The following is a 72,089-nucleotide window of genomic DNA, read 5'->3' as shown; positions in this document are numbered from 1 at the left end:
TGCGGATCAACGTGAGTCGATCCTTCGTGATCTTCAACTCGACGAACATTTGGTGGCAAATTGTCCATCATCCTTTCATCACGGTGGTGAGCTGACTGATTGTTCTCGTCCTGATCGCCTTGATGCGCGATATTAGATTGAACACCTCCTTCTCCGACCGGAAGTGGATGCGAAACCGCAGGTATTTGCCGATGCTGCAGTCCAGCTTTCAATTCTGCATTTTCTTTTTTGAGAGCTTCAATCAAGTTCATCAACTCTTCAAGCTTTGTTTGCTGGACAGCCTCCATCGGATTGGAGCTTTCACCTATCATTATTCCCGAACGGAGTAAAGGCATTAATCTCAAGTTCGCGAGTAGATCTGAGCTTCGTGAGTAGGAATTTTTAGATCTGGCTTCTAATTCTCCGAATTATGCTCACTGTTTACGAGATCTGAATTGTCTGAACTCTAAATCCGTCAGATCCTGCCACAATCGAACAACTCGTAGATCTGAAGTCACTCCAAAGCTTCAAGAATTGTAATTCCTCCAGAGTAGGTCACAATCGCTCAGCTCTGGATTCAAATCCCAAAGATCGAGTCTCGATCAACCGAATTGGTTTGAATCCATTCGATATTCCTCATTGATCAACCAAACTTCCATGCGTTTCCCACAGACGGCGCCAATTGAAGATGCAAGAAATTCCTTCTCCTCTTTCTCTCTCTAGAATTCTTACACCTCAACCCAAAAAGATCCCCCTCCATTTCATTCCATCTCCTATTTATAGATATTTATAAGATATTTACAAGATATTTACAAGATATTTACTGATTGCTGGATCTGGGCCTATTCCTTCGTAAGCCTTGGTCACCTTTGATGGGCTTACTCTCGTTCGGCCCATATGGCAGTGTCCTTCTATGGGCTGGCCCAGCTGTACGGACTGAATGTTGTGTTTGCGAGTCGGATCTGGCCCATGTCATCCGGGGCCTCCTCAGTACCTTATTTTTATTTTAACAACTTTTGACAATTTCAAAATATGAGAGATCTTTTGAGATATTTGAGTTTGAAAGGTCATTCGAAAGCTGATATACATTGGAGTGTCTTATTTTCATTTATTTGCTATATTTATATTTTGAGTTTGAGAGCCCATTTGAGAGGTTATTGGAGATGCTCAATGGCCACCCATAATCAAAATATATCAAATGAATGAAAATAGGCACCCAATGGGCTCTTTCAAAAGACCTCTCATATTTTGAGATTGTCAAAAATTTCTAAAATGAAAATAAAGCACTCCAATGGGCTCTCAAAACATGAAATGGTTGTTCTGTAAAAAAATAACATTTTGGATGAAATGCACTATTGGAGCATAATTACAAAAATATAACATTTTGACACTGTAATTCTTCTTAAAATATAAATTTAATATGAACATATAATATTTTGTATTGAAGATGCTCTAAGATTTCAAGAAGTCAATAAGAAAACTTTTAAAGAATTTAGCTTCCCATAAATTTCCTTAATTAAAATATACTCAACAAACAGTCATATTTTTTACAACGAGTAATGCAGATGATGCAAGATTTTATATGTATTCAAATGGGTAGTGGAATGGGAACAAATAAAGTATGTTGTGGGGCTAAAGAGGCCAGTGCAGAAAAGGGTTGTGCTAGGGTCCTTCATGACAGCGGTAGTCCAATTTAAGGCTGGTCATAAATGCATTTTTGTTGTCTTTTATGTTTCACTTCTTTCCCCAGGGTCCCTCGATACAATTGAGGTCTTTGATGCCTAAATCAATCGTATTCAGTTTTTTGATCCTGAATTTAAATATCTTGCGCAAGTCGAGTAAATTCAAATTCCCTGTACAAATTCACAATTTAAATCTGATCGGTGTCATGAAATTGACGCGAGTGTGTTCATCCAATTATAAGACTTTTCAAAAACAAAATTAGTAATATTAATACATTAATAATAGAGTTGTGAGATAAGTTTCCAACAAGAATAACATGGTTAGTATCCAACATTTTTAGTCCCCTGGCGTTCTCATCTCGTCCTCTCATCAAAATTCACACCAATATTCATTCTAGTTAATGAAAATTATAAACCTCCAGAGATGATTTATAGAATTGCATATAATATATAAATATACTTATATATATATATATATTGTCAAACATTTGAATGCTAAACAAGAACTCTGCATTCTACACATTCATTTATCTATTACACAAAAGCATATTGAGAGAGAGAAGGGGAGAGATTTTTATCTAATAGATAGTACAAACACATATGATAACAACCACATAAGTACAGTTGTACAAGGTTAAAAGACGCAAAGAGACAAGGGCTTACACCAAATACAAACCTTAATACATACCGTTCCCAAATTCTGCATATGTACCTATTATAGCAGAGATCTGAAACCATGCAAGCTCATGAATGCTAACTGTGCCTGCAGACATAGGCATTTCTAGGAGGATATAATACACATATGACATACCCTGTTCCAAACTTAGTCTACTTCATATTGTCTCCTCTCTTTTCTTGTGTTATACAACACTACTTACTTTTCAGATGGGTGAGAAGAGCATGGGTCATTACCAAGTGCTGGATTCGCAGTACGCAGGTTCTTATGGCCCTTTCCAGATTTCCTCCCTTCGGATTTCTGGCCCGGTTGGCGAACCTTCACTCCTCGTATCAACTACATATAGTTTTGTTCAATTTTATGTATAAGAAAAATGTACATATATACAAGTTTAAACCTCTAAAAAAAATTTGATTTTGTTAGTATAAATATACATACATATTTGCCACACTTGACATCAGAGTATATCACTATGAAATCTCCTTCTTGGAGTCCATTTGCTCTTACAAAATCTCCTGAAACAAACAGAAACAAAGACATATATCTTTCTTTCTATATATAGTAATAATTTTTCTTAGAAATCTGGAAATGGATGATTTCGTTTATGTACCAGTATTTTCGAGAAGGTACATCCTGCTTTTATTGTTTGGCCAGAACCTGAAACTCCATGAAGATTGAACAGGGCAGTGGATTTAATAGCAAGTGAAGAGAAAATGAATTAAATCAAAATTGTAACTTCGTAGATATTTACCGGTATCTCATATTCCAGACACAAGAAGTTCCTATGTCCTCCATGGGAATGGTTATTCCATCTCTAGCCTCCAATTCTGGCAGATGAGTTTCAGCTTCCTTCTATTTCAATCAAATTATAATCATTAGTAAACCTTAATTGGACTACTAAAATTCTATTTTTATCGCAACACAAGGGGAAAAATTTAGTGTACTTTTGGCAACACAATCCTCCCTAGATTACCAACATCACTCTGCTTCAACACTTTCTGCAGCAGAAATTTCAAGTTCTTCTCAGGTTTCCATCCCTATACATAAACAATCACAACAATTAATATACCCTATAAATTATTAGCTCATTAAAGGGAAAAAAAAAAAAACTATGAACAGAGAAAAGAAGGGCATACCCTCCTTTGTCAGGCAAGAAATTAGATATTTGATTAATACTTCAATAAGGACAATTAAGGGTGCAAAGAAGCCACCTGTCTCCGGTCCACCATGGCTTGCCGCTGGTAGTTCTGTACTTGCATGGGTGGCTGATCCACCGGATAAGGCTGCGAGGGCACATCCACCGGAGGCATCATTGCACCCCCAGTCGAAGCAGAAGTGTCGGCCACTTGAGGCCAATACACCCAGTTGCCCTGATTAGCTTGGACTGTAGTGTTGGTGCAATTGTCATGAGTACTGCCAACCCTTGCATGTTGATCTGCACTCTGATTCTGAGTCTGAGGTGGGTTTGGATTGTTCTGATGATTGTGATGTCGGTGGTGTGCGAAAATTCGTTTCTGCCTAGCCATCCTCTTCTTTCTAGCCTCTTTAGTTGCAGATGGACCCAACTTCACCAACTTCTCACCACTTCCTTGATAATTATATGGATATGGGTATTGATTACCATACCCTGTTACTGCTTGTGGATGAAGCTGAGCTGGGGAAAGATTGTCAATTTCTTGATAGGGATTGTATGGAGATGCCATAGCAATCTGTGTCGGAGGCCATGGCTGAGCCGAGTCCATTATCTGATATTCTGTTGAAGCTGGAAAAGGATGAACATTCGCTGTTTGATTCAATTGAGAGGTAGTTCCATTGTTGGAATAAGGATCACCCATGTACCCAACCATCGGAAAAACCTGTGGAGTGGTGACAACGGTGGCCGGATCAGCGATGTAAGGAGTCTGGGGCGGTGGCATCCATGGTGAGGGTGACAAACAAGCGTTGGGATCGGGAGGAACAGAATTGCAAGTGAGGTTAGGGTTAGAGGTAGGGCTAAGGCTAGGGTTTGGAAAAGGCTCTTCATACTGATAGGGAAAAGGGGTTGTGGGCTCTCCATTTTTCTTTTTATTGAGTTGGTATTGTTCTACCCACTCGAGAATGAGTTTGAGGAGTTGTTTTTGCCCTTCCTTGGAGGTTCCCAAACGCTTAGAGGCACACTCAATTGTGGAACGCCTGATCTTGATGGACCTCATATCTTCAGCTGAGATGTACTCTTTGTTTGACTTGAGCCACTCCAAAAACACAACTGCCAGTTCTTCTGAAGGTCGACCACCACCGTCCTTTTCAGCAACCCCTCCATTGAGTCCATTGTTGCTCTGGATCACAAATTGCTCATTATTTTCCGTCTGATACTGCTGTGTCGACTCTTCTTGTGTAAATTCTTGAGGGTTATCAGTCTGTAAAAAGGTAGATGGGTCCCAGGCATCATCGCCATCAATCAGATCCATGTACTCGAAATTGTCCACCACGCCCATGCAATCGACATTTCCGATGACATCGGTCGGTGGGATCACTTCCATGGAGGCTGTGGATGACAAGGCCGTTGGAGTTGCACCCACCTGATCATGGTGATTCTTTCTCTCCCCTTGGCGTTCTGTTTCTGACCTCAAGACCGCCCACGAAGCCACCGAAGAAGACGATGCCGATGACGAAGCCGACGATGTCATTGTATTTGCTTTGGCCGGACTAGAGGAAGAAGAGGAAGATGAAGACATGCATGGAAAATCAGGGAGCGGTGGGAAGTCATTGTAGAATATTGATCTCTCATTCACATCAAGCAGATCTTCGGGCTGTCTGTCAAGCGACCAGATCTCCGTTCCTCCAACACCCATTTCTCTCTCTTCCTCCATAGCATCAAACAAAGGAGTGTTTGCCAAATCATCAACACCCACCTTATCTTCTAACTTGTTTTCAACACTTGCATGTACCCCTTCACCAAAAGATTCCTTGTCCATCTCTGGTTTTTCAAAAAAAGGGTTGAAAGTTGAAACCCTTATGGGGTTTCTGTTGCTTGGAGATAGATTTAGAGAGAGAAAGAGAAGACAGGGAAAGATGGATCCTCTGTGTACGGATAAGGAAGAGTGTTGTTTCTGATTAAGGAAGCAAGATACAAAGGGCCCGCTCTTGCCTATCAAACCCTCAGGAGAGAAGCAACATAAAAAGCATCTGGACTCTATCAACTACACCACAAAAGCATTATATTCATATCTATAACCAGTAAAGAAAGCGACTTCTCTCCATTAATCAATACTTTCGATATTACAGTAAAAAATTTACACTTACAAAGATTTAGTTAATAATTTGACTAACAACAGATCTTCCCATACTATTATTGAACCACGAAAAAGCGTATAGATGGATCGGAAAAAGGGCCAACAAAAAAAACCCAACATCACAAAAGTTTCTAATCAGAACGGTGGTGACCATGGTGAAATAGTCTAAACCTAACCAGCGCCATGACTGTTCTGGTTAGTTCTTACCAGTTCTATTTTCTTTAAAAACTTTAGTTCAGAAGATATGTTCAAATATTTTTTGGAGTTATGTTACTAACTAAGAGAGAGAAAGTGGTAGGGTGTGTAAAGGTAGGAAAACAACCAAAACAAAACCTCGTGCCGCTACTTTCTCCACCTCTCCTGATTCTGCGTGAATGGCCATACGCTCTCACCTGAATGGTGCTACCAAGCGGTGCAACAGAGAAATGTCGTATATAGTTGCTCATTTCTCGCTCTAAAAGTATAATAGACTATAATAATACTAGGTGAGATAAAATTTGAACCGACTCCTTCTTTGTTCACACGGTCTGTCTGCATTCGTGGATGAAACGGCTGTCATTTTTTTAATGCTACGTGTCTATGCACTTCTCACGTAATTCTCTCTCTCGTTTGCCAATAACGTAATCGTGCTCGTTTCAATATTTCGGCATTATCTCCGAGTAATACATAGTCACTCGTATGGAGAAGAAATGTGAAAGACCACTCTAGATGTGACACATAGTCACAAAATAGGTAGTGTTGGGATAAATTGTTGGATAAAAAAATAACATTTTTAAAAGAAATATATATATATATTTGGTAAATATATTGTTTTGAAAATGTTTTAATTGATAACATATTTAAAATTGAGAATTTTATTCCACTCACTCTCCACAAAGTTAAACTCTTTTCTATGTATAAGCATCTCCTCCCATAAAATCTCCTTTTATAGGATCTCCTCTCTAATTTACACTTTTAAAAATCTCCACATAAATACTATTAGATATTTACAAATTTTTCTAAAAATCTCAATGTTTTAGAATTTTCTAACACTCCATAATTATTCTAATTATTCTAAAATTTCACTATTCACATATGTGATATGTCATTATGTACCTCCTCGTCATTATGCTCATCAATTATTAAAGTTGATAAGATTAAACTTTGTGATAGTAACAAAAATTTACAACTCAAAAATTGGACATAAATATATAATTCATATAGCTTCCAACTCAAAAAATGGACATAAATATATATATATATAATCATATATTACCTTCTCCTCCATCTCTCTATTCAACTTATTCACCACCAAAAACTCATATTTTCTTTGAAGTCCTATTCCTTCCAAAATCTCCCCAAACATTACCTAGTCTATCTGGAGGTCCATTGCCACTCAGAGAAACGTGATTGGCTATTGAAGCTTTAATATGTGTACACAATAACGGTATTGCTGTATACATTACCTAGTCTATCTGGAGGTCCTTTGCCACCCAGAGAAACGGGATTGGCTATTGAAGCGGTATTGCAGTTTTGCCCTACGTTTATATGGTGGGCCTTCACGTGGCTATGCCCCATGGAGGGACTTCCCTAAGTTTACATGGTGGGCCTTCACGTGAATATGGCCCATGGAGGGACTTCCCTAAGTTTACATGGTGGGCCTTCACGTGGCTATGGCCCACGGAGGGACTTTGTATGATTTGTATCTAATGTAACCGTCACCAACACCATGAATGCTACTACTATGTAGTACGAGTACTATAAATACGGTATATATTTATAGATATATATAATATCCTCACATTTTGTAGATACAAAATTTCTTGAAATGTAGCTTATCCATTTAACCGAAAAAATAATAAAAAAAACTCATTCCACCATCAGCTGTAGTATATTAAAACTTTCCCCCATTCCAAAATAAATAGTGGTGGGTAAAAGAGGGAAAAAACAAAGGGCCCACTTTCTTCCAAGTAGATAAGTATGGTGATAATGGCTAAGATATATAAGTACCAGAAAATATATATATATATATATATATATATATATATATATAGGGCCATTTTAAGGTTGGTGGTTGAAGGAAGCACTTCTAGACACGAGAAGTATCCAATCACTCGAATGATAGGGCACTTGCATAGAAAAATATTTTTGAGAAATAAATAACTCCTCATCATCATCATCATTATTATTATTATTATTATTTATTTTGTTAAGCTTAATATTTTATCATAGTTTAAAAATGAAAAAAAATGGAAGTCTATAAATTATATATATCTTTAAATGTTTAACTATTACTTTATAAAAATTTTAAATAAAAAACTATTCTAACTAAATAAAGGAAACTAACAAATTATATAAAACTCAATAGAAGTGTTCATTTGATTCGTAAAATTCGATCCGATCTAATTCGATCAATAAAAATCTTAAGAATTGGATCGTTTCACAAATTATGGTCTCAAAAATACGACTATGATCCATCTATTGAGTCATGGTGCGTGCTATATATATATATATATATATATATATATATATATATATATATATATATATATATATATATATAGTGTTGTTTATAAAAGTCCATTCCATAAAACCAAATTGATTTTATCTGATATTTTACGAATCGGGTCAGACTAAAGCTTTCCATGAATCGAATCGGATTCAATTTCATCAATTTATAGTGATCGAATTAGTTAGCTAGGGTTTAAGGTCCAAACTGAATCAATCCGATCCATGGTCACCCTAAGACTTATGCTTTGTTCGGTTGGAAGGAAAAAAATTGGGCGAAAGGGAGAGAATAAACAATGGATGAGACAACTCTAAAGAATATATTGTATCCTACCATTTTTTTTCCTCTGTCGGATGGAAGATAAAATAAATAACTGACGACTTCTGTGTTCATTATGAGAGAAATGAATAGATAGTTTTAAATTATTTTTACCATTGTACCATCACGATCTATAATATTATAATTTATAAAGAATAATATTGTAATTTAAAACCTTAATAATAGCCCACTTGTCTTCCCTTTTCTCTTTCATCCATAGTTAGGGATATAAAAATTTGTGAAGAATGATGACTCATTCATCCTATTATCCTTCTCTCATTGTCCCCTTTTTATTGAATGAATGAAATTTGTTCATTTCTTTCTATCTTCCCTTTACCCCACTTCCTTCATTCCTATAAAACGAAGGATTAATGTTTCAAAACTACTATATTCTTGAGAACTTGTTATGTTATCTTTTATAACTAAAATATTTTTCAATTATTTACAAAATTATAAAAACTATTGTGGAGACTTATGTGAGCGAGTGCGAGACATTAGGCAAGTTACAGGTTTCACAATCCCACATAGTCTGAGAAAGGTGAAGATGAAGTACTTATATGTACTAGTTCCATATCTAAATAGGATGAGGCATTTTGGGATAAAAATCCAAGAACAAAACTGTACAAGCCCGGGTCCAAAACAAATAATATCATACTATGTCGTGGAGTGAGTCATTACAAATGGTATTAGAACCGAAGCCCAGCCGGAAGTGCAGCCAACGAGGATGTTGGTCCCCTTATTGGGTGATTGTGACGACCTACATGGTCGGGTGTGAGACACTGGGTGAGCTACAGGTTGTACAATTTCACATCTCCTAGGAAATGTGAAGGTGCTTATATGTACTAGTTTTGCCTTTTGAGTTGAAAATCAAATAATAAAACTGTGCGGGTTCGGACCTAAAGCAAATAATATCATACTATGTGGTGGAGTGAGCTATTACAACTCCCATTGTCTTCCTTTTAACCAAATAAAATAAAGTTTCACATTGTCAATCCTATATATTATCTCTTCCATCAAACCAAACAAAAAGTAAGTAAGACACAATTTCTTCCCTAAGCATGCATTATCTATCTTTCCCCCTCTCCCTTCCATCTATTTTTCATTCCATCTACCAAACAGAACATAAGACATGTATTTAATAAATAACAAAAAAAAAAAAAAAACAAAACAAAAATGGTAGGTTGAGCTATCAACCCTAGCTTAACCCGTAGTATGGGAATTGTTGGCCACCCCCGATTGAACCAAAGGCCAAGTTCGAGTAGCCTAATCCGAGCTCAACAACACTCAGGTTGGGCAGGTTAATCGGTTTGATCGGGTTTACACCGTGTTTGATGTCTTTCTAGAAAAGAAAAGGTTTAGAATCATAGAAAAAAAATTATGACTTTGGTTACTTCATAGTAGAAAGATATAAAAAGAATAAGATTTAGAAAAGGCATTCAAAGTAATCAAAGAAATATATAAACAAAAACTTCCTTTTCTAAAAATTTCTCTTTTTGTAAGCAATATTGATTTTTTTTTGCTTTTCTTTACAATACTTAAGAAAATCGGTGAAATCTTTACACGATCAGTAAATGTCATACATTCAAAAGATAAGTGAATCATAAAAGATATATCAACAAAATTTATATGTACCTCGAGAAATGGGGTGAAACATATGAAAAAGATAATGGTCAGTGAAGATGATTTTTGTGGCCAGCGAAGATGATCAGCGATGGTGGTGGCCGGTGAAGATAATCGATTGTAGTGGTGGCAATGGCTGGTGAGAGCTCTAGACGGCAACAAGCAATATATAACAGCTAGGGTTTTCAGAATGAGATTATAGGAATCTCTAATAAAGAAGTTTATATATATATATATATATATATTGTGTACTAACCGTAGGATGAAAATTTAATGACTAAGATTTATTCTAATTTTATAACATAATAAAAGTAATAAATTATATATACTAGAAACTTGGTTCGGGTTAGCTCGAATTAGAATTTTCCCAACCCAACCCCAACCTGATATGGACTCGGGTTGAGAAAATTTAGCTCAAGCCCAAACCTAAAATTAAAATACCTTACCCAAGCGGGCTCTTGACTCGAGTTGGACTGGGTTGGGTCTGCCCAAGTTACACCCCTATTCATTTAGTAACCATTTATATTGTTGCAAGTTCAAATTATTGGTTTTGCACTTTTCTACTAGTATTATTCAATGGGTCAAGTGTTGAAAACACTCCAGAAGTATGCTTACAGTGCTTATTGCACCCCTCGCGTGCAAAAAATACCCCTAAGCTATGATATTTGTGCAAATAGGTCCTCTTTACACATTTAGGATAAAATTGGACTAAAATACCCTTAGTGACACATTTTATAAAAAATATTATAAAATAATAATATGATGTGAAGTGACTAAAATAGGTACCCAAAACTCTTCGTCTTCAACTCCAAGACAGTGAAAAGAGAAAAAAAATACCACGGACTGAATATCGACCGGCGCATCAAGTCCCACAAGCGAAACTTCACGATTATCCGCCTATAAAGCACTTTCGGTTCAGATTTATCTTTAGTCGATCCCCATTGAACTCAATACCGTAGTTGGAGCAAGCATGGATTGGCTATGAGAGGATCGGTGAGCACGGATTGGTTGTGAGAGATCGGTGAGTAAGGATTCAAAGGTGAGCTCGGTCTGAATATATCAGCGGCGACGAACAACAATCAAACTGCACTACTGAAGATGCAAGAAATATCTACTCTCAATTTGGAAAGAATAATTTTACACTTTAAAAATATGTTCCCTTTTTTCCCTCTCTTTTCAGTCTCTTTATAGACTTTTACAAACATTCTAGAAGCTTCCTAACTAACTCTTCACGCTGGGCTGATCATTTGGTCTCATTATGGATACGGGCCCATTTCCTTTGCTCTGAGATCGAACTTCCAAACTGATCTTCCATTCTTGGGCCCAATAAGTAATGGTTTGATTAAATAAAGTATTCTTTCCAGACCCGTTTCCAGTAATCTGGGTCGTACCAGGCCCAGGTCACTTTTGGTATCCTTATCTACTTGAACGAACATCGTGCAAGAAACTCATCGATGAGCATGATACGGTCGCGACGGTAGTGCAGCACTCCATGGCTATGAAGAAAGCTTCAATCTCACGAACACAACTTTAGTCAACGTAGAACCATGCAAGTCTTGGAGCTCTGTTGTTTCACCGTCACTGTGATAGTTGCAGAGGTTGTTGTCGCCGAATGTGAAGAGACCTAATTGTTCCGACGAAACTAAAATAGTGGTTTTGCTGGAGCTTCTGTTCCGGCAACAGCTTAGAGCAAAGAGTCCTGATCGTTACCGCTGTTGTGATACCCCCGTATTTCCGGATGCGGGTTGGCCAAGCCTACGCCCGATTACCCAAGGATATCAAACTAATTAGCAATAAACGAACACAAGATAAAATTAAGATAAACATGAATAAATAAAATTTCTGAAAAGAAACTAAAATGATAATTCAGAAACTAAAACCTCAGAATAAATTTTATAAATAAGAAACTATTCTGATACATTCAATTTCTCCATTTCCAATACAACTCGGAAATCCATCTGGTGGACCCCTCATAAAACTCCAACACTGAAAACAACAACTGAAGAACTCTAATGCTAAATCATGAAGAAAACTACTACGTCATCGGAAGAATGAGTAGCCATGTGATACCCCTCGATTCTAGAGCCACGGGTGATCAAGTCTGAGCACAGATCCGGGGGATACCAAACAATCAATATGTAAATAAGCAGGAATACAAACTGAAATAAGAATAAATTAATAATACGCTAAAAGAATTATAAAATAAAAATCCTCAAACTTTAAATAATAAATTAATATTATTTAAATCCTTTAAATCCGGACAACTCGGGAATCCATCTAGTGGACCCCTAATAATTCCAAATGAACCATAAATACAAAACCAAAATCCAAAACTAAAAATAAGAAAGGAAATCCTATGTAATCGGAAGACTGAGTGTCTGTATCCGCATCCACACGATCAAGCCCTAAGCCTGGTACTGACGAACACCTGAAAAATAATAGTGGGTTAGGCCCACATATAAGTTCTATCCTACTACAATCCGTACGTAAACCCGATACGCAGATACATCCTAGATAGCTCGGCAATATCTAAAATAGTCCATATATATATACACACATTATAGGATGCTCACTAGCCTATAACATAGTTCAGCCTGAGTAGAAGGTGACATATAAAACGCGCTTTCCAGCGGCCAAGTACCTAGACCCACCAGGGAACATCAGCTATATCTAATTACTCAACCCTTGTGATATACGACCCTAACCGTGATCAGGAGACTCAAGCTCGTATCACGGTACCATAAGTATATATATAAATTCCTTCCTAATGCAAAAAAATAGAATAAATATCCATTAAGTCGTTCAACTGCTTTAGTTGACAGGACATGCATCCATGTAGAATTTAACTGTTTTAGTTAATCCATTCCGTATGTATGAAGAGATAGGACTTAGCTTTTTGATCTAATCCATCTTTGATATGCCACCGTCCCATACCGGTGCATATAATACATATGATCCAATAATGATGCACACTTAAATAAACATCAAGTAAATCCAGAAACTAACATAATAGAAATCAGATATTAATAAGATCCTATCATGCATCCAGTATATGATTATAATCATAAAAACTCCTTTTAAACTGTTAGAGTACTGATAAACAATTTAAATTATCCATATCCATCCAATTGACGAAACAAAAATTACAACAGTTCATCAATTAACATCCATAGCATGTTATAATGATTATCAGAATTATAAACTGAGCAACATTATGCTAGAATTCCCAACCAATTCTTCCATACTAGTTCATTTATATTTCTAAAACGAAGACTAACATTTAAAACCTTCTCAATCCTTGACGGCATATAAATTAATCTTTAAATCTTATGACGTCCCTTTAACTCCCAATTATAAATCCTGTGCCTGAAATAATGACACTCAGAAGTCTAAACGGAATATATTATGTGAAGTCCCAATAGTATTTTAATACTAGTTCGTTTAATTTGTAAGAACAACCACTAGTAATCTGTGACACCCCCGGATTTTCGGATGCGGGTTGGCCAGGCCCACGCCCGATTACCTAAGGATATCAAAACAATTAGCAATAATTGAACACAGAATAGTTATATCAAAAGAGATAAATAAAATATGCTGAAATGAAAACTAAAAGAGTAATCCAATATTTGAAAACCTCAAAAAAATAACTCCATTAATAAATAAGATATTTCAGATACAACTGATTCACCACGAACACATATCATTCTCCAATACAACTCGAGAATCCATCTAGTGGACCCCTAAAATAACCCACTGAACTTAAAAGACGGGAAACAAAACCCAAGTCTACACACAAAATATACTCCTATGTCATCGGTGGAGTGAACAACTGTATCTGCTCAGCACGATCAAGCTCTGCAGCCTGGAACTAACGAACACCTGTAAAGAATAATAGAAGAGTGGGTCAGGCTCACGAGCAAGTTCTAATCTAACTACAATCCATACAGTGACCCGATACGCAGATACACTGTAGATACCTCACAATATCTATCTAGTCCATACATATATATATCCACACTATGGGACCTTCACTGAACTACAGTAGGGATCTCAACCTGAATAGAAGGTAACATGCGAATACGCACCCAAAGGTGGGCATGAGTACCTAGACCTAACAGGGTACACCCAACCTACTATAACCAGCTACACATCCACTGCATATACGCACCCTAACCAACAAGTTTGAGACTCAAACTCAACTCGTGGTACCATAAACATATATATCTAAACTCCGTTCCTACCCATTCACAAGAAATCCAATAAGTCATTCGGCGTATTCAACCGTACCGACTTATATATATATAAGGAGGATTTATTTAACAACCCGTTCCCTTATTCCAAAATAGGTAGGACTGAGTATTTTAAATCAGTCTGTCCCTAGTATGCCACCGTCCCATACCGGTGTATACAATCCACAAAGTCCATATAATTGATAGAACTAGTCATACTGTTCACCAATTAAAATCCATAAGGTATGAATTAGCATTTTGAGCTAAACCATACCTAGTATGCCACCGTCCCATACCGGTGCATACAATCCTCCATATCCATGTAAATTACCACATTCAAATGATAAGCAAGTAATTTACAATGCAAAACCAAACCCAGATAATTGATAGAATTTTAATGTGAGAATTCAACAATTAAAATCCAAAACATAATTCCAAATAATTGGCCAAATTTAATATAAGAATTCAGCAATTATAATCCAATATATGATTCCAAATAATTGACCGAATTAAGTATAAGAATTCAGCAATTATGTTCCAATACATAATTCCAGGAAAATTACAAGGCATAAATAATAAGCACGTAATTTATAGTCCAAAACCAACCATCCATATCATTGCAGAATAGTATTTAGTGTTTCAACAACTTAAAACCAAAACCATGTAAATTACAGACTACGAATGATAGTACAGCAATTTAAAATCCAAAACCAATATCCAATTAATTACAGAAGATTTTTTAAATGTTTCAGCAATTTAAATCCAAACAATTAACTATATAGTTGCAGGAGATGATTTAATAAATCAACAACTAACATCCAGAGCCTGCATAGATCACATCTAACACATCAATGACCCTATAATATATTTAAAACCATTTTATAAATATATTAAATCCCACTGGAATGCCTAAAAATAAGCTTAAGTATTTAAAACTTCATCTATCCACTAACCGTATACAATGTATATAAGTGTTATACAGTTTGATCCGTTAATTTAAAATTAACCTTAAATTAATTTAGGGTCTTAATAACACCCAAAAATTAACTATTTAATCCCCCCGTGAAGTCTCATTAAATTTCTAAAATTTAATCAAGCCATTTAGTTCCTTTCTTCTGTTAATAGCATACACCGTTGTATATTTTTACATTGCTACATCCTTTGTCTTAGAGACTTAAACTATGCAACAATAATTTTAATATCACTTAGAATTAACTACTTAGATCCTCTGTTAAGTCCCTACAGTTCATTATAATCACTCAGAAGCTCAAACAGTGCTCAAAACACCAAACAGAACCCTAGAAAACACTTTCTGGACGTAAAACAAATTGGAGCCGGCTCTTGGAATGGAAGAGCCGGCTCTTCCCCTATTGGAGCCGGCTCCAATTCCCTAGGAGCCGGCTCTTGCTGAAGGGGAGCCGGCTCTTGACTTTCTAGAGCCGGCTCTCTCCCTCTTGAGAGCCTCCAGTTCATCTCTGCTCCGTTTTTACCTATCTGCTCGTTCTCTGGTCAGTCCCTACCCTTCTGTTTATTTCTTAAACTGATCTTAAGGGTTTATTATCACTCTATTAACATCTCCAAGGTTTGATTACAGTAATTTAAATCAATTACAAAGCTTAAGGTTGCTATTGAACTTACCAAGCTTTTAGTATCAAAACTGAAACTATATGCAGAAATAGAAACGGAACAGATTGCACACGTATTTAAAACAGAATAATAACATCCCTATGAGTTTTGTATAACCCTAGTAGAGTTCCTATATTGTGTCTACAAGAGTTGCAATCAAATACAGAAACTAAGGCTACGATAGAAACCATATGCTTAAAGTACAGAAAACTGAAACAACACTTACATACACTGTAACAGATATTGATTTCAACACATACAGACCAACAATATAACACATAATAAACATATCAATTCCAGTTTCTGCTTGATTAAACCCTAGAGATTATCTAGGTGCACAGAACACGGCCCAAAGGGAAAGAGGAAGATAGAACTTGCCTGAATAGGTTTGCAAACAAACCCTTGTTGCCGTTGGTCTCAGTTTTTTCAACATCCACTGAAACTTGTCTAACCTCCCAGAACCTCTGCTCCTTCCTTCTCCTTGGTTAAACCTTGGAACCCCAGTCGAAATTCTCACAAACTGCTCTGTTCTCACCAAAACTCCCTCTGTAACTCTCCCTATTTGGCAGACTTTTTCGTGTAAAAGCTACGACAATATGTAACCCTAGGTTTAACATATACTGAGGTATTTATAATTGCAAGATTAAAACCCTAATCCACAGAGCCCTAACTTCGTCGGCCCACAAAGTAACCCAGTTTAGTTACATATCAGATGCTTATGAGACGGCTCCAAAAACCCTAACTAAAACGTATCTAAAACCCCAGTTAATGGGAATTACATAATTACACTGTTCAAAAATTAAATACTTAATAAATAATTAATTTAATAAAACCCATTAATTAAATCCAATAAGCAAGCAACGAATCAGTTAAAACACATAAAATAAATAAAACAATTAATTAAAATAAACAAACAAATAAAGAATTACACCCTTAATTAAAATAAACAAACAATTAAAAAAAATAACACAATGAATTAAAATAAACAAACAATTGGACACATAAGCATATAGATACAAAATCAATTTAAAATGCACAAAAATAAAATTTAAATTTCATTTTTATCCCTTTTGAAATTAGGGGAATTACATCATCAAACTTCCATATTTTGTGACAACATGTAAATTATTGTTAAATTTTATGGAATCCATTAACACAGTATAAACCAACATTCATGACCTACATTAAATTATATATAAATATCATTTATATAAAATCTAAAACATAACTCTCATACCAGTCCATTTAGTTTACTCAACAAATTAGAAACTAACTCTTCCTCCTTACTTGGTAGCATGCATAGTTTTCTTTAAAAATCATGATACCCCTTTCCAGATCATAAACCAATATTCCTGGGTCTTTAAATATGTTATATATATTATTTTAAAAACCTCCAATTAAATTTCAGTATTGTATTTTAGCCCCTGCAGTCCGAAAAACCACCAAAACCACTTACTAGGCATTTATAAAAGGTAGAGGAGGCTCCAATTTTAGGTTAAGAAGGCTCCAATTTAAGTTGAGGAGGCTCCAATTTAAGTTGAGCAGGCTCCACTCCTCTTAGAGCTGCCTCTACATCATGTGGGGCCGGCTCTTCTTCAATGGAGCCGCCTCCATTGAAGGGTGGAGCCATCTCCACTCTCCCAGCCTCCATTTTTTCCTTCTCCGGCGTGTTCTAGACCCTCTGTCTTCTATTGCTAGGGTTCCTAAGTGTCTAAACTAGATCCCAACACATTTCCAACATATATACGACACAGTATGCATCATAAATTTCAATTGAAAACATCTAATTATGTATCACAATTCAAGATTACACAATTTACATAAAACTGTTGTAATTTAAAATTGACATGGAATCTGGATCAGTTTTAAAAATAGCATGCAATCCAACTATCAGTTTAAAAAGTTGAATTAATCCCTGAAGACTATAAAGAATGCACAGAACACAAGTTTACAGGAAGGAGATAGAATGAAACTTGCTTTTAAGTTTCGGTTTGAAACATTTCAACGTCATCTCTCAATTCTCCAACGACTGCCGCCTACCGGCAAACCTCCTACTGCTCGGTTTCAATCCCACAAACCATAATTGGTTCTCTCAGTTTCCCTCTATTTTTTCCTCTCAAGAACCCCTCTGTATTTCCTTTCATGAACCCTTACGTGAATAAGGTTTATTTTTCAACCCTAGCCGACGTATACCATTCAATATATATAGGCATTTACTAAAATCTAATTCTAATTCCCAACACATTATAAGTGGGTTACCCATGTGAATAATATGAAACCCTAAACTATTTATAGCGTATACAATTTATAAACAGAAGACTAAACAACATAGTCCACCTAAGCACATATGTAAAAATACAAATAAATCATATAAGTTATCAAATAAAACACGTCAATTCAATCACCAATTAATCAGATAATAAATTTAAATAAACTATTAAATAATTAATTTAAAATAAACAAACAATTACAATAAATAATGAATTTAAATAAATACACATTTAACCAATTAATCAAATAAGCACATAATTCAAAGAAAATTGAATTTAAATTCCAACTATATCCTTTTGAATATTAGGGGTATTACATTCTTCCCCCCTAACAAAAGGAATTCTGTCCTCGAAATTCACGAATCTCTGAATTCTTTTATTTTCAATTCATTTCCGTTCCGTTGTGGATTCTGCCTACATGTACGGGCTCCACTGAATTCCAAATCCTTATAGAAAATTTTATGGTACCGTTATTTAAGAAATACCAACAACTACAAATAGGTTGTATGACACAACAATTCATCCTCACCCAAAATCCATTCCAGAGTACAAATCCATAGTCCTCCAAATGCCATAGAATATAAGCACAAAATTCCTATGCATGCAGCGCTTAACAGGTTGGTAACGCTAAACTATAGGCTATGGCCTAAATTGATGAACAAAATTCGTGAAAAGTCAGTGTAATTAATTGTAATACGTAAAACTAACATTCCTCCAAAAATACATTGCTTCCTATCCCGCCCAACCATTTTCGGAAAGCAAACTCAAAAACACGAGTTTAACTGTTTACAAAATTCGACTGCCGGGAATTTGAGGATTTGCAAGACTAAATTCAAAATTTAATAGAATTGAATTTGTAAGACGGATAAAAATTTGTTATTATAGTGCTAATTCAAGTTCAGAGCGTGGGTACAACATTGGCCCTTGCAAAAAGTGCTTTGATACACTATATTTATGGGTAAACTCAAATAGACTAGTGGTTTATGATCCAATGACAGATTTAAATGAAGAATAAATGGTTGATCCGACGTTGGATTCGTTAAATGTAGGATGTTAAATTGTATAATTTTTCAACTTTTTTTTTTGTCCCAGCAAATATCTCAATTACCCGTTTGTTTGTATGGGACCATCAATCTTCCACTTTGTGGAGAGGAGGTGTCAATGAGCACGTCCCTTTGGTGGTAAAATCATAAATGTGCTCACGTTGCATCCCTGGAGATAATTAGGTGAGATGAAATTACATAAAAGTACTTAAAAGTTAAAAGATTTTTTTGTCAAGATTAAATATAATGCAAAATTACATTCTTAATCATAGATAGAAAAAAACCTACAACATTTTACTCTTTACAATTTCGACATACATAAGAGGAAGGGAAAGGGCATCTGAAACACCATCTCACAACGTAACCACCCTTGCAAGACGACACCTCAATTGCCAGCATCGTCCTCATAACTGACCCCTCAAGCACTAGCCTAAGCCCTCAAAGAAAACCCAGTTCAATGGACACCTCACCTTGTCAATAAAAGTCCTCAAACTTCCTAATATCATTTATCGGTATGCCCAAGATCAATTCCAAAGTATGTCCATACACTTCCTTGCCGCTGACAAGGCGATCATCCCCTTTGTGTTTCCGATGCCTTTACTCCCATTTACAGGTATTCTATGTCTCCATCTTCACCATTAACTTGTCATAAAACTTGACTCCTTTTCATCGCCGGTAACTTAATTGAGATGAGATATCAATGAGCACATTTCTTAGGTGGTAATTGTTTTGTTTTACTTTATCAATCACTTTTTTTTTTTTTTTTCTTTTTTTATCTCATATAATGATAGACTTAGAGAATTATATGAGAGGAGGTGACATTGAACAACAATAATATATAGTGAGGTCTCATAAAAAAAAATTGAGATTGGGCATTTTAAAAGTAGAAATATTTTTTAAAAATTTACAAAAAGTACAGATAATTTTGTAAATAAAAAAGTTGGTGGTAAGCTATCACTAAATTCTAGAGTTTTTCTTTTTGTTATTATTTTTTTTGTCCTAAAATAATTGTCTACCTTTCCAATTTTGGCTATTCCAAAATAAATGTTCCATTTGAAAAATCAAAATACTATTTTTTGTAACATTAATAATTTAAGTTTCTTGTATTGAACTTTCAAAAAGTAAATCATCAAATTCATGTGGACCACCCACTATGGATAGATTTGGTAATTTATTCACTATCAATATAATAAAAAAAATACTAAAAATCATCATTTTAAAAAGTAATATTTATTTATGTTGGGACGAAGGAAATAATAATAATATTATTAAATATGATTATATTTGCAAGATTAAGGATATATTGTGAATAATATAGGATAATCAACGGGCTTGTGACCCAGTGGTATCTCTACTACCTCACGAAGTGAGTTCGAATCTCCAAATGAACAAAGTGTATATGAGTGGTGTGTTGTGTGTAAGTTTATTGGCAATGCCAAAAATAAATAAATAAATAATATATATATATATATATATTAGAGGATAAAAAAAACTACCATTTTTTGTTATCCCAAAATAAATGTTCCATTTGAAAAATCAAAATATTATGGTTGGAACAAAAAACACCTTGGTACATGTACGGTATATAACCCCTTATACATTCTAAATCTCCAAACAATTGAATAATAAATAGGTAAAAAAAAACTAATTAAATATGATAAGTGTGTGTATATATATATATATATATATATAAGGACATTATCAGAAAAGACAAGAGTATTTTAAAAATTTTATATCTTAAAGAGTAATGCTTGGTCCTACCTCATCAGGACAAGAATTGTCCTCCAAGTTGACTTGGCCCAATAAGAATTTGCCACGTCTTCATTTCATTAAAAAATATAAAACATGATTATACCCATTTAACTGACCCGTTTTGTAACTACAGTTGACGCAATATGCAACAAATACGACATCGATAAACACAACGACCTCAACATCTCCGGCGACGGTGCTTTTTCCCGTCTTTTTGCCGCCGTCGAGACCGACCTCAATCAAGCCCTCCAGGTACCCCCTCCTCTCTCTCTCCAGACTCATATGCTCTAGAGCTAGAGTTCTTTTCTCTCTCTATATATAATATGCAACTGTGTTTCTTTATGTGTGTAGAGATCGGACGCTATGGCAACAGAGAAAAACAGGGCAACAGTTGTCGCCATTAATGCTGAGATACGTAGAACCAAGGCTCGCTTGCTTGAGGAACTTCCCAAATTGCAAAGATTAGCGCTTAAAAAGGTCTTTTCCTAGTCTGTTATGTTTTATATATATATATATATATATATATATATATATTAATTATTCTGTTTGTTCTTACTGTTTTCTGATACCATACCTTCTGTTTGGTTGCCCAGAAAATTGAGGAAAGTAAAATTGTTTGATTTATTTTTACATTGGTTTTGGAAAAAAAAAAAAAAACATTGATGAAATTGGGGACAATAGGAAAGTATACAAACCGGCGGTGAAAGTGAGTGATTGAAGATTCCGGCGGTGTGTGTCAGACTGGAGTTTGGAATTTCTGTATTACATAATTTATTGTTTAATTATATTTAAACAGAAGTAGAAGAATAGTAAGTGCTTGAAATCATTTATTCTTCATTGGGAATAAATTGATATCTTTATAAATTCTATCAATTTAAGGATTCTATGGAGGATTTGAATACTATGACTTGTATTAGCATTTTAAATGATTAAAATGTGATGTTGGATTCTCTAATAATTCCTATTGACTTGTTATATGTATTAAATGGTATTTATGCATATTATGGATAATGGTTGATAATTATTTAATATTGTTTATCAACTATGTTAACTGGAGGATAGTATGTACCGGTATGGGACGGTGACATAGTAGATATGGACTAGATTAAACACTAAGTCTTATCTAACTTGGATTAAGGTATGGATTAATCATATAGGTTAAGTCCATCACCTACTTATGTCATATCAATTGAGAATTGAATGACCTACTATGGTTTCAGGATGGATTTGTTATACATATATCAGACCACTACACAGATGGATGGTATTTTGTATTAGGAGGAGTACGGACTTTATATATATATTATATGGTGCGTGATATGAGCTTGAGTCTCATGACCATGGTTAGGGCGCGTATACTGCCTAGGATGGATAACTGGACATAAGTGTTGTTCCTTGGTAGGTCTATGTACTTATGACTAGGGATGTCAATTTTTACCGCCCCGCCGGGGCCCCGCCCCGTCCCACCCCGTTAATAATGGATATGGGAACACTTGTTATACCGTTGGGGCGGACATGAATACAAATTTTATACCCGTCGAGGGTCACGGGGCGGGTAAGGGTTCAATATACATATCCTAGGGGCCCCGCCCCGCCCCGCCCCGCCCTGCATATAACTATATTTAATATATATATATATATTAATAAGTTATTTTAGCGGCTTACCCAATTACCCATCTCTTATAATCCTAATTTGGGATATAAACTTGGTATTAAATTTGCTTTTGTTTTGGTTATGGTGGAAGTTGGAGCTTAGAACTTCTTGTGACTTGGTTGTATTAAACTTTTATTTTTGTTTATTATGTTCTCTGAATTATGTTATGTGCATGTTATTTTTTATTTATTTATTAGGATACATAATTTTATTTATGTTGTGTCATTTCTAGGCTTTGCACATTTAAATAGCAGGAGTTTAAGTTCCAAAAAGTGGGAGAAAAAAATTTGTTAGTGGGGCGGGCACGGGGGCACAGTATTTCCTAACGGGGCGGGGTTGGATATGAAAATCCAACCCGTCGCGGGTCTCGGGGCGGGCATGGACTTGATAAAAATTAAAAGGGGCGGGGCGAGATTTAGAGAAACCCGCTCCAAACCCGCCCCGTTGCCATCCCCACTTATGACGACCTTAGGGTGCGTGTTTGCATGTTGCCTTCTATTCAGGCTGAGACAGATCTACTGGACTAGCGAATGTCCTATAGTGTGTACTATATACATATATGGACTACTCTAGATATTGTCGAGTCTTCCTAGGATGTATCTGCGTATCGGATTACTATTTGGATTGTAGTAGATTATGACTTGCATGTGAGCCTGACCCACTCCTTTATTTTTCAGGTGTTTGTCAGTTCCAGGGTTAGAGCTTAGACGTGCAGAGCAAATACAGATATTCATTCCTCCGATTATGTAGGAATCTTCTCTATGTTAGCTTTGGATTTTATTTCTATTATTTCAGTTTGGTTTGAGAATTTTAATAAGGGGTCCAATGGATGGATTCCCGAGTTCTAAACTTATGGAGTTTTGGATTATCGGATTTGATTAATTATGATACTAGGATTTTCTTTTAGTGTCTTTCAGCTTATTATATTATTTCGTATTTCACTTTGTATTCCGTGTTCGATTTAAAATACCTTAATTGTTTGATATCCTTCAAGTCTGGGTCTGGGCCTGAGCCTGATCAATCCGTGTCTCGGATTCGAGGGGTATCATAATTACCATCCAACACCATTATAAACGCCTCCACCACCACCTCTTTTTACCCTTTCCATCGAAACCCTAATTTTCCACCTTCTTCATCACTTAGTACCCTCATCGTTGCCACCATGTACCAATTTGGTCCTTCTTTTTATCCCAATTTGATCCCAGTTGCTTCAAATTATGTGATTCCGATTATAAATTTGATGATGGTGGTTGTAGCTCCCTCGCAATAGTGATGGTGGTGTTTATGGAATGGAATGGAATGGTGATTAGGGGTGTGAACGACGCATAGTGACACTGTTGAAGTCGCTTATGAGATTGTTCGATGAAACGGACGGTGTAGATGGAGAGGAGTGGAACAAATAAAGTGGGATTGATGCGTTGTGCTACGTGTGCATTGAGAGGAATAAAGGTGCGGCTTTTATCCCCTGTGGGCATACCTTCTGTAGCGTGTTATGCATGAAAAGGGTAAAATCGTCATTAAAAAATATAATTTTTAAGTTTTAATTTAACATTAAATAACAAGGTCAAATTCGACATTTCACAACCTATATTTAACTAGTCGGACTCGGATATTGGGGTAATATGATAACTTTTTAAAAGTGTAAGAATTTTTGGAAACAAGTTAGAGTTGTACGATTAAATCTTAAAAGTAGTGGGGGCTTTATGATTTAAGCCCTAATTAATTTTTTTTTAAGCACAGTTATAACTTATATGCTTAAATTGTGGATGAGAAAAAGTATGAAGTTGCGTATATGATCTAATAATCAATTTTATTTATTTTTTTTTCTTCTAAGTTTTTGTGTTTTTTTTTTTGGTGGTGGGATAGAATCCATATCTCTGACTCAGAATAAATGGGATTTCAGGAAGTAAAAAAAATAAAAGTAAAGTAAGGGTCCGTTTGGATCGCGATAGCGCTAGATGTTATGGTTTGGTATGATATGAAAACAACCGTTTTGGTATTGGTATGTTTTTAGTAGAAATCGGAATCATGTTTGGTAACGACTGTTTTGTTTTTGATAATTGTATATCAAAAACATAAAAACGCGTTTGGTAATGCCATGCGTTTTAAGGAATCTGAAAACAAAACACGTTTGGGAAGTTAGTTTTGTTGTCAAAAATTCTGAATCAATAACATGATACCTGTTTGGTAAGGACTGTTTTATTTTTATTTTGAATAATTATATATATGAATACAATTATAAGTTTATATGTAATAGTTCATTTTTCTTTATGATTTGAGATAGTTTGTTAAAATAAAAATATATATATATCAAAACATTAAAAAGAGTTGGGAAAAAAAATTATGAATAAATTTACATGTATAAATAAGATTATGTGGGATGTTTATGAGGCATAGACATGATTACTGGCAACCAAACTACAAATCTAACTTTGTAATAATCTTTCAATGAGGAGATCTTTGCACTCCATTATCTTTTTGTTTAGGCTTGCACTCCATTTAACTTTGTATTGTTATATATATATATATATATATATATATATATATTCATTATGAATGAGAGAGAGATCCTTGTAGTTGAAACTAACAACAAGCAAAGCCAAAACGTTGATCTACTTGAATTGGTCAGAGTTGAGGTTTGGTGGACATTGAAGCTTGTGAATGAATTTACTTCAGTGAGATTAGTTTGAAATTTTCTACTGGAGATCCTTCAAAGTGCTAATATTTTTATTGTTAACTCATGCGACCATTTTTCTTTTTCATAAGTATTTATTTTGATAACCAAACAACCTGCTAGAAAAATTATTGCCATCCAAACAAGTACTTGAAAATATTTTGTAGGATTTTAATTAATCATAAATAACACACCAAACCATAAGTTTTTTTTTTGTATATCAGAAACTTAATAAATTATTGTTGCACCATTCACATATATATTTGCACATATAGGGAGCTAGAAGAAATTCCTTAAAAATAGTATGTGTGTACACACACACTTTATTATACTTACATAAAATATAGGGTAAAGTGCAAAAAAAAACCCCTTAAACTATTGGCCATGTGCAATTAACCCCCCTGAACTACAATTTGCCCTCTTGAACTATTAAATTTGGTGCAATTAACCCCCCACGTGACATCTCCGGCCAATTAGTTATAACGAAAATAGTAAAAGATAATTTTACCCCTATATAAAACCACGTCGTTTCAGAAAATTTTAACAACCACCAATTTTTTGATATTATTTTATCCATAAAAAGTAGAACTAAAAAAAAAAATTCTGAACAAAAAAATTGAATCAAAATATCAAGGGCTGGGCAAACCCAAATCACAATCACTTTCATAGACGGGATTTCTATCAATCTTTTACACCTCCAGTGATGGTGACGGAGGAACTGCATAGTGGCGGAGGTGGAATGGACCGGCAGTGAAGTGGTGGCAGCAGCGGTGGGGAAGAAATGCAGCGGTGAGCTCGGCGGGCTGGTTCAGCGGTGGCTCGGCCATGGATGACTCGGCGGCGCTCAAATGAAGCGACGACTACGGGGACAAGCTCGGATGGTGGAGAGGACCGGCGAGTAAGGTGGGCTGAACGGCGATGGGTTGGTTGCTGCTGAACAACGATGGGCTGGTTGCGACTTTGGCTGTGAGCTTGCGGATGAAGAAACGGCAGTGGGGACGAGCTTGGATGGTGGGTTTTATTTTTTTCTTGCGACCCAATTTGGTCCAGTGGCGTCTTCATCATCGACGAGTTGTCTGTCAGATCGTGAAATTTCTGATCTGTTTCTTCATGTCGCGATCTCATTCTTTGCTATCGCCGGAGTTTCCTTGCTGTCGTCGTCCTGTGTTATGTCCCTAGCTTCATCACCGGTCGTCTTCTTGCTTCATACATCGACGCAGGTGTTTCAGTGACAATATATATATATACATCCCGAAATCAATCGAGGAAGATGGGGATGGGGAAATTTAGGGAAGATAAACATAGAAGGGCATTATGGTCCTTAACTTTTCATAAGGGTTGTATAGTCATTTAATTATATTTGGGCTGTAAGGTGACTTGCACGCACTCAAAATTCACCGGCAGATCGCCGGACGGGGTAAATTGCTACCAAATCCCTAGTTCAGGGAGGTTAATTGTCAAATTATTATATCAATGGGGTTTTCTACTACATGATCAATACTTCAAGGGGGGTTTTTTGCACTTTACCCTAAAATATATACACAACTGGAGATCACTAAAATTCATTCCATAAAATGTATACACACTTCTTTATACTTGCATAGGCCTCCATTTGATTAACTTATAGATCACTAGCTTCCTGGAGTTGCAGCAACTGGAGAATGCTTCCTATAAATCCCACTGGTGTCACTGCCCATAACTTACTGCCATGTCCTTCAATGTAGTGCCAGTTCTTCCAACAGCATATATGGATTACATGGTATTGGGTTGACAATAGTTTATGATTCAGCAGAAAAAGCTATAAGGAAGCATTAAGAAAAAAGAAAAAAATGAATTTGATTGTAAAGCAAGACATTACCTATAGTAGCAAAATATAAAGCAGAGTTACGTTTTCCCATGGAACGGATGCATTCTACTAAGCCTTGAAACAACAAAAATCTATTTCAAGTTTCAAAAATCAACCATATGCCTTTTTGGAATCAAAGTTTGTTTGTTTGTTTTTTTTTTTTTTTTTTTTTTTTTTTTTCAAAAATCCGGCATGATTTCCCCTTAAAAATGGACATTTACAAAATTGCACCTAACACAATGAACACAAAGGACACCGCCCATAAAATTAATTCAACAAGAGACATCGCCTCCACAAATCCAAGTAAAACTGCCCGTTCTCCATCTAAACTACTCCAACAAGCAGAAGATATATCTAATCTTTTTTCAGGCTAAGTTGCAAAATTGGAGTGTAAATGACTTCATGCAAAACCAAACACGTGAACAACATTAGAGAAAAACAAAATAAAACAGGTAGGAATGAAGTAATTAGAAGTACTAAGCAAGATATATCTAACATTTTTTTAAGCTAAGTTGTAAATTTGGAGTGTAAATAACCTCATGCAAAACCAAAGTGTTTTTTTTTTTTTTTTTCGTCACCGTTAGGCTATTGACATGTTGGTAAGATTCATTTAAGTTGATTAATTATGAAAAATTTAAGCTCTATTTTACTTGTTCATTAAATTTGAGTTGGATCAAACCAATAGCCCTTGCGAACGATCCCGTAATTCACAATATTGCAAAGTAGTGGTTATAAATATAAAATTGAACTATACACATGACTAAATCCACACTAATCAATATGCAGTAATTATGAACCGTTCGCAAAAAAATATCTAGCACATTAATTTGAAAAACATAAAATATGTACTCACTAAGTTCATAGAATCTCATTAATAAATAAAATAAAATCATATATGAGTGCAAGAAGAAGTAAAATCAAATATCATGTATAATTTTTTCCTTTGAATAAAATAGAATTACAAACTTTGGATGTAAAATATCATGTATAATTTTGTAGTTGCTTAAAATTTCAAAATGAGAACTTTGTCAAAATTAATGAAGAGATAGCATATGCTCCATAATGTTTAGAACTGTACTTCATAGTAGAAATATGATCATTCAACAGCTTCATTTTCCCATTATTGAGGTCACTGGCACAATGAGAGAGAGAAGGGGTGAGAGGTGTTAGTGGGGTGGAAAGGCCAGAGCTATCTGTGTGAACGACCACACAGATATAGATGAGCTGTGATGTGTGTTGTTGTGTAAAATTGAATGTATTATATGGCCATTATACATACAGATCTCAGGTGGACTCAATTAGACAGATCTCAGAGGCCGATAAAGCACCTTCATACAAATTCTACATACGGAAATACATACCTTGTAAATTCAGAAGCTTTAAGCCTTTCAATCGACGCACACCTGAACCTGAGAAATCAGACACAAAAATAATACAAAACCGTCAGATCCTCCATCTAACAACTACAAACTCGGATTTCGGTGGAAGAAATAGAATCGACTCACACACCTGAGATAATAGACATGATTTCGAGAAACACAGGGAAACCTTCGAAAATTTGCACTCCAAAGCACGAACTAGGGTTTCGGTAAAATCGCCTCACACACAAATTGGTCACAAAACAGAGAGGGACGAAAGCAAATACAACGGAGATTGCAAAGAAAAACCTTGTACGATCATGGATTTGTCAATCTTGAAGAAAATCGACAACACCCAACCTTCGTTTCAAAGGAATCGCCCTCAGTCGCCTTCGGAGTGCAAAGACGAAGAGAGAGAAATATTCTGCAGAAATGAGCTAGGGTTTCTAAAATTAGATTTTATACATGATATGCCGCTACAGTATAACTTGATATTGGTTTGGACTAGCTGTTTTTGGTTTGGGCTTTTGGTATAGCCGCTACAGTGTTGAAAACACCCAATATCACCATTTTGGTGATATAGGTTTTGCCCCAAATCTCAAAATGATATGGACCTGTTCAGAAACATATTAGCCCACACCAAACAAGATATGGGCCAAAACCAAAACCAAAACACCAAAACCAAAAACATTTTGGCTTCGAAACGGGCCCTAAGTTTTTCATCTTGCTATTGTTGGTATGAAATATTTCCAAAAACGTCATAGGAAAATTTTGTGTATGTTATATTTTGGATAGCACGAAATTTAAAAGAAAATAATGTTAATTCTCTAAATAGTTTTTTTTATATATATAAATTAAATACTAAAATATAAAATGAATAATGTACTTCTTCTCCATTTTTCTTTAGTTTTTAATCCCGACAAATAGCACACACCCTTTTTTTTTTTTTTTTTTTTCTATTCTAACTTCTTGTTAAAACAATACATTTTCACTTTAATTATCTCCTTTTTACCTTTGGAAGAAATGAAGCCTTCAGGTTTGACAATAAATTTCGTTTTTCTTGTCAAACGGTTGATTTTGCAGAAAATAATTTTATGAACCAAACATAACATATATTCTTTATTTTGAAATAGTCAAAGACGAGATGCAAAGTTGAAAACTAATACCCTCTATTTACCTTCTTGCATCTACTTTCATTTCCGGATGATCTGAAAGAACCTAGACTGGTGAAAGAATGAACGAAATAGATAAAAATAGAAGACTAGTGAAAGTGGAGACATAATATTTAGTATTGAATAAGGCTCCTTAAATTCAGGATGGTCCTTATATTCAAAAATAAATAAATAAACAACTGCACATCTCTTGATTAGTGCATATACAACAACAAAATAAAACAAAGTTTTGACTCTCGAGTTAAAGTTGAAAACTATAGATCTGATTAATATTTAGTATGAAGTAGTGAAAAACATTAATTTTTGGTGTTCATGCTCTGCTTGATAGTCTCTGCATTTTCTTTAATAGCCTCCTTTGATTCTTCAGCCTTGCCCGCCACAGTCTCTTTGATCTTCTGTGTCGTGTCCTTAACTGAACCCCACGCATCTTGGGCTGTCTGCTTCGCTTTCTCTGCTATATCCTGTGCTAAATCCTGTGCATTTCCCTCCTTTCCGGTCACATCTTTTGTCTTGCGAGACACCTTCAAACACATCGATCATATGTGCAGAAATAATCAAAATTAACGTATCATTGTCGTCATTATTCTTATTTTTATCCTATGAATAAATTCGCTGCATGAATTCTCTTTTATTTCATTCTTTTTTTATTAAATTTTGGTCGGCCTTTTTATCGCCGGTGAATTTCTCTATTTTCTTTGTGTATGGTCCGTGTTAGGTCTAATTTTTCATATCTCTTCTAGTAACTCATATCATCTAATGTAGTAGCCTAGTGTTACGGGGTTCGGACCATCAACCCCTGTGACAGCTAGCAACCCCTGTGACAGCTAGCTCGCTACATGAATAGAATGTTTTTGTGTCTTTTTTAACGCGCCACCACTCTTCCATAATTTGAAAATTATATATATGTGATGATGTGTGTCTCACTCACATCTTCTGCAGTAGAGGCAGCCTTGTTTTTCATGTCTTGCCCGACCCTCATTGCCTCATTGGTGCCTCGTTTTGCTGCGTCCGATGCCCCATCATATGCAGCTGTAGCACCATTACGCAAGCTTCCCTATAATAGACAAATTGTCAGTACGATACAAACTGCAATTTACATATATATATATATATATATATATATATATATATAAAATCATATATCTCACTGAAATTATAACTGATCGATCACCTGGAAAGGTCGTGGTGCAAGTGATACGGAAACCCTAGAGCTCCATGGGCTGCGTGCAACCATTGCTCTGGTGTGTTGGAATTTCGAAAGGGTGGTTGAAAGAGCCATGCTTGCCATTTTTCTCTATCTCGATCTTCTTTTTCTGTTTCAAGTTTAATTTGCTGTGAAGGAAGGGTTTATATAAGAATGGAAGGGAAGGAGTGCAAGTGATCGAAATGGGACGTGTTTGGCCTTCATTTAATATAGGTGTTGTGTGAGATTGACCATTTTCTCTAATTTACATGGTTTTTAATCTATGTTTAGTGATCAATGTGATCCCCTATTTGAGGTTGGTCTCTTGCTTCTTTCCCGATATTTCAGTTTTCTTCGCTGAAATACAAAGAGTAATGCCCTTCAAAGTTGAATTCTTCTGACGACCCAATTTTCTTTTCTTTTTTAATAATTTTTTTTTTCATTTTTATTTTATTTTATTCAAAGTGAACCTACATCTAGCCATTTAACGTTACCATTTAAATTCACAACGCACTTTATAATCATGTCAAAATTGGTATAGTCCTAATATTTAATAGGCATTTTTTTTAAAATTTTTTTTTTTTTAATTATCAATTCGAAGGAAGAAGTTAAACAAAGTCATTAAAATTCCAACTGCGCTATATGAGAGCATCCACTCCAATACTTTCGTTGCAGTGGACCTAATATCATTTTTCTTTAAAAAAATAAAATTGGTGATATGTTTTGTGAAAAATATGTCATTATGGGGATCATTTATTAAAAGTTATTGTCCAAACTATGGATTTAAACTTGGTATTTTTAAAATTTTTTTTTTCATAAAACTTAAAATTAAATGCTAAAAATTTTAAGTGCTGAAATTTTTATGTAATAATTAAAAAATAAATATATTTTTGATATCCTTTTCAATTTAATTTTATCGTAAAATGTTTTAAATGATACTTATTTAACTAGCAATAGGTGTTCAAACTGCATTACGGAACACTTTTTTTTTTTTTTTTCACCAACAATATTTATATGGAGACTTGAACTCTCCAAAATCTCCTTTGAAAAAGGTAACAAAGTTAAGACGCAAAATTGAGGGTTGCAATGGTAAACCGTAAAATTGAGTTTGAAATTGAACCCCTACTGAAGAAAGTACATGTTTTATTGACTTTATAACTAGTTAGTAACTTAGTATGGGCTTTATATATAATTATTGTGGATGTTTTGTGCATTAATACTGGGCAAGAAGAATTGGACGGGCCTCATATGGGCCACTTAATAAATTCTGTCTGGACCGGCTGGTTGGACAACAAGTACTACATAAAGCCTGTGTGGCCTACCGAATGTGCTATTTTATTTTTATTTATTTATTTGTATTGGAACCACAATCTTTTCCTTGGGAATTCAACTGATAATATTTTCCTCTTTCCCATTGTTCTTTATGTTGTTAAAAAAATTTTAATTTGATAATTATAAATATTTAAATTAAAAAGAATAAGTTACTAATTTTAAAAAGAGACAATGGATTAATTACAATAGTAATGATTTATTTTCACTTTGATTGACATAAAGCTTCTCAGCTAGAGGTATATGTAGTTGTAATTTTTTATTGATGTTATTTTATTTTATTTATATATATAAATTATGTAATGTCCCTAAATTTTTAAGGTTTTTATTTATTTATTTTATTTCATTTTATTTAACTACTTGGCTATTTAAATTGTTTGTGAAATGTTTATTTATTTGTTATTTAAATGTAAATTTTTTTTAGATAGTTATAATTTTTCATTGATGTAATTTTATTTTATTTATTTATTTATATATATATATATATTTTATCAAGAAAGTGAAATTTCACTTTTTTATATTTTGCATATATATATCCGAAACACCTTGACATGATTATAATTTCTTCTCATTCTCTCCCTCACTTATATTTAGGCTGCGAATTATTAACCCTAACTCTATGTTATGAAATTCAAAATAAACTTGTTTTACATAGTATTATTTTTTAGTATTATTTTTCTAAAAAAATAAATGAATAATTCTTATGAAACTCAAAATAAAGAATAATATAATATAAAAAAATAAAAATATATATATATATATGCCAACTCAAAATAAAGGAGAATAGATTTAGAAAAAATAAAAAAATTAGAATTAGGATATAGTAGTATTCCGAGATAAATATAGATTTTTATTTTTAAAATTTATACGTCCGTAATATACAAAGTAAAGTTAGAAACACGATTATGTGCTTTCTTGGCAAATAAGAGACTCAAAATCCCAAATCCAGTTCTGAAGCCTCTCTGTAGTCTCTACTTTTTCCTCTTCCCCCTCCTCTCTATCAGCTACTGTACACCATGGGTCAGGGAACTCCCGGCGGTCTGAACCGACAAGGAGGTGACCGAAAGAACGATGGCGACAAGAAGGAGAAGAAATTCGAACCGGCGGCGCCGCCTGCCAGAGTCGGCCGCAAGCAGCGGAAGCAGAAGGGACCAGAGGCGGCCGCGCGGCTGCCGACGGTGACGCCTCTGACGAAGTGCAAGCTGAGGCTTTTGAAGCTTGAGCGAATCAAAGACTACCTTTTGATGGAAGAAGAGTTCGTCACCAATCAGGAGAGATTGAAGCCCCAAGAAGAGAAGACCGAGGAGGACCGGTCCAAGGTCGACGATCTGCGTGGATCGCCGATGAGTGTGGGAAATCTTGAGGAGCTGATCGATGAGAATCACGCTATTGTGTCGTCGTCGGTGGGGCCGGAGTACTACGTGGGAATCTTGTCGTTCGTCGACAAGGATCAGCTTGAGCCTGGGTGTGCGATTTTGATGCACAATAAGGTAATGTTTTTTATGTTTGAATGGCGATTTCGTTTGGTGGTTTAGAAATTAGGGTTTTGACTTGATATGTTTCGATTTGTGTATTGAAATTTGATTTGATGAGAATTGGTAAATTAGGGTTCAAGATTTGAACCTTCTTGAAATTATTCTCTCTATTACAGTGCTATATTGGTTTTAGGGAATTTACTTTTGAAGTTTCGTAATTTATTAGCCTATTGTTTTTGTTGGCGTGGTTTTGGGGATTTAAGATACATTGATATTGGTTTTAGGGAATTTAGTTCTGAGTTTCGTAATTTGTTAGTCTATTCTCTTTGGAATATTCTGCTTTTGTTAATGTTCTTTTTTCTTTGAATCGCTGTGGTGAAGTAACAGTTTGTTAGATAAATTTTTATGACCGGTTTTGTTATGTTTCATGTTCTGTGGATTCAGAAATTTGAATTTTTTTGCTAGGGCTGTGGGTTTGAAGTTTGTGGTTAGCTTGTTATGAAACTAAAAAGAATTTGGGATTTGTGGAGAGTGGATTTGGATTTGGATTTGTGCGCTAAGGTTAGGTCTGTTGTTTGGAATAATCTTCTGTACTATAGAATTGGATTTAATCTCGTAACTGATTTCAAACCTTAAAATACCACAATTTGGAAAAATGTGAGGTTATCTTTCAGGAATCTGTCCCACATGGGGGTTTAGAGTTTCATATATCACATCTTAACATCTGAATGTTCAAAAGTACTTTTTTTTTTTGGGTCACACCTGGGCCCGAATCCTTCCCCATTGGGTTATAGCATTGGGTTAGATGCCCTTTGGTCGAAAAGTACAAATTTTTATTATGCATATTGCACTTTTTTTTTGGTCATTGTCATTAACAGTAATCTGGTATCTTTTCATGCACATGACTAGAAAAGCATTGTTATGTTACCCCGAGTTTCGTGAAATTCTAAATTGGAAGCACATACAAACTACAAAAACGGATCTCTCCACGGTTGCTTAGTGGATATCAAAATTTTTGGCAGTTAGATATATGTATAATTAGTGCTATGTATATTTTTTTGTGGTGCTCGTTTGATCCCACTTTATTTATTTATTTTTTTTAATGATATTCGAAATTCATTAACTGTTCATTCCTAAAGAACCATTTGTTGATGTGAAACTATCATCAACCAAAATCTGCTACTTGCTCTTTTGAAGGTTCTGCAAATAGTTACCATCTATTTTTTGTACAATGAAGAAGTTACTATCCATTTGTTATACTATTTACCAATTGTGGTTTGCTCTAAAAAATTATTTAAGTTGTGGAAGTATGCATGGGAAGAAGTATTGAAGGTTACTAATTTTGCTTCCTCCTTAGGTTCTTTCTGTTGTTGGACTTCTTCAAGATGAAGTCGATCCAATGGTGTCGGTCATGAAGGTTGAGAAAGCTCCATTGGAATCATATGCCGACATAGGTGGGTTAGATGCCCAAATTCAGGAAATCAAAGAAGCAGTGGAGCTTCCTCTGACACACCCTGAATTATATGAGGACATCGGTATCAAGCCTCCCAAAGGGGTCATACTTTATGGAGAGCCCGGAACCGGCAAGACCTTACTTGCAAAGGTGTGTATTTATGTGTCTTTTTTCATTGTGTTGCTGCGTGTCAATTTCATATGAGGTCCTATTCATTGATAAATTGTCAACCCCCCTCCGTTCTCTTTTTTTGTGCATTTCACTGTCTCTAGAATATTCTTTAATGCTATGTACAAACACAATGACTTGTTTGTCTGCTCTTGACCTTGTTCTAATGCTTGCTTCTAAGAAGCACGGACACGGATACGACAAGACACGGACACGGCGACACGGCAAATCCAAAAAAATTAGGGCACGGACACGGCGAATAGTATATATATATATATATATATTTATATATCAGCATTAATAATTTTATAAAAAAAACACGGATATGTTTAGGTTGGAATATATATATATATCACTGATATGTTAGTATATATATATATATATCAGCATCTTTAGGATACGGACATGGCGAATTGTGGCATTTTTAGGTTAGTATATATATATATCAGCATCTTTAGGGTAGTACAAAACAAAAAATAGAACATATCAGTATTAAAAATTTTTAAAAATAAAAAATAAAAAATTAACATATCAGCATTAAAAATAAAAAATAAAAAAAAAAAATTCCAGAAAAGTGTGTTTGAGCCGCGTCTGAGCCGTGTCTGAGCCGTGTCCCAGCCGTGTCCGAAAATTAAAAAAAATAAAAAAATTCCAGACACGTTTTTTGGCGTGTCCGACACGTGTCGGGGCGTGTCCGACGCGTGTCCGTGTCCGACACGTGTCAGACACGGATTCTTCGCCCATTTTGGAGTGTCCGTGCTTCCTAGGCTTGCTTTTATCTTAGGATCGAATCTGGTTACAGACTTGCAATTTAGTTCTTTGCCATATTAAATTTTAACATGTATGAGTCCCCTACTCGTTGGAGTTATACCATGATTTTAATACTTATATTATAGTAGGTGTTTTATTTGTTTTCTCAAACAGTTCATGGGCTGGAAGGGGCCACAGTATCACACTTCTGAGCATCTCTTTTATCTTTTGCTGTTTTTGACTTTTTTTTGCTTAGTTGTTACATGTACCTGCTTGAGAACTTGCTGTGTGCTTAATCTTCTTTTGCGTTGTTCCAGGCGGTGGCAAACTCTACATCAGCAACTTTCCTACGCGTGGTTGGAAGTGAATTGATTCAAAAATACCTGGGAGATGGTCCAAAGTTAGTGAGGGAACTCTTTAGGGTTGCTGATGATCTCTCACCTTCAATTGTCTTCATTGATGAAATTGATGCAATTGGTACAAAAAGGTGAGTCCATGAACATTAGTGGCCGGAAAAAACTGTTACTGTTGGTTGGTTGGTTGGTTGGTTTTAATTATGTATGATTTACAGGTATGATGCCCACTCTGGTGGCGAACGTGAAATTCAGAGGACCATGCTGGAATTGCTGAACCAGCTAGATGGTTTTGATTCAAGAGGAGATGTCAAGGTGATTCTTGCAACAAACAAAATTGAAAGCCTGGATCCTGCACTACTTCGGCCTGGTCGAATAGATAGGAAGATTGAATTCCCTCTTCCTGATATTAAAACAAGGAGGCGCATTTTCCAGGTACATGCATGACTTGATTATATCAATACAATCATGGTTGTGATATTAGTTCTCTTTAGTTCCATCTTCGTGGTAACTTCCATTAGTAAAACCTTAAATTTTTGACTTGCAGATACACACATCAAGGATGACGTTAGCTGATGATGTCAACTTAGAGGAATTTGTTATGACCAAGGATGAATTTTCTGGAGCTGATATTAAGGCAATATGCACTGAAGCTGGTTTGCTTGCTTTGAGGGAGCGCCGTATGAAGGTGAGACATTTTCGTTGATAAATTTCCAACAAATGGACACAAAAATTGTCTTGTTGTTATCCATATTATTAGAACCTATAAAAACAAATCATATATTGTTATTATCTCTTGCTAATTTTTATTTTCACCGCATGACCAAAATTTATTATTGATCATTTAGTCTGTTGAATATTGGACATGCATACTTACAATGTAGGATTGCAGTACCCAGTCATGTTAGATTGGATCCATGTTTGTTGACATATAGATTCACCTATTAACTGTTTGACTAATTCTTGTGAATTTAAGTAGTAGATCAAAAACAGAGGAAAAGAAAACATGGGGGTTGTGAAAGTTGAATGTCAGTTTCCCTTTTGTAGTCATAATTGGCTTTCCAATCTCACACTCCCTTCCTCTCCCCAGATAAACAAAAATAATAATAATAATTATAATAATAAATGGGAAATGACAAGCCTCAAAAGTTATTTTTATTTGTTGAAACCGTTTGACCAACCAATTCAGGTCTATTCTATTGGGATTGAAATTTATTTAGATATTATATTCTAATTCCTATATATTTCAGTTATATGCTGGGTATTATTTTAGAGGAGTGACATTGGCCTCCATATTTTGTCCTTTTTAGTAAACTTGAGATGTCTATGTTTTGTGTGCCTGCCACATAAATTCTTAAGTGCAGTTGACTCCTGTTGGTTCATAGTTTCAAGGCACTTGTACACCATGTCTTTAGGCAAGGTAAGGGTTGTATTCTATGTTTGGAGGTAACTTATCCTCCCAAAAAAATTGGTGGAGGTTTTTTTTTTTTTTTTTTTTTTTTTTTTCTTCACCTCATCTGTATGAAAAGTGCCTGTCACCCCGAATCCTTCTCCATCCTCTTTCTTTCTTTCTTTTATTTCTTTTATTCTTCTCCATTTCTCCTCCTATCATCTTTTTCACTTCCTGGTGCTTCTCTTAACACTTGTTTTCACATTTGCTTGGTTCTGTTAGAAAGTAGTGGAAAGTGAACGAAATGGACTATTGTGGTTCTACACACTGTGAACAGCTTTTTATGCATCAGGGGCTTGGAAGTTGCTTCCTGCCTCCATATTGATAAGTTTACTCCTCTTTCCCTACTATTTGGCCAAAATAGTACTTTTGTCCACTTCTTTTGTTGCCATATATTGCTCGGATTGATGGTTTTCTTTTTTTTTAATATGAAGTTTCAGAAGTTCATATATATGCTAATATTTGAGTTATCATTAGCAATTTTCAAGTTCTGTGTCCACTTTTTGGTTGCTTTTAAAAGTTTCTACATGATTTCCTTTGCCTGGTTTGATTATTTTGTCAGAACTTTGTGGATGTTTGATTACTATTTTAGAAACAACTGCTCGGTTCACCTTTGGCAAAAGGGACTGGAAACCCTAGAATAACCCTTGGGTTGTATCTAATGTGGTAGAGATAAACAAAGCAACGGTGATAATGATGGCGATTTTAACTGATGAAGTTTATACATTAAATTTATACTTTCAAGCTTATTGTTCCTGTACATCGAAAATGTCTAACAAAAACGTTGGATGTGCCTCAGGTGATGCATGCTGACTTCAAGAAGGCCAAAGATAAGGTCATGTTCAAGAAAAAAGAGGGGGTGCCAGAAGGATTATACATGTAATGTTGCTCTCCTCTATATGGGCGCAGCCATGTGTTACTTAAATTTTCAAAATTTGACATTTTCATTTTATTTAATTTGCTCTTTCTAATACAAAAACAAGCCATTCTGTCTGGAAGAAGTGTTTTTTATTTTATTTAAATTTTTTTATATTTAACTGTGGAGTATTATTTGCTCTTTATGATAAAAAAACACTGCCATCCCGAATGGGAAGTTCTGTCATGTTGTGGCAAAACCTAATCGACTTAGGTGTCACTTATCGTTTCTATATATGTTGGAGGGAGGATGCAAGGAAGCTGACTACTTTATGCTTTTATGCGCGGACCATTACTATTCCGAAACAAATTTGAGCCATAACATAACATGAGATCCTGTTGAATGGTATGATTTTATTTTAGCACATTTATGGTATGTAGCCGAAAATTTTGATTTTGGGGGAACTGTAAGGAAATTTAATTTTTTTATAAATTAATTGTAATATAATTTTGGGGCAAGTATAATCCAAAGTTAAAAAAATACAACTTGAATAAATAGAGATGAAAATTTAACATGAGAAAAATAAATAAAAATAAAATAGGAAATGAAAAGTTATCTGGCAGATTAAAATATTGTTAAAGTATTAATTTTCTTTAGCAATTGTTTGAAATTTTTTCAAAAAAAGAATTTTTTGAAAGTTTTTTTTATTTGAGTACTTAGATTTCAACTTGGATGTTTCCAGGGGTACCATCGAAACAAAATATTGCAAGGCCGGTTTAAAATGTGTTATAATATTATTTTTCTGATATTACTTTTTAAATTTGGATCCATATCATATTTAACGATTAATCAGTTTGAAATAGTTCATAATATATTATAGAATAATAATAGAAACACTGAACATTTATTCCCGAGTAGGCACCTGATGTGGTGAGCCACGTCATCTACTTAAAGCTCCCTAGAAAAAAAAATTGATTATGCAAATGACAAAAATACCTTTATGTTCAGTCTTATCTTCTTTTCATATCCTTCATTTTTCTCTCTCTACAATTTACTCCCCTCTATCTTTCACAGTTCACCTAACTCTCTCTACTAACATTCTCGTCACTCTTTTTCATATTTGGATCTGAATAATGAATTCTCTCTTTTCCATCTCTCTCAAATTCCATTACTTTTTCTCTATCTAAAAATTTACCTATCTCCTCTCTCTCTATGAAATTTTTCTTTACCTTTGCTCTACAGGATTTGGGTTTAAATTTTCTTACTCTACAATCATTTTTTCTCTTTAAAAATTTATCCCTCCCTCTCTCTATAAGATCTTACACATAAACCTTAATCTCTAAACTTCATCAAAATAAGTCTATTCATCTATATCATGGTGGCTTATTAACTTGGTATGGTCTTTTTCGAAGAGATAAACCAGAGAAAAAGAATAAGTAGTTGAAAAATTTTCTAGTATGATATGAATTTATGAATTGAGAATATGGTGGCCATGGAATATGCAAAAAGAAAGAGAATTTTGGAAAGTGATTTGATAAAATATGAGGGGTAAAGTACAGTAACATCCCCCGGAGGCTTGTACATCCAAATGAAAGTTACTTGTTTTTTTAGATAATGACACCCTTTGAATATTGAAAAGTGGACAAATGCACCTTTTGAAACTAACTGTCATGAAAAATTGACCAAATTGACTTTTGACCATTTAATTGACCTTTCTTTTTTTTCTTTTTTTTTTAATAAATTAGACGAAACTACTCTTATGAACAAACAACCACAATGCTAGGAATATAGACTACATATATATATATATATATATATACACACACACATCCCTAAAATAGATTAATAAATTGGATGAAAGTACCCATGTGTGAATTAATAACAAAATTTTTGATAAAAAATTTTGCCACAATTTTTGGTCAAAATTTTTGGTACAAAAAAAAAAAAAATAAAAATAAAAAAACTATTTGTTTTCATTCTGCCACAATTTCTAAAAATAACAAAATTGATAATAAAATTGCATATTTCTTTTGTTGTAATAAATTTTCAATTTCTTACAAAAAGAAAAAAGTTTGACCAATCTAAAAGGGTATCTATGGGTGCTACTTATATCTGTCAATGTCGTTCAGTTTTGCTTTCAAAAATTTGTGAGATATTATGGATGGGTTATCCAACCTCTTAATGATTTCTTTCAAGAGCTAAACTTTCAGGGGCAATTGCATCATTTGACAGGTTTGATATTTTGCAATAAATCTGAATTTAATATTAAGGGACAATTTTGTCTTTTCATATGATTTAAGGTCTTGTTTGGATGGAATTTCTTTAAGGGGTATTATTGTCTCAAAAACTTTCATTTAAGTGTCCTTTTGACAAATCTTAAGGGTGTTGCTGTACTTTATTCAAATTTGAGAGAGCAAAGGAGTGAGGTATAAGGGCAAAAACTTGGGCTAGAAATTATAAGAAATATGAACAAGAGAATCTGATGTGGCGAAACTATGTCATTTTCGGCGTTCATTTGGTAATTTTCGTTCTGTTACTGTATCATTACTCTTATTAGTGTTTTCCTTCTTTCCAAATTTCCAATGCTCTCATAGACTCATGGAATGAGATTAAGATATGATTCTAAATATTTTTAAAGAAGGTTTATATATTTTTATTAAAGATGACTAGACATTAGTGTAATTTTTACTCTCTCTCTCTTTTAAATTTTGTATGCAATTATGTAAATAAAGTAATAATATATTACAATAAAGACTACTATAAAACATCAATTTATATTTATTTCACTTAAGACTTTAAAGGATAAAAATGTTCAAGCTGAGATTTTATGGATTTCACATAGATAAATTATACTTATTTCAAAACTCACTATTTTTGGGCCATTTGAAGAAGAAAAAAAATAAAAACCAATAAATAAGTATTTTGAAGAAAAAAATGATTGGGGGGCAATACATTTTGTTTTTCTATGAGTTTGAATACTAATTACAAAATAAGTTATCAACGAAAATTTGATGTTCTTTTAAGTCACACCACACCATCTCCGATGAAGTGATTAACTGTTAGGTATTCTTTACTAACTGTGGTTACTGCTATCAATGGTTTTGCACTTAAAGTTAGTGCACTATGATAATGTATCACACAAACGATAAGTTAGGTCATTCATAAAAAGTCACCATGAGAGCTTGATTTATTTATTTTCCATTTATTATTATTTTTTTACTGCGAGCAAGATAAAGTGATCAACACCGACAAACATTATTATATTAAATATATACAAACTCTACATAATTCTGTATATTTTTATAATCGTCTTTATTCTTGAAAATTCCTACAAGCTTTCTAATGTTCTTGAATTATCTCTTCTTCTCATAAATAGAAACAATCTAAAATGTAAAGTCACACAACAATCCTAAAGTTGTGATGGGCCGAATTACCTAATAATTTTTCACTCTCCTCCTATACAGAGTCATCCTTGTCTCTTGCCTGGTGCAACTTTCTTGTAAATAAAATACTGGTTTGGAAATGTATGCGTATCATTCAAAATTATTTGCTAAAAAAAAATTGTTAAAATTTCCGCAATAAAAAATAGAAAAAAATACTAATGCGAATATTATAATTTTTTTAGTTAGAGATTCAAGAACAATATAATAATTACTCGATTAAAATTATAAATTTTGAAAAATATTAAACACAAGTCACACAACAAAGTTACTTCCTGGTGAGGGTTGAACCATGCACTTCCAAGTTTCCAAAGTTGCACAAAGGCATTGCAGAGACCTCCATGTCTCTTGTTGTTTTTTAGGTCAATTAAAAAAAAAAAAAAAAAAAAAAAACACTAGTAAAATTACACCACCCAAATATACAATTCAATTATAAGATATTTTCAACAATTTGTAACACTTATTAAACTAACCAGAGTTTTTTTTTTTTTTTTTTTGGGTGAAATGGGTGAGTATCCTATACAAAAGCGGAAAATTGTACATATGCTGTTCAAGAGAGCAAAGGCCTTAGAGACAATTGACTCACAAATTGTTTGTTAGGTAAAATTGTAATTTTTAGTCGTGCTTTCATTTGTGTGAAAATAATAATTTTTGAAGAGTTGTGATGTCAAAACCATAACAATTTGGTAACGTCGAAAAGAGAAAACATGTTTGCTAATTTTTTTAAAAAGAATTGACTCTTTTATTTACTATTAGAGTATAATTGAAAAATAATAAAACAATAAAATAACACTCTTCATTTTACTATAAATGTCATAGACAGTAGTACTATATAATGCGTAGAATTGGAGAGATAAAAGAGCAGCATTAACGAGGCTTCTACAGATAGTGAAGATGGAGATTGGAGAGAGAAAGCGTGCTTGCCAAGGGGTTTGAATTTTGAAGAAAGAAGGAACTGCTCTCTTCAATTTATAGGGTTTGATATTCAGATTTGCGACGAAGAAAATCAGTCTGGGGCGTTGACAGATGGGGCCAAAAAAATGTCAGGTTTGCGACGAAGCAACATCCAAGTATAAGTGTCCTACATGTCTCATACACTAGTAAGTAAACTGCTCTCTTCAATTTCTAGGGTTTCATATTCAGATGTTCGTAACTTTTTCTTTTTGGCCATTAGAGGAACTGATCGATCTTTGGTCTCGCAGTTGTTCTGTGGTCTGTTTCAAGAAACACAAAGGTACGTGACTCTTCTTATTTTTATGAGGCTTACAATTTGTTTTTTCTTTTTTTAATCTTTTGTATGCTTTACTTTGGATTTTGATTCAACATCGTACAATGAGGTCGTGTGTTGTTTTCTTGAGTGAAATATTGTGATGCTTTTCTTTAATCAACCATACTCTTAAAAACTCCCCAACTCATTGTTCTGAAAAATTCGGATTCAGATTCACATCTGGTTTGAAATCTGGTAAAATTGTGTAAAAGGCCATTAAATAGAAAGATTGTTATCTCTCTACACACATACACATACATACATGTGTATTTATGCTCAACTCAAAGCCTTTTCCTATCTATATGTATGTATACCTGTCAAAGCACACACACCCCACCAAATCATGAAAAATCTAGAAGAATAAATACGTAAACAAACTATTGATATTGCTTCAAACTTGATGTTGAAATTAACTAAAAACTGAACTTGTTTCCTTATACAATCTAAATGACAAAGAAATTAGAACTGTGAAATGATGTTGTGGGATGATTATTGATGGTGGGTAATTAAGAATTGAATTTGTTTTGTTAAGATGATTAATTATTCAGAAGCAATTGAAACAAAACTATATTGATTGATAAATTCCTTTCTTCTTTTCCTTTTTTTTGTTTTAACAATTTAAATCTATTCAATAATATTAAATCATCATAGGTGATTACAATTTTGGCATGACATTATATGTTGATACATAATCTGAAACAAATGCTAGCCAAGTAATCTTTTAAAGAATAATTGAAATGAACGAATTTTGAATTTATAATGTTTTGCCCATTGTAGGTTGAATTCTAGTTACAAGCTTTCCATTTCCTTTTCCCAGGATTATGAGGATTTTATTGTGACTATTGTTGCATATTTTGGTATGAGAACTATCCCATTTATAGTGCTATGTTTGAAACTGATGTAAACTTACATGTATGCTGCAGAAATTCCATGTGTTAAGCCAATATCTCCTTCCGAGGCAAAACTGAGTAAGGATTCTGTTTGCTTTGTATTTTGTCATTTATCTACTTGTTTGATACTATGCACTGAATGTGCTTGATTTTCTAGAGTCCTTTTGTTTTCTTTACAATTACTACTTAGTACCTACAAATTCATAAACATTTAGTACACAAGAAGTAAGTATTGAAAATAATTTTCTGGTCATGACTGGCACTTGCAAATTTGCTAATCTGTAGAATCATTGAATCAGAGAGATAGAAATCCATGTAGAGTATAAAAATTCGCTAATCTGTAGAATCATTGAATCAGAGGGATACAAATCTATGCTGTGGATAGTTCTTGTAAAATTTGAGTGGAATTTTGTTAATCTTACTGTTCCTTAGAGTCATAAACATGAATCCTTAGTTCTTATTTAGCTATAAGAGTGTTACTATACTACTGTGGTTGGTGGTGTAGCATGGAGCATATATTATACTAGCAGTTCCTATTTAATCATAAGTGGATTTTTTTTTTTTGGATGGGCCTGGTGGCACTAAAGCTCAGAACCAAAAGTGACACTTGTGTGGGTAGTGGTTTTTTTTTTTTTTTTTTTTTTTTTTTTTTTATTTTTTTTTGTGGGGGGGGGGGGGTGGGGGTGGGGGTGGGTGGGTGGGGGGGATTAAAAAGTTACTGTTCCTTAGAGTCATAAACATGAATCCTTAGTTCTTATTTAGCTATAAGAGTGTTGCTATACTACTGTGGTTGGTGGTGTAGCATGGAGCATATATTATACTAGCAGTTCCTATTTAATCATAAGTGGATCCTTTTTTTTTTTGGATGGGGCTGGTGGCACTAAAGCTCAGAACTGAAAGTGACACCTGTGTGGGTGGTGGTCTTTTTTTATTTTTTGGTTTTTTGGGGGGGGTGCGGTGGGGTTTGCACTATTAAAAGTTACACGTGAGGGAATGATGTCCCTGTGATAGTGTTAAGATGCTGGGTATAATAAACTTTCAAAACTTTTGGGTTGCCAAAGTGTAAATGCTAATTTGCCTGCTGAGAAATCTCCTTCCCTATAGATATGGCTTATACAGGATTCTTAATTCTACCGAAGATGGGTTTGACACCGATTGACAATAGGAGCTAGTAAGCCTCTATGGAATTTGCTTCTATGTCCTGAACTTTGGCAGACAATTGTTCCCACTACAATTTACTATATCCGACTTCCCATGCCATTTAAACTCTTGATAGATAACCTCAATTATGTCTCAGTCACTCCTGCTCCAACGTTAATCAAGTAGCCCAAATTAATTTCTCACATCATCTTTAAAATCCCTGCCCTACTGGCATGGCCAGGGTTGCCTTTTGAACTACCATCAGTGTTCAGCTTAATGTACTCACCATTTGGGATATTCTTTCTAATGTAAATCCCATTTAGAGGTTTTTCATCTGGCCAGTTCCGGTGGCAGTCATCACCTCTTTGACTTTAGCCAAGATATATATGTTTTTGGATTGAAGGATACTCATAGATTAATCCATTTTTGCTTCACAGCTTCTTGTAATCCACATCGGCATGTTAAGGAATGACTTTGTCTCGGTCTCAAAGTATTGGTGCCAGAGAGTATCCATGGCTAAGAGTAGAATGAACTAATTCTCTGTTAGTATTCTGACTGCAGAACCTGAACCAATCAAGCAATTTCAACAGGGAGTGTTCTTCATCCCAATTTGGCCATCATAACGACAATCATATGTGACACCTATCTTAATCTTGAACCCCCTACAGTCTTCGGTTTACAAATTATAACCCAGGTGACCATATGAACCTTTTTCTTATTGCTTTGTGATGCTTAGTTTTGAGAATTCTGGTTTAAATTTCTACAAGTTTTGATGTAATTGTATGTTTTAGACCAAATAACTTAGTTGATAAGGGGTGAATTAATGAAGATAGCTAGAAGAACATTATGCATCTAAGGAAGGGTCTGAAAAAATCACCGGGCCTCTAAATTCTTCATGAAGTCAGTGACACCCTAGGATATGATAAATTAAATTTAACCATTTGAGCAAAGTGAATTATCTTGTTGAATCAGTTGGATGCATTATGATATAGACATGTCAATGAAAGAACCTTTTGGGCATCAACAAAAGTATCAGGTTTCATGGTCATCATCTGTGTCACTGTCTTTGACATTGGCACCTCTGTTAGTTTTTCTTGTTGCACAGATGATATCTTGATTTATAGCTTCATATCAACAATTCAGATGCCATGATATTACAATCGCGCCTCTTTTATAATCAATTGCTCAATTAACTGAAATTTATGTTAAACGTAAGAGAACTTAATGATGCCAAAAAGCTCTATTAGAAATATATGGTTGAATGTGGCCCCATGCACAATTCATGTGGAAATCCATAGTTATAATAAGCTTGATGTGACCTTTAATGAGATGTTAGATAGAATGCTGTGTCTCTTTTACTGCAATATAGCAATGTCTTCTCAGATTTACCACTGAAACTGACTCAGCTTTTTGCTTCAAACCTAAGAGAAACCATATTTATAATAAAAAAATGAAGAAGAAAGTTTATTCCCTCATTTGGGAAATCCTATTACCTTCTCCTAGCAAAAATTTTCAACATGTGTAGTAGGATGTACCTTGCATTAGTGCAATTGCGTGTTTTGACATTGACTTTAAGTGCTTTCTTAATTTTCTTTCTTTCTTTATTTTTTTTGTGTTGCATAATCTGTCTCTGAACCTTCCCTCTTGAGCTTGTTCTGGTTGTAATTAGAGGTGATCCATGGCACTTCTTCCCCCCTTGGGAGGGGTAGGCTTAGTAGTTACCCAAGACTATGAGGATACATCCCTGATGCTACCTATTTGCTTCCGCAATTAATCCTTTCCTGAAGTGATGCCTCTCTCTAGTGGATCTGCATACTGTTGGAAGAATTGCTTTGTGAATGCTAGTAGGTTGCATCGATAGACTGTGCTTGTGGGTATGCCACTATGTGTGATACCCCCTAATTTTGGAACACAGGTTGATCAAGTCCGCGCACAAAATCAAGGAATATTAAAACAATTTTCGTATTTAACAAGCACAGAATACAAAGATGAATAATAAAGAATAAATAAACTGCTGAAGAAAACTAATAAATAAATATTACTTAATGATTCTCCAACAATTACAACTCGGAAATCCCATAACTCAAGGACCCCTTAAAACATTATCCAATAATCCAATACTATTTAAAAGTACACAAGATGAATAGATGAATGACAGTCTTCCAGCTGCGGATCCTCAACCTCGAGACTGGAACCTCTAATAACCTGAAAAATAAATCGTGGGTTAAACCCTACGAGCAAGTTCACTCTATCAGGCCTCTGAAAACTAATAAGCAGATCATCTCTAATCAAACCAAACCTAATAAAGTTTTAACTTTAATAAAGTACGATATACATGTCTATATATAATTATATATACTATACTAATCACATCCGTTAATAGGTTTATTAAATTTCCATACCTATTAAATAATTATTAAAATAATATTCATACCTAGACCAATCTACCATTTCATTTAAAAAAAAAACTACTTTGACCTTAATCCCATCCTAGTCAGTTGTTTAATCATTTATATAATAAATTATAATAAAAGGCATATTATAATTAATCCCAAAACCCGATGATGATTTTAACTAAATCACATATCCAAAATCTCAGCATTGACAAATCATCCATGTCTCCACCAATATTATTTTATTAATATAAAATAATACACTAACCAGTAAGTACTAGATTATAATAATTTAAAAATATATAATCATAATCCAGTGTATACATACAATAACCATAGATGATATTTTAATCATCTAACACATAACAATTTAATTACGCTTTGGCAAATTAACCATGCCATTATAAATATTTTCATTGATATATTGGCAACTCAACCATGCCTCCTTAAATATATTTATTTATACATTGGCAAATTAACCATGCCTCCACAAGTATATTTATTTACATATTTGGCAAATCAACCATGCCATTATAAATATATTTATTTATACATTGACAACTCAACCATGCCTCATTTAAGTATATATATTTATACTTTTAAATTAACAATTCAACCATGCTTTCTGTGTGTGTATTTTATTCATACAAATACTTAGGCAAAATACTTACGCCTATGGCAACTCATCCATGATAATTATATATGTGTATATATGATTTAATTAATTTATGTGTAGGATGGAAGGAATTATATGTATATGAATATATGATTTTAAATAATCAAGGATTATTATTGAAGGTATTATACATATATATATATTATATAATATATGGGTATATGTATATATCATTTAAGATAATTAAATTATTATTCTTATTTGATATATTATATTAGGCTGGTTATTAAATTAATCTTATGCATATAATATGCATATATATAACTCCTTCCATCACCAAACTATTAATTAATGGCATTTACGTAAATTAAACGTTTAAATTTAAAAATAAATTAATTCAGACATAATTATTTAATGCATATTATATGCATAAGATTAAAAATAAAACAATCATCGTATCAATCATCACACAACAATCATCGTATCAATAATTCACGAAATATAAATAAAATAAAATAATTAATCTAAGCACTCAATAAAACAAATCAATTAAAAATTAAAATAAACGCAATTAATTCAAATTAAATCAAATACATCATTTAAAAATAAAATAAAAGTAATTAATTCCAATTAATAAATCATTTAAAATATCGGGGTATTACACTATGCTAAAGTTAGGCTTGCCTGTGGGACCTATGATGTTGCATCAATTTATGTGGAACATTGATAACGACCCATCATGCCCACACCATGGGACTTTTGCCCACATTGTTGGGTCCACTGCTTGAATGATTGCAATTTGAAGCTTCGTCACCCCACCCCAACCAATATCAGTGTTTTAGCACGTCATTATCAATTCTAATGGTCATTGTGTATTCATGTCATTAGAACATTGAATTTGCACATTCTCAGTATTGTCAAACTGTGCTGAGAGGACCATGGCTCTTGGTTTGTTCTCACTCCCAGTGATGCTGACTTGAGTTCACTGTTCACATATTTCTGCATATTCATTAGGTTTACATGCCCTAGTGAGTGAGACAGCATGTGGTGGCGGCCAGTTTGTGTTGGCTGGTTGCTTTATGATGTAATCTGACCAGTGACAGTTTCCTCAAACTCATGGTGGCAAATAAAAGTTTATTTTGGATAATTTTTGTTACGTATTAATATATAATATGATAAGATAGGAAGAGAAGAAAGTGGTAGAAAGAGATATAAGAAAGAAAATGGGAAAGAGAGGGCACAACAAGTGATTTTTGAAGAGAGACATGCAAAGAGAAGTAATATTTGTTCTTATCAAAAAAAGAGAAGGAATATTTGTAGAAATTAGAAATTTTATTAGATAAAGATAATGAAAAGAGACAGAAAGAGAAGCAAAAGGAGGAGGGGAGAGATAGAGAGTATTTGTATTTTATTCAAATTATTATTCCCAATTTAGGGTTAATCCTGTTTTACACACTTGAAGAGCTAAGTTATAAAACCCTAAAAACAAATATCTCTTGCTGTGCTCTAACTGATACTTTCATTTCTCGGCAGTTTATCTCCTATCCTGGTCAAAATTTTCTCATCAAAGCATTCAGTGGCAGTTGGGGATGAAGAATCCTAGCTGCTGTTTCCATAATCTTTACCTGATGTAATAAAATCCAGTTTCTATTTCTGAATGGTCAAAAAGTTGCTGGCAACACTGTCAATGCATGGCCTTTTATCTTCTTGGTTTGTAAAAGTGGGCGATATAGTAATCTAATTTTAGATAGATTATAATGAGGTCTACCTTCATGCTCTATTTTTTTGTTTCAGCCTGCTATTGAGGTTACTGTAGTTTAGTAACTGACTAAAGCGTTAGCTTATCTGGATGTTCCTTCACACGTTTAAACTGACGACATGCCATCGGTTTTCTGACGATTCTCTTTTCCCTAAAGTTTCACCAAGTCCAGCATCTTTCTCCCTGTCCTATCCTATGTGTCCTGTTGTTAATGGATAATGGTATGCATCTCGATGTTGCTTTTGGGGTATTCCCCGACAATTTATTGAGCTGCGAATATTGTTTATTGGATACATTTGGATTTTGGTCTATGGGCTTCAATTTATGTAATTTCTAGGGACAGGTTCGATTTTTTTTTTTTCCATTGCTTCCTCATCCTTTGAAAAATATCTGAATACACTTCTTACCTTTTTCAGGCTCCTCTCTGGGGGCCGATACACCATTCAGTAGTTGGTTGCTGTTTGATGGTGGGTCTCTTTTTCTACTGATCTATCACATGCTAGTGTATGGGAGTGATGCTGTTGCCAGATGAGTAACATTTGTAGGCATAATTATGTTACCTAGATTGGGGTTAAGTGTATTGGGTGTAGGTGTGTATTTAAGTGTCGGACCTCCTTGAATTCCAAATCTTAAATTACGGGGAGATGTGTCCAAAAGTTGAATATGGGTATGTAGACAGACACATACCACACAATAAAATACATTATTGGATTCGGCCTCAGAATGAATGTCACCCTTTTCTAACTGAACTGGGACTGAGCTTGGATAGGGATTCATGTTTTATTATACTATAGTGTTCAATGATATTTTTTACTCGATTATTACTCAAATTAAATGGGATGTGGTAAAAGAAAAGGTTTCTATCTATGTAAGAGATGGGAAACTCAATTCTGATATTGAGTTTTTTTGTCTTCTCCAATCATGCTATGTGAAAGGGGTGTATGATTTGAGTTTGTGCATCTGATTCATATCTTGTATCCATAGATTCCATACTAATGTCATGTCGTGTCGATGTGTCAACTATGTGAAGGAAATAAGAGACTCCATGTAATAGCATATCATATTTTGCTTTACCTAATTGATGTCTATGTTCTTCCTAATTTATGTGATTTGTTCTTTTCTTTTAGATCCCCCCGCCCCTTCTCTCTCTCTCTCTCTCGGGTGGGCCTCGGAGCAACAATAAGGTTGTTCCATTGTCGCCTGGAGGTTATGGGTTTGAAACGGTAGTTAACCTCTCTGCATGTAGAGGTAACCCTTCCCAAAAAGCCTCGTGCACTGGGCTAGCTCCTCTCTCTCTCTCTCATATCATGTCATATTGCCTAACAGTGATCATTGGTTGGTGCAGTATTGCAAGTTTGGTCTGACAAGCAGTAACCATGGAAATTGTGTCAAAGATTAAGTTCGTGCCTAGTCTCTCTCTCTCTCTCTCTCTCTCTCTATGTGTGTGTGTGTGTGTGTGTGTGTGTGTGTGTGTGTGTGGTTAATGGCCTTTTACATAATACAGTCTGATGCCTACTTATTCTACCCATAAGGAGTTTCAGTGGTACTGGCTGATATCGTGACCAAGGCGCTTAGCCACAACCACTCCTCCTATCTTACGCAGAAAACTCTCTGATTTCAAATATTTCCAATGAATTTGAAGTTTACTTTCCCATGGAAGAGCACCCTTGGTAGTTTCTTCTTCCTTTTATGATCTTGCATTGAAGGATGTGGTTAGTTTTAATTCTCTTCCTTCTTCTTCTTTAACACCATTATACTGGCAAAAGAATAATTTTCTTTAATATTGCATCGAGAGTATATTTTACTCTTTACTTCGTTAGTTATATTCTTTCAGCCTTTACCTGTTGTACTAAGTTTTTATTTTGTGGTGGTTGCTGGCTTTCATGATACTCTCTAACATGCATTTGGGTATGGTTGTCCTGTACTGGTTTGCATTCAGGTGTTAAATCTGTTTGACCTCTAATACCTCCTAGGTCACTAAGACAGCTGAGTTATCGAAAATTTCACATTCTGTTCTTTTATATCTAAGTCTAAGTGAATTTTCGAGTGCAAAGATGATAGTATTGGGGCATTGCTTGGTGTAATAGTAAAATGCTTAGGAAGTGAAATGTGAGAACATGGTTATAATAGTAAAGGTTAGGTTTGTATGCAGTCTACCCCTTTCAACTTGCTGCATTGGCGGGACTAACACTTGGTAATAGTTAGTATAGGATGAGGACATGTTTGACTTGGCGTCCTACTTAATTTGGGATATTTACGTAATATTGTACAGTGAGAAAGTTGATCAGAGATTCTGCAATGTAGGTTCTCATTTTGTGACATTTACATAACATGGGAGCAGATTGAGAAAGTACTTTTGGAAATTTTGGCAATATGGAGATCTGTTTAGGTCCTGCGTAGAACATAGTTGCTATTGTTGGGTACTAATCTGAAACTGGCTCGTCCAAATATATACCATTCTGAGTTGCATCCTTTAAGCTGTATTTCATAGGAATTGGGTTTGTGATGATCTACGGTTACCTTTGCCTCTGACCCCGAAGAAAAAGACGAGTTCAGAAGAAGGATTGACGCCTACCGGTTACCCGCTTCTCTAGTGGTTCTGATCCCAAAGGTTAAGCATCCTCCGCGAGTGAATCATTTTCGGCCTCTCTCTTTTGAAGTGTCCATGTAAGATAGATTATACCCCCTTTATCTATCTTTGTGGTTTCTACAATGTACATGTCTAGTCTGCATTCACATCTACTTTCTGCATGGCTTAATGATATGCTCGTTCACTGAACCATGATGGTTTAGGAGGGGAGGGGAGGGGAGGGGGGGAAACTCTTGGGGGCAGCAGGAAGAGGAGGTTTGTAGAGGAGGGAAGTGCAATGTAGTATTTTCTTATCATGGTCCTTGTTATATTGTAACTCATTGCAAAGAGTTTTTTTCTGTGTTGTTTTTAGTTTTTCTAATGCTCTCTCAGTCTCTGGTCTCTCTGATGGTTGGGATTGAGGGGAACTGGTGCCTGCAGTCAATATGTGGGCCCACCTCTGGTTATGCTTCAAGGTTTTCTTTTATGGTTTTTGACATTATCCATCTCTTGTCTATCAGCTTCAGCTTCAGTGTCGCACGTTGAAAGACCATACCATGTTGATGAACCAAGTGAGGTGCTGCAACAAATGCAATTAGAGTCTATAGGTATGGTTTTCTAACTGGATCTGAAGTAATATGCTTTGAAATTCTTGAGACAAGTGGAAGGTTTGGGTTGCTTAGTTTAAAATATTGAACTTATTTGCAAAGCAAGTTTTATTATGTCAACGTTTACAAATTTATCAGAATTCTAGTACAACACTGACACATTGATCAACGATGCCCCAATGAGATTGAAGTGTTGCAATTTATGGCAAAACTGGGAATGTTATCCATGAAATCTTATAAAATGTAAAACTGTGGTACTTCAATTCTTAATTTTGCTACCCAGAAACAAAAAAAATAAAAATAAAAATAAAAAGAAGAAAAAGAAAAGAAGAAACATATTATGGTGTTTGTCTCAAAATTTCTCCATTGTGACCATCTATGAGACATTTACAGGTACAGTAACATTTATATCTTGTGTTCAAAATGAAATGATAGAATATAAGAACTGGCTAGAATGATATCTATTAAAATCTCAGGGCTCACAGTGGATCATTAGATTATTTGGTCACTGGAGCCTTTAGGGAATATGAATATATCAAGAGAGATTTTATTTGGATTCATCGCAGGGCAGTAGTATATTATGTGGTCATTGCAAGTATCGGTGGCATTCTTGGCAAGACTTTTTGCTCATTTTCTGGATTCAAATGCAGATTGAATTGAGAATCAAGCTTTTTAAAACCAGATTGTGGCTTCCAATGGGCGCCCAATGGTATGACCTCCCTACCTTTGAAAAGGAGGGGAGGGGTGCGACCCCTGGTGTGGGCTATGTGTTTAAGTACTAACCTGATGATAACAGATTGTGCCTAGAAGTATTACACCCACCAAAAAATAAAAATAAAATAAAATAAAAAATTGATTGAGAGAGAAGAGAACTAGACGAAGAGAGAGATGTAAACAAAGATAAGAAGAGAGGAGTAGAGGAGAGAGGAGAGAGAAGTAGAAGGGAAGAGAGAGAGAAGAAGATGAAAGAACTGACGTGGCTTCGTTGTTCATCTCACGGTCTCACTCTTTCTCTCTTCTGTTCACACTTTGACTTTTGGACTTTCTTATTTGTTTGTTCTTTTGTACAAAAGTTTCTTCTCTCGAACGCTTCGGCTTTCTTATTTGTTTATTAAATTGCCAAAAGTATCCTTTTTGGCTTTAGAAATGGAATAATCGAGTTTTTGTTTTTTTTTTTTTAAAAAAAAAAAACTTGTGAGGCGCGCCTAGGCATGCCTGACAAATAGGACGAGGCGCGCCCCTATTAAACATCAGTCAGCCTGGGATGACAACAGGCACTAGACCTGCGCCTTGAGCTTAGGCGCGCCTTTAACAACACTGATTTAACTCATTATTGATAAGCATATATTGTATTTCTGACTTAGCAGTTCAGAATCCCCAACAATAATTCCCAGCACTTCGACCTTTTGCATGATTATTGTGTATTTGCTATGATAAAATTTCAAAATCAAATATAGGACTTGCCTTTTAAAACTTTGGAGACAAAATGTACGGGAAGTTGAGGCAACACATGGAAGGTTTGTAGGATTGTGCATATTTTTTTTTCTTAGTACTCACACACGTGTCTCCACTGAGGCTTGAACCCCTGACCTCTCTTTGGGAAGTCAGAGCCTGATATTGCTAGGCCACTAACCCGTTGGTAGGATTGTGCATTTTATATGTGGTAATATCTTGATGCATCCAATATGATATTTTCCACTGCTATATATATGATGCCAGCACTTCTATCTCCCAGCTTCATTTACACCGTCAAGTCTCAATCATCTGTCCTGAGGACGATCTTTTTGCATAAAGGCAGCTTTACTGTTCCATGTGCTAGTAGATAATGGGGCTTTATTACCGGGCTCTTCTGTTCCTCTTGTATTCGCTCCTGGATATCCTCAATATTTTCCGTTTAATGTTTCTCATTTGGATTGCTTGCCACTATACTGAATCACACTAATCATTTTAGTTTTGCCTTTTTGTCGCATGGGTCAATTGTTAGTCAAAACACAGAATTTGCATTTCTGACACAGAATGTGTTCCACACAATTCTTCTACATTTTGATTCTGTAAATTTGAATTTAATTTATTGTTGTTTGTTTGAATTCATTTACAGGAGCAAAAATGAAGAGAAGATATATATATATATATATATGAAGAGTTCTAATATATATGTTGTAGCTGACAAGGATTACTATTATAATTAACTTATTTTTTCTACTACATTTAAAAATTTAAAAAGCAAGACTAAAAGGGATCATTTAAACCACCGTTAATAACCATAAAAAATATTTTATTTTATTTTGTTCTTTTTTGTGTTGGGGGGCTTCAATTATCCTACACAAAATCACCATTAATAGCCATAGATAAGTAGCATTGATAAGTTTTGAGGAAAAATAATTGTGCTGCTGGGGAAAAGAGGCTGGGGATAGAATGGTCTTAAGGGAAAAGGGTATTTGTAATTGCTGTGAGAGCTCCAAAACAATTGAAAACTTTTTTTAATCCTATGCAGCTTCTTCCAGTGAAATCCGTGATGCTTTAAAGGATGAAGAACTTCAAAAACTCATATACAACATAGATTGTTCGCCAGATGCTGAGAATGTAAGTATGATTTTACCTACTTAATGAACACATTGAAGATTTTCTTTATCCGGAACTTGTCACTGGAAGATGATATTGTATCCTAAATAAACTTAGGACTGGCTGAAACATTGAAAGTCAAATCAGTCACGACTCTCTTGCTTCTTGTGTGGATCTCTTGCCAATCCATACAGGGAAAAAGCAAGGTTGAAATCGAGTTGGGTCATTGGCTGTGTGTTATACTTGTCTATATATATTGAAAGAAAATTCAATCCAAGTTTTATGCTACCTCTTTCTAGGAACTCGACAGAGCAATGCAAGTGGATGTATTCCGCAAATTTGCTGACAAGGTATCACCTTCAATTGCTTTAGAGTGGACCTATTCATGAATCCAGCTGAATTGCTTTAGATTGTGGATTTTGGGTAAATCAGACATGATTACTTATTAGCTGTTATGTTTTTCTCCGTTTTCAGATTCTATCTAGCATTAGTCCACCGTAGAGTGGGGTTCTTGTAGCTGGACGAAGATATTGCAAGAACCTTGAACCCTTAGCGGAGAAGCGTTTTGTAAAGCTATATACTTTTTTCTCTTCTTTGACTCAAATGCGGCTGTCTATCCTGGCTCCAAGGGTAAAGTTCAACACAAAGTTTTTGTTTTTTAATAGAAACTTGATAAAGACGGGACAAGATTTGTTTTTAGGATCTTGTTACATTTTGTGGCTGCCTAATTTTTTTCATCAGGGTTTGTGAATTTTATCAATCATCGTCCATCCTATCCCCTATGAATTTGGTTGGGTACGTAAATCATCTTTCCTATAACATTTAACTTTTTAAAGTAACCATTTTTTTTTTTTCCCTCTCTAAATTGGGCTCACTTGAACAATCGGCGCCCAGAATGAACTTTCAATCTGTGCTGGGCCAACAAGAACCAATTAAAGCTCTACATTGGGGGCAATTTAGGCCCTTGTTGGGTCCAATTGTCCTTTTTCAACTAAAGCTTGAAAATGGGTTACTTTATGCGGGGGTGGTACTGCTGTGTGGGCCAATTCTCCCAAGGGCCCATAGTACGAGCAGATTCCGCCTGTCCAATTGAATCTCAGTCCAGTTGAAGCTCGGATTGGGCCCAATTGAGGCCCATTATGGGTTGCTGTACGGTATAAATTTGCATTCCCTACCAGCTGGGCTGAAAAGTCCAATTGAAGTTTGGATATGGCCCATGTAGGCCCATTATGGGTTGAGGTATTAGAGCCTGACTCAGCAGAAAGTATGCTGAAGGGGATGTCGGGCCTCAAGGGGGGATTGTGATGACCTTGTGGGCGGGTGTGTTGTGAGCGGGTGCGAGACACTGACAGGCTACCATACTCAGCGAGCTGCTGGTACACCATCTGCTTATATGTGGGTGTGTTACTCTAATAGGTAATATATATTGACTCTGCCTGTCAGGTGGATTAAGAAGTCCAATTGAAGCTCGTAATTATTATGGGTCCAATGATCAACTTTTCTCATTGTGGGCTGGGCTGTTATGAAATTGGACCTATTTGAGCCATTGTTACACATTTAATTAAAGCAATTAAATGTGCCCAAAACGGGGCCAGTTTTTTAATTTGAGCTATACATACAGCCTTGCCAGGCTTGGCAAGTAAAGTCCAACTTAAAATTGGTCCATTTGATGCCCAAAACGGGGCCCATTTTTTTATTTTTATTCTGGCTTTAGTCTCGGTAAAAGAGTCAATTTGAGGCCCAATTGTGGCCCACAATAGTCTACATTGATCTCAGGTCTAATAATTGTATTTTTGCTCAGCCTGCTGGCCGGGCCAACAAACTCGAATTGAATTGAATTCCAAATTTGGACATTATTGGAACCCAATTGGTCCACTCGTACATATATTAATTTTTGCTGGCCTTGCAAAGTCCAATTACAGCTTGTACTGCCCCGATCGAAAATAGTCTTTCTATAAACATGAAAATGAAACGGGACAAAAGTAAAGGCATCTTATGAATCAGATGCGCCAACATTGTTCTCGTGCCTCGTACAGACTTTGGTTTCTTGTATTTAAGCTGTTCCACCGGAAAACTTATTTAGGTCCACTCTAATCCTATGCTCCTCCATGAGGCTTCGATCAACTTACCTTCTGATTCACCACCTAATCTTATAAAATACTCTGCTGGATTTGTTTTGTTAACTGAGTGAGCGAAAGGACCTCCCGACTTTTTATTTTTATATCATAAAACATAAGTGTAACTGTATACATTTTAAGGAAGAAAGTTCCCTGCCACCATTGGATGCAGAAAGTGAATTAAAAAGAAAATTCCATAACCATCTGTCAGCCTGGAAAACAACATAAAAACTCATGTCCCCACCTTTCACAAAAGGATCTGGGACCACAATTCTCACCTAGAGCACATCTAATATAAATCAACAAATATATAATAAAAAACAAACACAAATAAATAATAATAATAATAAAATTAATAAGTAAAGGAAATTGTAACTATGGGGTATATATATCACAAGCATTCTAGCTATACGTTTATATCACATTATCCAGCCAAAAGACTACTTTGGTTGGCGTCGCTTACCCTACAAAACTTATAGCAGGCAAGAGCCTTTCATAATCCCTCTCCTGTGTGCCAACCTGCAATGCATAAAAGTTTTCATAATGAATAACATGGATGCATATTATATTCTCAAATTCAGAAGCCTGCAAGCAACCCTCCATCCCAAACAACTGGAATATCGTAATCTGCTACCATTCCAGTGCACCAACAATTTAACAGTGTGTCACAACTTGGAATCTTTAGTCAGAAGGGAAACCCTAGCTATGTAATTCAAAGTCTGTTATGTCCCTCTTGAAAAATATTTGACGAAAGCTATATAATTCAAAGCTTGATAATTAGTTTTTGCGTATTGGATTATTTGGTGCAGTTTCTTTAAACTGTAGCTTTGAAACCTATGTGCCAGAACATAACAGGTTATATAGGCAGAGGGGAGAGAGAGACACAGTAAAAAGGCACTTAATTCATGCATCTAAGGTTCCTAAATTTAGTCAGACTTTCAACTCATAATTCACAAATAAATAACCACCTCTAAAAATCACACTGAATGAGAGATTAATTGGTATACCAGATTGGTGATTCCCTGGATTCTCAACTCCCTTGTTGCTACTTGGCTTGCTGCTACTTGGCACCCCCATTGCTTGACTCTGCACAAAGAACTGAAGGATTTCATCACTATATAATGTCAGTATTTACAAAATACTTATTGATCAAAAGGGGCAAGCTTATTGAGCTTGAGCATTGGCTTAAGCTAACAAGAACTTGCAACTGCATCTTAGGTTACTCCTATAAACAAATTGCATAAAATAGGAAAGAAATATGCAATTTTGTTGATGTTTAGTGGTCTATACGATTCTTCAGACTGCATAACAGCTTAAATTGGTAGAGGGGGAAATTTTCCATTGAAACAATGGAAGTGGTAATGGTACTTTTATTGTAAATGCCAGACTAAAGGCATTAACACATCCAAGCTCCAACTCAAAGGCATACAAGTCATACCTGATGCGGTCGTATTTGCATCTGGTAAAGACCAGGATACTGCTGATATTGCTCGACAAGACTTGGCATTCGTGACTGGTTGGGCTGAGTACCAAGTGAGTGTAGCAAGGGATCTGACTGACTAGTTGCTTGCATTCTAGATGGATCCGGTAGAGCAGCAGGCATATGAAATGCTGGCATAGGGTATCTCGGACCCAAATGCGCTGCTGCAGCTGATGTTGGCAAGGCTGAACCAGCCAGAACAGGGGGAAACGGAATCATTGGTCGATTCATGCCCATATCCATTCCCATTCCCATCCCCATACCTATTGGCGGCATGTACTGCTGAATGCCGGGAAACATCATAGGGACCATGCTGCATCCCATGGTCATCATCTGCAGAAATTCCAGAGAGTCAAAACAAGGGTCAAATGCTAATATACAGAGTAAGTGAAAGGTAAGTCGATAACTCATGAACAAGATGGCATGCAACAGCTTCACATAATTGTAAAGTATGCAGATTCAGTTGAACAGGAGTCATTGCTAGGTCTAATGATAAAGCTTGTGCAGTGTGAAAAAACGTGCTAAAGTCTCAGAGCAACTACAATGCAAAATAATACCAAAGGTGATGCCTGTCTCTAATCCATGCCTCCCAAGTCCCAACATCCCACATGGGTGAGACTCACAATGGATAATAACAAACTCAATTAAGTTATATATTGGTTCATGCTAACATACACATATGGTCCAAGCTATAAGCTGAAAGAAGTAAAAATCCAATATAATGTCTGCCCGACAAGGAGTGGCTGTTCTTATATATAGTCAAGAAAACCAAAAACGTCATGAGTGAGAAGGTGTCATTGAAACAATAATATCATTTACACAAGGAAACCAGCCATTTCCTCCTTTTCTTTTTTCAAAATTCCCAGCAAATGTCACATGAATCCATTACATCACTCACTTGGTGCATTCAAGGAACTTGCCATTGTCACATGATGCTATATGTAAAACTGGCTTTTACCTTGAAACTATAGTATAAGTAAGCTCTGAGAAAACAGAAAGGTGGAGCAGTTCTAGGGTGGTTAAATCCTTAATAGAATATGTTAATCCAATTTATAATAAAATATCAAAGAAAAGATGAAACAAATGAACTTTTCTATATTTCATTTCTCCAGGAGTGGACCTTGGAATTCCCTAAAAAGCACAGGGTGTAAGGATCAATAAACTGTGAGACATGGCAGAAACTTTTAAGCAGACCAGAGTTTCCACACACACTCCGTGACAAACAAATTAATAATTAAAGAATAGAACAAAGAAAAAAAAAAAAAAGGGAATATACCTGCACTTGCATTTGAAGTGATTTCAAGTAATCAATAGCCTCATCAAGCATAGAAGCTTTGTCTGACTAAAATTCACATAAAGAGAGAAGTTTATCAAAATTAGTTGGACCATCTATTTCAGAATACAGACCCTCCACATTTGTAAGAAACATAGGAATGGAATAATACTGCTACCTTGTTGCAACGAGGTATGAGTTCTTGCAAAGCCCTCATTTTTTCATTTATCCTATCTCGACGTCTCTACACAAGATGTAAAGTTAGACCCATTAAGAAACCGCCCTGCCCGCCGCGTGGGGGGGGGGGGCGCTCGCGTGGGGGCGAAGGCATCCAATATATCAACAATTTACAATATTACTTCAGCAGTACAGTCTACTTACCCTCTCTGAGAGATTATGGACCTCCGCAGCACGAGTCCGCTTTGCTGATGTTGATCCACGAACATGTTTCTTTGCATCGGGGGAATCAATCTCAGCATCCTTTGCCAGTAGAAAATATAGAAGGAAAAAAATAGTAGAACTTCAAAATAAATTTTAATTTAACGAAGCAGATAGAAAAAAAAAATACAGGAACTTATCATCTTGAAACTTAAATAGCACCAAAGAAAATTGTTAGCAGATATGATAAACCACGATTTATGGAATGACTTATCGTATTAACAGAGATTTGATTATGCTAATATGTTGCGATTTGATTTAGTTTCCTTTCTTGTAATATGAGCATGTACTTCTTTTACCTATAAATACTAAAGTTGTGAATTAGTGATTTAATTTCATTCAAGCCTTTACACAATTCTCTCATTTTTCTTCTTTTTATATTTCTTCTTGGTATCAAAGCTAGGGTGGTTCGACTGCAATGAGGGCATTGCAAGTTCGGCACCACCCATTCGGGAATGGTCTGGTGACATCGCCCATTCGGGAGGCGTCGGGTAGGCAGGGTGGTCAGATCTCAATGATAGCGTTGCGAGTTTGGCACCACCTATTCAAATATGGTCTAAGGAGACATAGTTGTTTCTTTTAATGGTCTGAGAAGACATTGTTGATTCTTTCATCTACATTGTTTAAAAATATGTATGAAGAGGAATGGTTTGAGGAGACATTTTTGATTCTTCCATCTACATGTTTTAAACATGTGTATGAAAGGAAATGGTCTGAGGAGACATTATTGGTTGTTTACAGGCTGAGGAGACATGATTGGTTGTTTATAGTCTGAGAAGACATTGTTAATTGTTTATGGTTTGAGGAGACAGCTGATTTGTTGATCGGCACTTCATCAGAGAAAAAATCATCGCTAGTCAGATTTGCACTCCATTTGTCACAAGGTCTCAGCAGCTTGCAAATTTTTACAAAGGGCATCAACAAGATTATGTTTGAGAATGCATTGTCCAAGTTGGGCATTTCAGACATCCACGCACCAACTTGAGGGGGAGTGTTAACAGATATGATAGCCACGATTTATGTAATGACTTACCGTATTAGCAGTGATTTGATTATGCTATAGAATATGCTATAGAATATGTTGTGATTTGATTTAGGTTTATTTCTTGTAATACGAGCATGTGCTCTTTTTATCTATAAATACTAGAGTTGTGAATGAGTGATTTAATCTCATTCAAACCTTTACACAATTCTCTCATTTTTCTTCTTTTTATATTTCTTCTAAAACCATAAATGATCTATATACTACTCTACGGGTCCATTAACGGGTAACTTAATATAATACTTTAAGTAGGTGCTTGGGCTACATACAGGGAAATAATTCAGCAGATGTCCATCATATATCAAAAACCTTTCTTAATGTTCATAATATTCCATTTCCCTTTCTATGCTCAAGTCTACAATCACTAAATGACCAAAATACAAGTCACTACTCGCTTATCACCTCAAGTCAGCGCCTCATGCCTACTATAAATAAGAATATTAATTAGCCAATGACTACAGCATGCCTCCTGCACTGGTTAAGAACATTAGACTTCATTATAATCCCACCAATGGTGACTATTGCAATACAACCGGGATTCATTGTTTTTTCATGTTAACCAATGTTGTTTAATGTATTGTAGGACTTTTAAACATGGCACTAGGGTGGCACATTTGACGTCCACATGTAACCAAAGTGGCATCTTATGTGACATTTCCCATCTTGAGACTAGTCTTTCATATCACAACACTAAAAGTCAAGGCAAACGCAGTATAAAAAAAGGGAAAATATTGGTGCTTTCTGCATTTGGCCCATTATGGATTATTCATTATCTCTATTGCTATATAAATCAAACTGTCTAATTGTTTGACTGTGGGATGAATTTATCATTACCTCAACAGGACTACTAATATCTTTGGCTTCAGGTTTATCATTCATGACTGAATAGCTAGTCAACAACTTACCTCCTCCCACGACTTGCTTGAGGTGAAAACTCCTTTCCTGACTCATCTGAGTCAAGAAACAACCTTCAGGCTATACCCACCTCTAGCTTAGTCACCCATATCTACCTTCCATCCACCACTATTCACAGAAAGGACACTAAGTTCAGGCTATACCCACCTCTAGCTTAGTCACCCATATCCTTTCCTGACTCATCTGAGTCAAGAAACAACCTTCAGGCTATACCCACCTCTAGCTTAGTCACCCATATCTACCTTCCATCCACCACTATTCACAGAAAGGACACTAAGTTTACTTCTTTTCACTCCCCTTAAAAAGATTTGACAATTCTGATAGAACTATTGTCCTCCTATCAAGCTTGATTCTGCACTTCTTCGGTCATGGAATTTGTTTCACACTAAAGACAAACTCCGATCTCCTCAGTATGTAGGTTTGGATGCAGACAGGCCTTGCAGCCTTCTATACGGACGCTTGAGATCTTTGATGAGGCCCCACTCTTTTGAACAGACACCTACTACCGCAAGGACCTCTTTACATATAAGCTTCACTACCTCCTCCATAGGCATTTATGAGGACCTCTGTAGACTACAATGAGAACCTTACAGAGACAAGCTTTGCTACCTTGTTTACAAACATCTCCGGAGACCACCATTACGACCTCGTCTTTGTTACAGATTTGCCTACACTAGGTTCTAATCCTCACAATAGGCCAGAGTTCGTATTTTTATTTTTGGCTTTTGATCAGATGTTCAGAAGTCAGTTCAGTTAGTGGTGGTGTCTATATCCAAGGGCAGAATGATAGAATCATAATTTGAAGACATATCAAAGGGGAAAAGGTAAAATCACCTCCTGAATGGCTAAATCATCAATTATGGTTTTTAATTTATGCATTTGTATTGTCATACATGCTAGGGTTTGAAGGTTGCATGTTTTGATCCATAAAAACTCTTTTTAAAATGCATAAGACTGTTTTGGGATGTTTCTATTTTTAAAATCCTCTCGGTTAGGCTAGATAGAATCAACTGGAAAAGAAAGGAAAGAGAAAATTATAAAAAACACCACCTTTTTATTTTGCATTCCTATTTGGATAGAATGAAAACGCGAAAATATAAATTTTCTTTTCACGTGAAAGCAACACCTTTTTATTTTGCATTCCTATTTTATCCAACAACTTCATCCATAATTGTAGACCAACAACAAACTGTATTATACTATTAGTCGTAATCGTGTTTTTACTGGGTTTCAAAGAATTGCAGACCAACAACAACTGTATTATACTATTAGTCATAGAGTTCAATTTAAGTTGACTTCCATTCCTAATGTTGTTTTCCATCATATATGGAAATTAAATAAATAGTAGTTTGCAAGGTCTCAATTAATTGGAAACTCCTTCATTTTTTGTAATATATATATCACTACTAATTAATTCTTTATTATTCTACTATTTATTTTATTATTTACTTTTTAAAAAAATAAGGGCAATTTGGTAAGTCAAAATATTTTAAGTAACTTTTATGCTATCCAAATTATAATATGATATTTTCCTACAATTTTCTTGAATAAATTTTCATGCTAACCAAATGGAAGTTGCTAGTTCCATCTAACCAAATGGAGCCTAAAGGAAGGAAGAGTGAAAATTTTATTGAAGCCTAGTAAATCTCAATCGATCACATCAGAGAGTTTCAATCGAATTGTCAACCAATTCAAGGATAGCAAGTGTCACTCAACCGAGTCTCGATTGATCAACTTGTATGCGAACTTAAATCAGACTTCTAGAAAGCATTAGGTGTCCTATTCTGATTATAACTAAGAAACTTAATTTCTTTGGACTCAAAGCATTATATAAACACCTCGTCTCTCATGACATGTGCACGTAAATAAAAAGATCGCTTAACATATTATTAAAAGAATATATACACATCTAAATATTGGAAGGATTTGGGGAGATCTTGTAAAAGTCTGAGTCAGGAGGGACTAGGTGATTCTAGTGATTGTCTGGTAATTGAGTTGTTAACTCTTTCTTGTATGGTGGATTTTGATCTGCCGGGCATATGTCTCGTGGTTTTTTTTTTCCATTGGAGTTTTTCACGAAAAAATCGTGTGTTTATGTGTAATTGCTTGCTTATTTATTTTTTATCTTTATATTTAAATAATTGATATGTTGCGTTATAAACTATAATTGTGATACTTTAAAAATCAGCTATTGTTAATTAATATAGAACAAGATCTATTCACCTACTTCTAATCTATTTTGGACTTGGAACACGCTGACTTATTAGAGCCTTGGCCCAAGGCCCTTGGGAAACAGACCTATAGTTTTCTCACCAACTAAAACCTAGATGCATTTCGATTACTGCTTGGGTTTGGCAAAAGACACACAGAGAGAGCCTTTGCGGCACACCTAAGAACTACTTGACTTGATAGATGGAAGTAAACGGTTCAAGATAAACTCTCCTGAATGCTTCACATACCTTTAACCTAAACTAACTTAAGAAGAAAGAACCGCACTAATTCAAATAACACATATGCCCATTTTCTTGTGCTAGCATTATATTGGGTTACCGGGAGGATTTTTTAGATGCTGACAGCTTTGATGCTTTTTAGATGCTGACAGCTTTGATGCCGTCCTATCACATTAATTGGCAACCGTATCCCATATTAGCCGCTCCTACAGCTGTAACGTTGTCCCAATTGCATCCAAGTCAAACAATGCCAATGCACGTGGTCAAGTTATGTCGCGACCCTGGCCTCATGTCCGGGTTCTTCACCCTCATTTCTGAACTATAAATAGGTTTCCATCAAACATTTATGAGGATAAAATATCCACCCATCTCTATGGAACATTGAAGAATCCAGGGAATCCTGAACCAAGTCTCTTCGTATACTTCGATCTATACTTACTTAACCCTCTAAAGCTTTTCCCTTGAGGAGTCAGTGGCAAGCGCGAGACGCCAATCTCTCTCACTTATGGGAGTTAAACATGACTTTCACGTAATCTAGTCCAGTTGGGAGTTGGAACCCGTATTACCTCCCATCATCACTCATCAATCAGAAACCATGATAACAGGTGGAAAAAGATAGAAGAAGTATGACTTTGAAAAAAAAAACCTAAGGAAAATATTTTACTTTATTTCTTAGTACAAAAGCACTGGCTTAATTAGTTTTAAATTGTTTGATTACTTCGTAGGAAGTGGAATTCCTTCTCTTCCTCCATTGTTTTGCCCTCTGATTACAATCAAAGGTTTGTTTATTCTTCCTCCGCTGTTCTTCTTTCTTTGTTGTTCAACGGTACATGAATTGTTAGGTATTCTAAAACTGCCAATAACCTTTTCCTTCCTAGCCTCAGCTATTCCATCACCTGACTATAAGTCTAAGAGCAAATCATCCTTAACAACAGGGTGCCAAGGCATGGACAACTGGGAGCATCTTGCCAGTTGAATCCGATGCAAAAAAAACGATGCATGAAAAGGATATTTAAATTTAACAATTGGAAGCATCTTGACTGTAATATCTCATAAGGTGATACTTAAATTTAAAAATCATCACTTATTTCATAACCTTGCTTGTAAACATGGATGCATGAAACCACAATATCTTGTTCAATTGAAATAAGAGTATTTATACCACAAAATACATTGAAATGGTAAAAACTAATTTTTCCCAGAATAAAATTCCTTAATTGCTAGACTTAAATCAAACTTCAAAAAAATAGATAATGAAATAAAAGGGGAAAAAAAATTCATGTAGGAGAAACAACTCCAATATACTTGTCTGCAAAAGCCCTTACTTGATGGACAATGTTGATGGGTTGATGGAACATCCTTCCAAAACCTAGAAACACCAAATCAAATGACTATGCTTCTTAAGCTTTCCGGTACATGAAAAATTACTAACTACTCCATCAAATATTAAGCACTAGTCCTTAAATGGTAATGTTATATGCTCAAATATGTTGATGTCCAGCTCTAAGTTGGTCTATGATACATTTCCCTTTTTTACTTTCAGTAATCTCAAGGACAAGTAGCTAAAAAAGGTTCTAATAATCAAGCATTGCTTTTTTAAAAATTTGATCGTGTTTTATATATCTGCTTCATCTGAATGCTGGACTCAATAGCTGACTTTCACAGTTTCCTTGTATCATCTAAATGGTACTCAAATGTTCTTGCCTAAATCAGTTTTAAGTTTCATGACTTCTCTTGGCTCCCAGGTTGGGCTTCTATGTTCCACTAGTTCTCTTCTTTTTACGGTTCATCAACAAATGTAGCCAAACTCTCCACGCTAGTTTCCCTATCTTCTGCAGGATCCAAACTTTCCAATTTAAGGTTGACATGAATGACTGATAAGTCCGCGATGAGAAGACCCACAGAATTTCAGTAATTTCCTAGGCATAAAATCCTAAAAAATATAAAATAAAAATAAAAACCTGTAGCTCTAGACTTGACCTACCCTGTATACTCTCGATAAATTTATGTCATGTAACTTTTGGATGTACCGAGTATCAACCTAAAACCCCAACGTTTTATTATTCAATTTGCAAGCACTTAAAAATGGAAGCTCTCCTAAGGTGACAGTAGGATACAAAAACAGTCGAGTGAAAGCTCCAATCCCAAATATTGACAAAAGCAAGATTGCCTAAGTGGTTTCCCCTCCTCATTTCGAAGGTTGAGAGTTGTGGTTAGCTAGTATTAGCAAAAAGCATTACAATGTTCAACTAATAACAAAATCAAACCAATCCATACAAGCACCTAATCCTGTTCAAATCAGAGGCAGATGCAACATTCTCATTAAATTTTATTAACAAAGACAACGCAAAAGAGTCATATCAGGGGGCCATTGGCCCATGTGGTATAACCAGAGTCACCCAAGAGGATAGGTGAAGGTTCAAGACTCATGGTGCCATTTGTGGAAGATGTGTGCGTGAGAGAGAGAGAGAGTATTTAGTTACCACATCTCACAAGCTATGATAACATTTTCACTCTTGGGGTATTTCATATGGTTACGAATGTGCAGCATGCACAATTTACGAAGTACATTGCGCGTGGGAGAATCATATAGGGAGGCAGGCAGTTACAGAGCAAGTCTAACGTGCGGGACCCCTTGGTGTTCCCACTAAATTTGCGCCATTAAATTCAACACATGTTGGATTGAATCAAGAGGCTAACACTACAAATGCATAAACTCAATGAGAGTGCTTTTTCTATTCATGTAAGAGCAAAATGACCATCTTAAGAGTGAGGAAACCACCCGTGAATGCGCAGGATAATCGCTTAGGTTTATTTACAACTATAAACAAGTCTATGAAGGCGGCGCTCATAATAAACTCTAATTCATACATGGAATCTGATCATTCTGTGAAGGACCATGATACTCGAGCAGAATTGGCCAGCCGAAATCGCTGGCCAATGCATGTTGCATCACTTGGATGCAATGCTATAGGACCCATTTTTGCACCTATCATCATGCCTCAAATGGTTAAACTTGGGATGTTGCCCGTTGAAACAATACAGGTGTCATAGTCATAACACCAGAAACTACAGAAATGGTCCTATGATGCCACGTGTGCGCAGAGCAATGTGATGTGAGCAGGAATTTGGCCAAGTGTTAATACATGCATCCAATTAGATAGGATGGTGGTGCTCACGCTGAACGACGCAACTGGACCTGCGCACATTAGACGAGGCGAATACATGGGGAAAGAGGAAGAAATTTTTTAATGACGGACTGACCTCACTGTGACACTCAGAGTCGTCGGCTTCTCTACCCTTGCGCTTCCGCTCCTCCGTCGTTGGTGGCGGCTTGTGGACCGGCTCGGCGCTCGCGCTGGAGCCACCGGGTGATGAAGACACTGAGCGCTCGCACACCGCCTTCCCTCTACCAACGCCGTCAGCAGCAGACGATGTACCTGCCCCCTTTGTACCGCCCATGCTCCCGCAGCCTAAATTTTCTCCGGAGACCTGTGCCATACCCGAGGGAGTCACGCTTGAGTCTACCACCGTCGAGTCCATCCCTACCTTGTTCGAACTTGGTGCTGCTGATTCAATCCTCAACTTAGGCCTCGACAAGTGCACGAAATTGTGGTGCCTCGAGTAGGTTTGAGCCTCCGTACGCATAAAAGGATGTATTGGTGGCCGAGTCGCCGCCGCTGCAGGTGGCTTAGGTCTGAGGTCTGCTGTACTGACATCGGAAATCTGGACGGTATGGGAGGAAGGGGCGACGGTGGCGGTCGGCGAAGGGTTGAGGAAATCGGCATACAAGTCACGGTCGAAGGAAGAGTCATCCATGGGATAATGTAACCAAGAGGCCATCTCGTCTTCTTGCATGAACAGATTATTCGCCGATTCTTCTCCTGTTTGGATCTGTCTCGCCGCCGATTGCTCGGCAGGTAGAACGGCGTCTCCGAATTGAGACTTCTTGACAGATCTTTGGTTTTGGCTTTGCATAACCACATGACCATCTTGCCACATTAGCTCCATGATCTCCTCATCAGCCCTGTTGATTATCATAGTTAGAGATAAATATAGAAAACGAAGACACAATAGAAAGAAAAACAGAGCAAGGAAAGAATACAAAACTTACACTCGTGATTTCTTTGGTCGACTCGAACTTGAGGATGTATAAATTGCGTAATCTTCATCCAATTCGAAATCCGGAACACAGTAATTCATTTTCTGCGAACAATAATCAAAAGCAATACGATCATCATAGTGTTGGGAGAAGAAATCAAATTAAAATAATAATTTAAAAAAAAAAAAAAGTGAAAGAGATTACAAGATGAAACTCACTGGAGAAATTTCAAGATGATTAAACCTACAAATTCATTAGTTCAATCATTATCGTAGTTGAAGAAGCAAATCAAAAAAATAATTGAAAGAAGTTAACAGATGAAACTGACCGTAGAAATTTCAGATGATTTAAACTACAAATTGATTGATTCAAGAATCGAACGCCAAAGTAGAGACAGAGTGATTCACAGAAAATAATCGATTTACCTTCACTGACTTTCTCTTAATGCATAATAACAGCACTTTCTCTCTCCTCTGTGAGATATAATCCTCCCTGCGAAACACCTGAGCTGCTCTGTCTCCTCCTCTGTGCTATCTTCTCTCTACAGTTTTCTCTCTCTAAATCATGTGCAGTCTCTGTCTCACTCACTCTCGTCTCTGATCCTTCTGGCGGAGATTATGGGAAATAGTGAAATTTTCAGAAGATTTGTTGGTTTCTTTGTTTTCCTCTGCTTCGCCTTTTGGGTGTAAATGTGTTGTGCAGTTGTAGATAAGATCTTTCTCTCCTCTTTCTCTCTGTCTCCGATCCAAATAATATGAAAGAAAAAGACGAAATGGATTTTGACGGTATGTACGTACCAGAGGCAGTTAGTATCACACACTTAATTTCACTTACATGTGTCTAATACATCAAAGCGGTGCTCGTATGTGTAGTAATTAATTGAGCACCAAATTTTTTTTTTTTTCTTTTTTTTAGCTAACGTATTCGCCTGACAAGTGACAACTCATCTAGTCTAGTCCAAATAATTTCCATTTTGATTCACTTAGATATGCAACAGATTTATTAATCTTGTAACATTGGGTATGTTTGAACCATCGCAAAAGTGTGATACCACAACGATGAAATCTGATAATTGTTTAAAAAGATTATGTGACGTAATTTAAGACAACGTAAAGAAAATTTGTTTAGATTCATATGAATTTATAATTAATTCTTTTTATTAATAATCATGATTTTGAACTTGAGATCGACAACTCCAATCCAAGAATGAGCTTAGTCTGAATTCAAAAACTTTGAGTTGTCCTCAAATTTAACTCAAACATTTGTTTCCCAATTTGAACAGTATATTTTGACTGGCTTGCCTAGGAGTCCTTTTCTGCTATTCTGAGGCAAAAAAAAACCTTCAAAAACCGAGTAAAGTGATGGAGTAGTTAGTACCAAACATATGTTTTGACTTAAATTGGTTGAATCGAAGTAGGGACTAAGGACGGCAAGTGAATGTCCGTCTCCACTATTCATGCTTTTTAAGGAAAAATCCAATATTGGACATACTTAAACATTTGAAAAAAGTAATAGTATAAACTTGTACTTTGTAATCACATTCACAAAATTTGTGAAATTCATATTATAGTTCAAAACTACTTAGGAAATATAAAATTGAAAAAATTTAAATCTCTAATAAAAAAAAATAGTTATTTATATGTTTGGGACGTTATTTAATGTGAGATAAGTTTTTACTAATTAGTTTTTTAAATTTGTTTGTTACTCGATAAAAATGGCTCAAAAACGATAATTAAACAAATCTTCAGTTTTGTAACACGAAATTAAGGACCAAATATACTCTAATTTCTTTTATAACGGACCAAACACTAACCATTCAATTTAGGAATAATTTAATCTATTAAGTAGTGTTACATATCAACTTTTATTAATTCAAAACCTTTTCCATTTAGGTACTACTTGAAACAAAAACTTAACACCATTTTGGCCTAAGTCCTTGATGAGAAAGATTTGATCAAAGGCAAAGTAAAAAAGATAAATTAAACGAAAATATTTACTTGGTGTCAATTCGTGAAACCATGGTACGATGTATGACCATGCACCTTTCACCCGAGACCTGTATTTTGAAAAATGGTTACGAGTAGCAATATTCTGTCATGAGTGTCTGACAAATACCGTATTGCGGTGTATAATAAATACAGTATATAATTGACAAAGACTTTTCTATAAAAGATGGCGACAAAGGCATAGTTAGCGAGCGAGATTGTGGCTCGTTTAAAGTAATGATTGTAAATTATCCTTAATATTAAATGATTTGTTTGTAAGTGGGTGGGACTTCTTTGATCAGGGAAAATGACAATTAACGGTAAACTGTCTTACATTGTAAAGTTAAATAATAGTTAAATCTCATTA

General features: G+C 35.3%; 5 protein-coding genes across 8 annotated transcripts; 2 read left to right on the top strand and 3 right to left on the bottom strand.

The window, feature by feature from the left end:
- Nucleotides 1-2,195: 2,195 nt before the first annotated feature.
- On the bottom strand, nucleotides 2,196-5,291 carry LOC132269634 (B3 domain-containing transcription factor ABI3). The gene is made up of 8 exons (XM_059770884.1): nucleotides 3,549-5,291; nucleotides 3,282-3,374; nucleotides 3,089-3,189; nucleotides 2,948-2,994; nucleotides 2,776-2,852; nucleotides 2,574-2,673; nucleotides 2,350-2,424; nucleotides 2,196-2,239 (listed from the first exon to the last, which is right to left on the bottom strand). Exons 1-8 carry the CDS (start codon nucleotides 5,289-5,291, stop codon nucleotides 2,196-2,198), a joined length of 2,280 nt encoding a protein of 759 aa, XP_059626867.1.
- A 24,452-nt stretch (nucleotides 5,292-29,743) lies between these two features.
- Nucleotides 29,744-31,210, bottom strand: LOC132268363 (uncharacterized protein At4g13230). Its single transcript, XM_059769219.1, has 3 exons — nucleotides 30,831-31,210; nucleotides 30,588-30,713; nucleotides 29,744-30,180 (listed from the first exon to the last, which is right to left on the bottom strand). The coding sequence occupies exons 1-3, from the start codon at nucleotides 30,945-30,947 to the stop codon at nucleotides 29,956-29,958; spliced, it is 468 nt and encodes a 155-aa protein (XP_059625202.1). The 5' UTR covers nucleotides 30,948-31,210; the 3' UTR covers nucleotides 29,744-29,955.
- Nucleotides 31,211-33,068: 1,858 nt separating this feature from the next.
- Nucleotides 33,069-38,922, top strand: LOC132269110 (26S proteasome regulatory subunit 4 homolog A-like). Its single transcript, XM_059770151.1, has 6 exons — nucleotides 33,069-33,661; nucleotides 35,004-35,249; nucleotides 36,335-36,504; nucleotides 36,589-36,805; nucleotides 36,918-37,058; nucleotides 38,620-38,922. Exons 1-6 carry the CDS (start codon nucleotides 33,188-33,190, stop codon nucleotides 38,701-38,703), a joined length of 1,332 nt encoding a protein of 443 aa, XP_059626134.1. The 5' UTR covers nucleotides 33,069-33,187; the 3' UTR covers nucleotides 38,704-38,922.
- A 4,017-nt stretch (nucleotides 38,923-42,939) lies between these two features.
- On the top strand, nucleotides 42,940-56,680 carry LOC132269109 (uncharacterized). The gene is made up of 7 exons (XM_059770150.1): nucleotides 42,940-43,216; nucleotides 43,319-43,350; nucleotides 44,307-44,351; nucleotides 53,272-53,358; nucleotides 55,853-55,941; nucleotides 56,220-56,270; nucleotides 56,395-56,680. The coding sequence occupies exons 1-7, from the start codon at nucleotides 43,143-43,145 to the stop codon at nucleotides 56,419-56,421; spliced, it is 405 nt and encodes a 134-aa protein (XP_059626133.1). The 5' UTR covers nucleotides 42,940-43,142; the 3' UTR covers nucleotides 56,422-56,680.
- A 1,666-nt stretch (nucleotides 56,681-58,346) lies between these two features.
- On the bottom strand, nucleotides 58,347-70,545 carry LOC132269108 (transcription factor PIF1-like). 4 transcript variants are annotated; one of them, XM_059770147.1, is made up of 10 exons: nucleotides 70,163-70,545; nucleotides 69,942-69,980; nucleotides 69,750-69,841; nucleotides 68,900-69,662; nucleotides 61,172-61,270; nucleotides 60,969-61,034; nucleotides 60,794-60,859; nucleotides 59,476-59,850; nucleotides 59,045-59,135; nucleotides 58,347-58,556 (listed from the first exon to the last, which is right to left on the bottom strand). In XM_059770147.1, the coding sequence occupies exons 3-10, from the start codon at nucleotides 69,836-69,838 to the stop codon at nucleotides 58,531-58,533; spliced, it is 1,575 nt and encodes a 524-aa protein (XP_059626130.1). In that variant the 5' UTR covers nucleotides 69,839-69,841; nucleotides 69,942-69,980; nucleotides 70,163-70,545; the 3' UTR covers nucleotides 58,347-58,530. The 4 variants fall into 4 exon arrangements, with proteins under 4 accessions (XP_059626130.1, XP_059626129.1, XP_059626132.1 ...); XM_059770146.1 differs by having other exon boundaries at nucleotides 69,956-69,980; XM_059770149.1 differs by having other exon boundaries at nucleotides 59,045-59,123; nucleotides 69,956-69,980; nucleotides 70,163-70,541.
- Between the last annotated feature and the right edge of the window lie 1,544 nt (nucleotides 70,546-72,089).

This window comes from Cornus florida, unplaced genomic scaffold (genome assembly GCF_030987335.1).
Source record: "Cornus florida cultivar Cherokee Brave unplaced genomic scaffold, ASM3098733v1 CherokeeBrave_3.0.0_Hap2_Chr08, whole genome shotgun sequence".
In the NCBI taxonomy this organism is placed as follows: Eukaryota; Viridiplantae; Streptophyta; class Magnoliopsida; order Cornales; family Cornaceae; genus Cornus; species Cornus florida.
The sequence above is the reverse complement of the archived record's forward strand: the minus strand, read 5'-3'. Positions and strand labels throughout refer to the sequence as shown.

Bases quoted from the DNA above. Each gene is read 5' to 3' on its own strand.
- LOC132269110 (XM_059770151.1), top strand. From the start codon at position 33,188: ATGGGTCAGGGAACTCCCGGCGGTCTGAACCGACAAGGAGGTGACCGA. The intron at 35,250-36,334 runs GTGTGTATTTAT...GCGTTGTTCCAG, and splicing joins GCAAGACCTTACTTGCAAAG to GCGGTGGCAAACTCTACATC. The intron at 36,806-36,917 runs GTACATGCATGA...TTTGACTTGCAG, and splicing joins CAAGGAGGCGCATTTTCCAG to ATACACACATCAAGGATGAC.
- LOC132269634 (XM_059770884.1), bottom strand. From the start codon at position 5,291: ATGGACAAGGAATCTTTTGGTGAAGGGGTACATGCAAGTGTTGAAAAC. The intron at 2,995-3,088 runs GTAAATATCTAC...ATGGAGTTTCAG, and splicing joins GTCTGGAATATGAGATACCG to GTTCTGGCCAAACAATAAAA. The intron at 2,425-2,573 runs GTAATGACCCAT...CTATGTCTGCAG, and splicing joins TACTGCGAATCCAGCACTTG to GCACAGTTAGCATTCATGAG.
- LOC132268363 (XM_059769219.1), bottom strand. From the start codon at position 30,947: ATGGCAAGCATGGCTCTTTCAACCACCCTTTCGAAATTCCAACACACC. The intron at 30,714-30,830 runs GTGATCGATCAG...TGTCTATTATAG, and splicing joins TTGCACCACGACCTTTCCAG to GGAAGCTTGCGTAATGGTGC. The intron at 30,181-30,587 runs GTGAGTGAGACA...ATGTGTTTGAAG, and splicing joins CTGCCTCTACTGCAGAAGAT to GTGTCTCGCAAGACAAAAGA.
- LOC132269108 (XM_059770147.1), bottom strand. From the start codon at position 69,838: ATGAATTACTGTGTTCCGGATTTCGAATTGGATGAAGATTACGCAATT. The intron at 61,271-68,899 runs GTCAGTCCGTCA...CTACTGGCAAAG, and splicing joins ACTCTGAGTGTCACAGTGAG to GATGCTGAGATTGATTCCCC. The intron at 59,136-59,475 runs GTATGACTTGTA...GAAATCCTTCAG, and splicing joins TGCAAATACGACCGCATCAG to TTCTTTGTGCAGAGTCAAGC.
- LOC132269109 (XM_059770150.1), top strand. From the start codon at position 43,143: ATGGGGCCAAAAAAATGTCAGGTTTGCGACGAAGCAACATCCAAGTAT. The intron at 43,217-43,318 runs GTAAGTAAACTG...TTGGTCTCGCAG, and splicing joins CCTACATGTCTCATACACTA to TTGTTCTGTGGTCTGTTTCA. The intron at 43,351-44,306 runs GTACGTGACTCT...TGTATGCTGCAG, and splicing joins CTGTTTCAAGAAACACAAAG to AAATTCCATGTGTTAAGCCA.